This window comes from Populus trichocarpa, chromosome 4, assembly GCF_000002775.5.
Source record: "Populus trichocarpa isolate Nisqually-1 chromosome 4, P.trichocarpa_v4.1, whole genome shotgun sequence".
In the NCBI taxonomy this organism is placed as follows: Eukaryota; Viridiplantae; Streptophyta; class Magnoliopsida; order Malpighiales; family Salicaceae; genus Populus; species Populus trichocarpa.
In genome coordinates, this window is record NC_037288.2 from 679,967 (window position 1) to 752,055 (window position 72,089).

Consider the following 72,089-nt stretch of genomic DNA (forward strand, 5'->3'; position numbering starts at 1 on the left):
AAGCTCGAATTGATTTTTTATTTCGGGTTGAGTTCAGTTTTTTAGGTGTTTTTTTTAGATCGTGACTAGGTTTGTCATGATTTCTAAGGTGTGTTATAAGTGTTTTGGGTCAAAAGAGCATAAACCCTTATTTTTTTGGCAATCACAATGCTCAAAATCTAGACAAAATAGGTGACACGTCGTCTCCACGACAGACGACGCGTCGTCTGTTATTGATATGGTTGTCATATCTAAGGCGCTTAAACCTAGCATGGTTACCATGAAAATATAATTTTAAAGAATGCAATTGAAAATAAATAATGTGACGTGATCGGTTAAAAAACTAAAAAAAAGTGAACATAACTTTCTCTATTTTGTTTTGTTCAGAGGGTATCTTTTAAATAATTTTGATTTTTTTTTATTATTCGTTTAATTTTTGTAAAGGTTTTTCTGGTTCATCTATAATTTTGTTTTTATCTTTTATATAGATAAACTATGTTTTTTTTAAATATAAAATATTTATTTTTAGATGATTTTTTTTAATATTGTAGCCTTACATGTTATTTTTTTTTATTCAATCAAATTAATGTCCTATTTTTTAATATTAAATATCTTGATCTACATTTGTCTCTCGATCTTTTAAGTTTTGTTTTTAAGTGTTATTAATGATTATTTATTTATTTATTAGTATATATAATTCTTAGTTTATTTGATTACATGTGTGCATAAACCTTTTGATTTGTTATATTTTTTGAACTATTAAAATAAATTGAAAAAACTTGCATACATAAATTTTTATGAGAAACAAAAATATTTAACTCACGATGGAGCATGAATCACGCAGCTAGTAGTAACTAAATTGTGGAATCTAACTTTTAAAATATGTCATAGTCAAATTTTTTTATTGAAACAAACTTTAATATTTTTCTTTGTTTTTTTAAATATTAAAACATTGTTTTGATAAAAAAAATTCTTAGTTCAACAATAAACCTGGATTGGGTTAGATTTTAGGTTAGAGAATCACTGAATTGATAGAAGAATTGAATTGATATTCTTTTCCTCGCTACCTTAGGCCCCGTTTGTTTGCTGGAAAGTAGTTTCCATTTGAAAAGTGAATTCTGGAAAAATGAATTATTTTCTAATGTTTGGTAGTGTAATGAAAAATAAGTTGGAAAACACTTTCCAGTGTTTGGTTATGTCATGGAAAATGAGCTGAAAAATAACTTATTAATGTTTTATTTTTCTCAAGTTTATTAAAATAATGAGGAACAAATCTTACAAATTAAAAAGTTGAATGAGAATGAAATTGAAAAAAAAATATAATTTCATAAATTATCTCAAATCAAATAAGTAATAATCAAAATAATAGAGATCAAATCTAAAAAATAAAAAAAATAAAAGATGAAGAAATTAAAATAATAATAATTAACATTTCATAAATTATTTCCAATAAAATAAGTAACAATCAAAAGAATGAGGACCAAATTCGATACATAAAAATTTTCAATAAAAAAATGATAAGGGAAAAGCAAATAACAATTATAAAAATAAGGACCAAAGTTAATATAAAAATTAAATTTTAAGAGATGAAATTGAAAAAATAATATTCAAAACAAAATATATATAGCAATCAAAAGTTTGAGGATCAAATTTGATATAATCAGCAAATAATATGACATTTCTAAATTTTTCACAACTTCCGGAAAGTGTTTTCTGCCCAAATTTTCCAGGAAAACACTTTTCTGGAAACCAAGCCAAATTTTTCTTTGACTGGAAAGTGTTTTTCGTTGACTAACTTTTCTAATGGCAAACAAACACAGGAAAGTTTGGAAAATGATTTCGCAGAAAGTGAATTCCGGAAAACAAACATAGCCTTAGAAGTAACTAAGTGGAAAATATTTGATATGTTTCTTAATTCAAATGTGGGCACGTAGCATAATATGACTCTAATATGTAAACCTAAGACCCATGATCATCACACAAAATATGACTACAACAAATAACAAAATTAGAGTTATAAGTTTGCTAGACACTAACATCTAAAACACAAACCAAAACCCCTTTCTCCAAGCCTCTTAAGCCATCTCTAACCACATCCTTGAGCGAAGAGAAACTTGGATGGATCGAGAGTAAGTTGATGAATATTATGACCGCATTCGAGAGTCCATTTCTGCCTCACATTTTGCTTTACAATTATGCAAAACCAAATTCCAGAGATCAGGCAATAAAATATATCCATTCTGTGACGGTTGTATCTCTTCAAGATCGAGCTAATCACTCAAGCTCAATGTGTTTTTTGTCACGACCATCTTGGTCCAGGATTCAACATTACCATACTCCTCCTTTAATCATATATTGATATCGTTCAGTATTAAAAATAAATACAAGATGTAAAAAATGAAATGTTAAAATTCAAACTTTAGAACAGTTAAGATTTAACCCGATAAGATAAAAACTCTCTTATGAATAGAGATCTGCCTTGAACCGTAAACAAGATCAACAAATATAAACACGACCTAGAAAAACAATCAAACAACAATGTAGTTTATCTTAAATAAAACAATCAAACAATAAGGGGTTGCACAACTAGTCTCTTACCCGAATTCTCATATGCCATAAGTTTTTAATAATCATGATATTAAATGAAAATTCCTGAAACTTAATTATAATTTTATGATTGAACCAAAATTTATTTCTTTTCCTAACAATACCACACCTCATCAAAAGACACAATAAAATATCTCCCGTCATCGACGATGTCGCGGCGCACCCCGCGACACTCTTCTGTTTTACATCTGCTGGTTATTTGATTTGCTGTTGAAATTTTCTCTATTTTCCATGTTGAAGGTGTGGTGGTTATACTTTTGATTGATTTAATTTGCTGTTGGGAGTTTGGTTTTCTGGTTTGTTTGGATGGGTAACAGATCTGCTACTCTTTATCCTTTTCTGTTGTTTTGTTTATGGTAGAACTCCCACCTGGAAGTAAAGGGTGATATTTTCGTCTCTCTCATCTCACTCCTCAAAGAACGCCCTGGCTCGATGAAAAAAGAGAGGAGATGCATGGATATGGATCCGTTGGTTATTTCATCTTCTGTTAGGAAATTTCTCTATTTTGTAGATTGAAGTAATAGATATGTCCCTCTCTTTCATTTTTTCTTTCATTCCTTTCTTTGAGCTTAATTTTTTCTCCTAACTTTTTTTTTATTTTAAAATTATTTTATTGTAATTTTTTAAAAAAATAAAAATATTATTTTAATATATTTTTAAATAAAAAATATTTAAATAAATAATTATTAATATATATATATATAGGGAATGGAAACTTGAACTGTAAAATTATAAGAAAATTTTTTTTAGTTGTTGTCAATTTTTTAAAATATATTAAAATAATTATTAATTTTTTTATTTTTACATATTTAAATATATTAATATAAAAAATAATAATATTTTAATATATTTTTAAAAAATTTTAAATTTTTTAAAAATCACTCTTGGACGTCTCAAAATAAAGAAGACGTCTTCGGTCCGGCTCATGTTCCAAGGACGTCTCAAAATAAAGAAGATGTCTCAAATAAAGAAGAGACCGAAGACGTCTTCGGTCCGGCTCATATTCAAAGGACGTCTCAAAATAAAGAAGACGTCTTCGGCCCCCTCATATTCCAAGGACGCCACAATTTCCTTGGACGCCACTTTCTCTGGATTCTTCACACCCCGATGCACAAAGGGTTTCTTCTCTTCTGTTTTAAATCTGCTGTTTATTGGATGTGCTGTTCGAAATTTTCTCTATGTTCCAGGTTGAAAGTGTGGTGGTTATCCTTTTGAATGATTTAATTTGTTGGGAGTTTGGTTTTCTGGCTTGTTTAGATCTGTAACAGATCTAGGTTTTCTGGCTTGTTTGGATCTGTTGGTTTTCTGGTTTGTTTGGATCTGTAACAGATCTGCCATAAATATATGGTTCTCTCTATTTTCAAGCCACTGACTCTTTATCTTTTTCTGTTGTTTTATTCATGGCAGGACTCTCACCTGGAAGTTAAGGGTGATATTTTCGTCTCTCCCATCTCTCTTATCAAAAGAGGGCCTGAAAGCTCTAGCTAGAAGGAAAAAAGAAAGAAGAGATGCCATGAAAGAATTTGATTATTTGATGTGTGGTTGAGAAATTCAGCTGATATGAAACTGACAACAGTCCTTCTCTTCTCCCTCACCTAGTCTGGTTTTTTGTTTTTGTTTTTGTTTTTGTTTTTTTAATCTCAGAAAACAACTCTCACCTGGTAAAGGGTGATATTTTCGTGTCTCTCATCTCACACCACAAAAGAGGACTTGAACGTCCTAGAATGAAGAGAAAAAAAAGAATTGTTCTAGATTTGTAATTTTCATGGGAGTGATTGGCAAAAACAATAATAGATGTTTGGTTCTCTCAATGTTCCAGCCATTGACTGTTTATCTTTGTCTGTTTTTATATCGATCATCATGGCCTCGGAACTCCAGGACGTCTTTTTCCTATTTTTTCATCTACCGCTCAGACGTGCACCCCAAAGGAGGTCTTGTTCTAGATTTGTAATTTTCATGGGAGTTATTGGCAAGATACATATGGCTATGTTTATACTCTTAATGATTTGATTTTTGAGTTGACTTTCTCGAGTTTTTCTGTTTGTGCTGAAAAAAATAAAAAAAATACAGCCTTTTGGATGTCATTTCAGATAAATTTTTGATCTTTGGATTGTGATCTCCAATCTCTTTGTTGATATTCAGCGCATAAAATTCATTAATTTGACAGATAAAGTTTTGACTAATTGATTCTTTTTTGTTGCCTTGAATTTCTACATATGCTGGATAAAACATTTGATGATGGCTAAAGATACCAGGTGGGTGGAAACTCTGTACCATAGCATGTCCTTGTGCCAGGAACTTCTGAATAGTACTGGAACCTCATGTTGAAGAAACTGCTAAGTAGCTTCCTGAAGCTAAATTTTCTGTAGGACCAGTGGTTCAGAAACACTACGCTTTTGCTTGGGTAGTTACTGGACAAAATGCTTTCAATCACTATTCTCTATCCATTGCCTGATCTAAAAGATGCAAGGTAATCAGTGGATTTTTTTTCTTTCAAATTCGTTTATCTTTTTATTGGAAAATTTGGCAATCTTCTAATCCTTTATCTATTTGTTGTTCTTTTCAAATTCATTTTTATTCATTGCTTTTTTGTTCTCTAATGCTGAATTTATTTGAAAAAAGTAGCAGGTTAAAACGAGATTCTCATCACAAATCATGATCTCCCCTTAATCAGATATAGCCTTAAATTTGTTGGTGTACTTTGATATTGATCATTGTGTCCTCTAATTCACTTTATTTAAATTGATTTATCAAATTTGTGTTCAAAGTTAATGAATAAATGAAATTTATCATTATGTGCTCAAATTTATCAATCTTCTTCAGGGACTGGTTGAATCTCATGCGTGACAAATGGCTTGCAGTTGGAGACATAATTGTTTTGACGAAGGAAGCATTTGGAGAACATGGAGTAAGCAACATTTACCAATTCATCTGTTTTCTCTTGTTCTTGATCTGCTTGAATGAAAGGTTCTGAATTATATAATGTTGCCAATCTATCCAGTATATAAAGTGCACAAATGGTTTTGGTTCAGTATTATACCTTTTGTTTTTGGGAGACAAAAATAGCCTTGACATATATCTTGTTAATAATACGTTTGTCTATTGGAGTGTGTGTATGATCAATTGAGTTTCAGAAATCAAATCAACTTTTGCATTCCACTTTAATTGTTGCTCTTATCAATAAGAATGCAAACATTTTCTTCCTGCTATTCTATAAATTTTTGGCCATAAATGAAAAAACGGTAAAATTATATTTTCTTTTAGTGATTTTCTACCTATCTTTTTGTGTACGGCCTCCATCCTATTATTATTAGCCCGTCTGCAATTTTTAGCTGACCCATTTTATTTGGCCATTTTGAAAGTCAGTTTTATAACTATCAGAATTCCTATTGCATCCTTTAGGGCCTTTTAAATGTACAATACAATAATGCGTAGCATCAGTTAACACAACTTAGTGATTTTCCAAGTCAGCTATTATTATTAGTGGTCCTATTATTATTTCAAAGTTTTGCAATTTGCAGGGGTCCCATTTTATTTCAAAGTCAAAAGTTTTATAACTAGCAAAATTCCTTTTGCGTCCTTTGACACCTTTTAAATTTACAATACAAGAATGCATAGTGGTCAAGACAGCTTAGGGGTAAAGCAAGAATAGCATGCTAAAGCCAACTCTAATTAGTGGACTGTCGGTGCTTCCTTAAACCTTGTGTTTTTTTGTTCTTTTGTGAAAGGGCCGATGTTAATGGCACAGAGGGAGTAGAATTTTCAAATTTAACATGTTAAAATGATCTTACACCAACATGTCCTTTGTGCTAATCAAACTCAGTACCCGATTCATCATGAGATTACTAATCTGCAACTTATGTTAAGAACCCTGAATTTTGAAACTAAATACCTTTGCCCTGTTTTCTTTCTTTTTTTGTTCGTTAATGTTTCTTCAATTTTGCTTTGGTCTAAATTTTAATGACCCTCCAATTGACTTTGACTATATCCATTCTTCTATTCAAGAAAAAATATTTAATAATATATTTTTTCTCCCTTTTGTATCATTTCTTCTTGATACCCTATTATGTATGCAAGACATAGTGCCACCTTTTTCTTGGTTTACCCGATTCATCTATTATTATAGGTGATATTCAATTTCAAGTACACTTAGATTTTCTTTATGACCTGGTAGATAGTTGTCTCGCTCATAGTCCTTAATAAATCTTCAGTATAATTGTTCTTCTTTCCAGTAAGCCTTCGCCAAATTATTTCAACTTTTTTAAACAGACACCTTTTAGGATTTTGGTTCGCCTCTCTCTCAACCTTGAATTTATTTATTTTTTTGGGGCAAGATTCTCACTGTCTATTCTTAAAGTTCAATAACTATTAAATTTTAATATAGATAATTGTTTCTAATACAATGCTACCAAAAAAAATAGTTAAGGAAAGAGGAGATTAAAACCTTGAACAAAATTTAGAAGCCCAAAAAATGCATCACAACTTTCTCTGACAAGCCCATTTCAAACAGCCCATTACCTTCACAAAGTCAAAAATCTTGATCAAATCTAACAAAGTAAATAAATAAAAATACAGTACAGATCAAAATCCCTAAACAGATCAAAATCCCTGACAAGCCTCATTGCTGTATCTGAAGAGAGCCTCGATTGCAAAGAACGAAGTAAGTTTTTTTGTTTTTCTATTTTGCAATCAAGAAGCTCAATTAATATGTAAATTTGTTTGGGATCTGGTTTGGTTTGTAGTCTATGTCTGTCAGATATATGTGTCAATAGCTCCCTTAGAGCTCAAAAGAATCTAGATCTTGTTAATTAAGTTCATTATTTGAACCTTACAAGTAAGTTTTTTGCTTTTGAATTTCCATTTTGAGTCATGAAGCTCAATTGCTAAGTGAATTTGTTTGTTATTCATGGGTTCGTGTCTGCAGTCTCTTTCTGGTTAGGAAGTGTTGAGATTTCTTGTATAGATACATGTGACAATGGTAGATCTTAGTCTCTGTCCCATAAATGAAGCTCTGTAGTCTCTTTCTGGTTAGGAATTGTTGAGATTTCTTGCATAGATACATGTGACAATGTTAGATCTTAGTCTCTGTCCCATAAATGAATCTCTGGTTTAAGAAATTGGGGGTTTTGTGGTTTACAGCTCAAAAGAATCTAGAGTTAAGTTCATTAGTTGAACTATCCAGAGATAGGAGAGCAGAGAAGGATTAATACAATCAAGTATTTGATGGAATATGTAAGGTAGGTGAAGTGTGTGAAGAAAAGACTGAGAAAAGGAAAGATGAGATATAAAAAAGAAGCATTATTAAAGGAATAGAATAATTACAAAGAATTCAGGAAGAAATCATAATGCTCCAGAATGAATATAATTTTATCTTTGCTTCCTCTTTACACAAGCACAAGTTCACCCACTTGAACTAACTGTTTATCCCCTGATTCTAACTGTCACCCAAACAAACTACTAACCCTCTTAACAAACATTTTATAAGAACTGCTATGACATGTATGACTATGATGTAACCCCTTCGATCCTTGTTATTGATGCTTGTCCAATGTCATTGATGTAACCCTCCATTCCTGACTCGGCACCTGTCATATGAATCTTAGCATCTCCTGCAACCCTGTCCTTGTCATTGATTCTGGTCCAGTGTTATCCTCCATTCCTGACTCAGCACCTGTCATATGAATCTTAGCATCTCCTCCTTGGAGCTGGAAATTCTTGTGACAAAACACTTACATCCAAACAGGTTGCAATTTGGTCAAGAATTCCTTAAATGACTTACAAACGGTAAGAATTTTACCCTTAAACAACCCATTGCCTTTAGGCGCTTTCACAAACCCATCTCTTTTCTGCTTCTTGTGTCATGATCAATGAGTTTTGGCAAACCACAGCTCCTCTCTTCAACCCTTGCTGCTGCTACATAGATCTCTTGTAAGATTATTTTGATCTTTTACTTGAAACAATAATGCCCAAATTTTACATTTGGGTAGATGTGAATGTGAGTTTGGCAGTACTATGGCATGGTAGATGCTTCATGCATGCTCTGCAACTGCATTAAGTTGCAGTGGCATATGGGATAAAATCAGAGCAAGTGGCTTCCATTCTTTGAATCGACGTAAGCTGGTTTATGGGCTTTTGTTTGGCACGAATCATGTGGCATGCATGGTGAAGGGTTCCAGTCCCACCCCTCCCGTCCCCACTTCCCCACTTCCCCCCTTCCCTTCTCCTCAAAACAAACACTGCAAGTAGTTGCAGCATTTATTTTCATCCTGATCACTCTTTTAGTTAAACTTTGTACATGCATTACTTGTTTATGTGGTCTAAAGCAGTTTTCGTTTTTAATTGATAGGGGAATGGCAGGACATGGATGGTTTCTCCCTGCTACTGGAGTACTGGCCACAATTATCCAATTGAAACCTGAAACTCTCACTCCATCTATTATAAACGATGCTATCATAACCATGGCTGTTGTTGCTGTGCTCATCCATGTTGTATGCAGTGCATTTGAAGATATACTCGAAGCTGGTCACTTCAGATTAATTGCTGCCGGCACCGGTCATCTGGCCAGAGCTCTTGCCATTACTCTACTACTCATAATCTGCGTCCCAAAAATTTGGTGGTTTCTTCTTTCCGCATGGGTGTTGTTCTTTATATGGGTAACATATACTTTACTATACAATGCAGTTCACCTTCGTCAACGCCACGGCCAAGCCCAAGAGCCAAATGAGTTGCCGAATGAGTTGCCCTAAGAGCCAAATAATGAGTTGCCGAATGAGTTGCCCTAAGAGCCAAATAATGAGTTGCCAGTGTAACCATACCGAGCCCTTGAAGAGATTCATTTGTGTGTTCAGAATCATTTGTGTGTTTCTCACTGGTCGACGTCTATATCCATTGAAGAGATTCATTTGTACGGTCGATGAAAGACAGTTGTCTATATATATATAATTGCGTGGTGTGATTGAACTTACAAGTGCTATTTTTACCAGTATGACCGCAACTTGGTAACGTTATCTGTAATATATTGTTTGAATACCTGCTTTAAGAAAAAGAAAATAATCCAAAAGTATGTAGAAGCTCCCGAGTTCTTGTTGCTCCTTTTTTTCTTCACCATCTCACATCTCTCTTGCTACCTTCAACAAAAAATTGTAGTTTATTATATGTTGTTGACTTCCCTTTCCATTATTTATCAATTTTTAATGGATGGTAATTTCTCTTTCTGCCTTAATTAATCAATATTTTATTAACGTATTAGGTAGGAAAATCAGGTTAAAAACATAACTTATTTTAAACTAAACAAATTTTATTACATAGAATTTAAAGGGCTGGGGATTGGCCCATGGAGACTACTTTAATTTATATTGTTTGGTATTATGATTTAATCTGTTATTTAAATTGATTTCGTGTTTTTTTATTATTATTTTATCATTTTAAAGTAAAAATAAAAAATTATTTTAATATATTTGTAATTAAAAAATATATTTACATCTACCTGGCATCATAACTATAATAAATTCACTGCTTCAATTCAATTTCATGATCTATAATAATTGGCCCTATTTTACCCTCTTCCATTTTAGTTTATATATATATACACACTAAACTAACATATTCTGGAATTAAAATTTATTATTATAATAATTGACAACCTCACTTTTAAATGAACAAATTGAAAAACAGAAAATCAAAAATCCCTAGTACAAATATTTAAATACTATTTTATTTTTAAAAAAACCTATTGTTATTTTTATTTAAAGATAGTGTTTATATTTAAAAAACATGTTTTTGTTAAAATAATAAAGTATATTTCTCTTCAATAATTTTAAGTCATGACATACGTCATCATTTAGACGGGTTAAACCAATTTAATTTAAGATAATCTAGAAAATAATTAATTAAATATTTTTTTATAAATAATATTACAATGATGTAGTTTTAAATTTTTCTTTTATATGGAATCAGGTTTTGGCATGAGCAACCAAGTTATGGGTGCACTTGCAACGTTGTTCGAGCCACGATAAAGGTGTACCGCCCCAAACTTTTTGTGCAATTATTATATTTTTAATTGTCATATATGTAAAGTTTAGAGGTATTTTTTTTTTTTTATTATTAGTAACCTTCCTTATTCGAAGTTATTTCCATTTCATTTATGATGCAAGCTTATCATTGCATAATTATATATCTTATAAAAAGATTTCTATTTCTTTTGCTTTCCTCTTTAATTTGTCAATTTGAAACACCAGTGTGTGTTCAATTTCTAACATTTTGCTACACTTAAATTGTGTCCAATAAACATTTATACCTTATAAATCAATTTCAAAATGATTCTTGTCTCAATTACAAAGATCTATTCATTCTCTCTATTACTTACAAAGATCTTTTTAATCTCTCGTACCTTCAATATTCTCATATATTGCCTCAAGAAGAGATTTCTTACAAAAATTCTAACGACATTATTTATCACCAAGTCTTATCCTCCTCAATCCCACTTAAACACCTAAAACAATTTTAATATAATCACATTACCAATTTTCCCCAGTTTTAGCCTCATTAAAAAAATTCAAATATTCCAATATATAGCAAAAATAATTAAATTCTTAGCAATCCTCGTTAAAATGTTCAACACAACACCTAAGCAATTCTAACATCAGTAAAACATCTCAAGCAACCTAATTTAGTCAATAATCATCTTAACCACAACAAACTTAGTATTTCTCATTCCTACATTTTCCAAAAACATTACCATAAGTATCCAATCCTACATAAATCCAAATTTCACCCTAGTTATTATATATTTAACTCACACCTCTATCAATTAACACAATATTCCAAAAACATTTCCCATGCCTTCAATCATTCCTACTACTATGAATTTCATGTAATCACCTCACTTTTTAATTAATCAACTCATTTACTTCAACACAAATTAATTTCACCTATTATTTCACAATTATATAAATTCTCAAAGCTCCCTCAAGTCCAAACTAATGGTCATTGTTTTTATTCAATCTTCACTTTGAATTCATTAATATCATACAAGTAACCCAACAACTATAATTCATCATTCAGTCAACACTTAAATACAAAAAATCTCATAAACCCCAAAGATTAAGAATTGAAATATTTCAATCCAATCATGAAAATTCACTCATACGTGCAATAAATTGTTTAGGACCCCTTACCACAACCAATTCAATCCATTACAATTATTTTCTTGTAAAGAACCCTAAGCTTTCTCCTTCCTCTTCTATTTTCCCTACAACATAGATCCACCATGAAAATCATACACCCTCCTGAAAAAACCCCACCCAACCACCTACATATATCAATTAGCCTTTCACAATTCAAATAATACAACAATTTTTCACAACAACACAAGTTCCCTCAACCCCCTAAATGTAACACATATGGCCTGCCATACTAGTTCAAAAATCCATGTTTTTTTTCAAATTCTCATTCGATTTGTTATCATTCATGCCATTTTCATATCACACAACTAAAATTTTAACAAAATAAACATTCCCAAAAAATTTACATGAACTCTAAAATTTAATTTTGAAATTTTTTTGGTTTTGTATAATTACAAAACTACAACCCTTTTGGTTTACAACAAAGGTAGTTTCCGTAAAAACCTCCGATCATGAAATGTCTTTTACATAATTTATTTTTATTTATTCCAGTATCAGTAATACTCTTTTAGGGTGTTTTACCCCAATCATAAGAATTTTTCTTCAGAATTTCTCTCACCGTTTTCAGTAGAAATTACGCTATAGAACACGTGTTTACACCGATAATAGGTATTATTCACGTGCAAATTTAAACATTTATTTATTTGGAGTTCCATTATATTTTTCTAAGGATTTTCACCTTATTTACAAAAATTTTCTAATAAATAATTATTTTCTCTCGGTTCAGGAATTTACATGATTTATTCCAGGACTAATATTTCAAGTACCGATTTATTATTTTATTTCATCTGGGATTTAAACTAATTAACTAGAGATTTTCATCCAAATCATGGCAATTTTTTCTCTTAATTTACCATTTTTCAATTAAAAATTGTCTTCTTTAACACTAATTTATCAATTTTTAGACTAGAGGTCTACAAAGTGAACTCTCATCCAATTTCATTTAAAACTTGATTAGGTTCAGAGGCCAAGTCAGCGGTTAAGCATGTTAACTCACCAAGCTCAACTAGTTAGATAACCTGGTTGAAATACTCGCAGCAACAACACATAAAAAATCAACTAATAATAACTAAATAGTGAAATCTAACTTTAGCACGACCTTTCTTTTAATTCTTCTGAGATCGCTTCACCATTTTTCTTATTCATTTTAAAATAAATCATAGTTATAAGACCTACATGGGTCTGATCTGGCTTAAGGTTCGAATCACAAATTAGGCGGATCAACCTATTATTTTATTTTATTGAGCTAGGCTGGATTCTATAACTATGAAATAAACCTATGTTCCATATTTGATCGAAGGTGGGTGTAATATTTGTATCCTGTTATGTAAAACAAGAGAGAAGTGGGAATTGAATTGATTTTCTTTTCCTTAATACATTATAAGAAACTAAGTAGAAAATATTTGGTAAATTTCTTAATTCAAATGTGGGCAAGAAACAAAACATGAATTACAGGCATGCCAAATAGGCTAATATGAAAACAGCAGCTTGCAACCTAAGAATCCATCATCATCACACAAAATATGATTAAACAAATAACAAAATTAGAGAATATATTGTATAAACATACACTACTTGGATAATCCATGAATGGGAAGATATATATAGCTAGACACTAACATCTAAAACACAAACCAAAATCTCTTCCTTAAAGCTTAACCCAACATTCACTGTGGTTTAAGGATTGAGTCACATCGAACCCCTATAGCTTTAAAAATACAATTAGGCCATTAAGATTTGAATTTATGAAAAAATATTTGTTAATAGAAAATTAATCTAACCATCACAGCAAGGACAAAGGGTGAACTTTAGTCTCCTCTTGAATTGGGTGTAAGCAAGTTATGTGTTCTTAGCTTTGCTAGAAATTGTACCCGCGCGTGGTCTGTTAATCACGACCTCTTAGAAACCATCAAGAGACCACCACCACATGAATTTACAAGCTTATTAGTTCTCCTTTTGTGATTAATTTTGATTGAAATTAATTATCAACAATCAAATTTTGGTCCCCTTAACTACGTGTAACGTGTCCTCTTTAAGCTAATGTTTTAGACATAATTTAATGGAAGAGAGGGACCAGCTTTTTCATGTATCTAAAATCTCAAGAAACCAAATCACTAAAACAGAAAGACCTACCTTGTTTTTAATTATAAATAAACTCTTAAATTGTCTAATACCTGCATTAATTGTACGTAGTTCAATAGCTGGACAAACTTATTTTAAATAAATCAAATTTTATTGTTACATGAAACATTGAAATTGCTTCTTGCCTTGATAATAGTTTTAAAATGTTAATTTAATTAACATTTTGCATGCATTTTTTTGTTAAAAAAATTAATTAAAAATAAAATATAATTTATAGTTTTTTTTAAACAGCAATTAAAAAAAAAAGAGAAAAAATCGATTAGTGATCAGCACGATATAAAGCAAGGAGGAAAATCCGAAGTGGAGAAAAAAATGAGACAATTTGGCTGGGGAAGGAGTAAAAGCAACAAATAAAAAAAGAAAAAGAAAACAATGAGTGGATCTAGCACTATAAGAAGGAAGAAGACTAATTTATACAACCAAAACCAATTAGAAATATACTAAAACTGCTCAGCCTTTCACTGTAGCAAAATCCACAGTAAAAGGCTGAGCTGTTTCTTTTTTCTTTTTCATTTTTTAAGCTTTTTTTTTAAGCAATTTTTCTTCATTTTTCTTCATTTTTTCTTTTTTGATGCCTTTAGATTTTTTTTTTCTTTCTTTGTTTTTTTTCTTTTAATAAATTTTGTTTTGTTTAATTTAGTTTGTTAATGTTAATATGTTTTTAATTTAGTTATCAGACTTTTATGACATTGATCCCGGGTTTAACAGGTTAACTTGGTTTCACGAGTTAACCCGGATTTTTTTTATTTTTAATTAATTTTTTTCGTTTACTTTAGTTTGTTAATGTTAAATTTCTTTCTATTTAGTTATCAGACTTTCATGACACATATCTCAGGTTTCACGGGTTAACTTGGTTTCACGGGTTAACCCAGTTAATTCTGGATTAACCCGTCTATTTTTTTTTTGTTAATGTTAAATTTTTTTTATTTAGTTATCAGACTTTCATGACAAGGATCCCAGGTTTAACAGGTTAATCTGGTTTGGCGAGTTAACCCGAAGTTTTTTTTTGTTTTTTTTCTTTTTAATTAATTTTTTTCGTTTACTTTAGTTTGTTAATGTTAAATTTCTTTCTATTTAGTTATCAGACTTTCATGACACATATCCCAGGTCTGACGGGTTAACCACGTTTTACGGGTTAACCTGGTTTTACTGGTTAACCCAGTTAATTCTGGGTTAACCCGTCCATTTTTATATGTTTTTTTCTTTTGTTAATGTTAAATTTTTTTTATTTAGTTATCAAACTTTTATGACATGGATCCCGGGTTTAACGGGTTAACCTGGTTCGACAAGGTAACCCGAAGTTTTTTTTTTCTTTTTAATTAGTTTTTTTTGTTTAATTTAGTTTGTTAATGTTACATTTCTTTCTATTTAATTATCAGACTTTTATGACACATATCCTGGGTTTGATTGGTTAACCTGGTTTCACGGGTTAACTGAGTTAATTCTTGGTTAACCCATCAATTTTTTTTTTTCTATTTAGTTATCAAACTTTCATGACATGAATCCCAAGTTTGATGAGTTAACTTGGTTTGAAGGGTTAACCCAGTTAATTCAGATTTTTTTTTCTTTTTCTTCATTAATTTTTTTCTTCATGTTGGTTTTTTTTCTTTGTTCTTTTCTTTTTAATTAATCTATTTAATTATCATACTTTTATGACACGATCTTGCAGCCAGACCCACATCGAAGGCTCTTGGATCTGGTGTTGCAGTCAAACTCACTTAAACTTGAGTCATGTAAGTTTAATATTATTATTAATATTATAAATATTACTCTTGGGTCAAGCGTTGCAGTGAGACCCAAGGCTTTAGAGTATATCTTTGCAGAAAGACCTAAGACTCTTAGATTTTAGCCTTTTTTATATTTTTTTATGCAAGAAAAAAAAATTAACCCGTGGGTATGCCTTTGTTTTTTTCCCTTTTCTTTTCCTTTTTAAGCCTTTTATTGTGGACTGCACAGTGCAGTCCACAGTGAAAAAGCTGATGCTTTTAGTTTTTTTTCTGGCTTTTTTCTTTTTCTTTTCTTTTTTAATTATTTTTTTTAATTTACTTTCTTAATATTAAATTTTTTCTATTTAATTATCAGACTTTTATGACATAGATCCCGGATTTGACGAGTTAGCCTAGTTAATTCTAGGGTAACCCGTCAATTTTTTTTAATTTAGTTATCAAACTTTCACGACACAAATCCAATGTTTGACGGGTTAACCTGGTTTGAAGAGTTAACCCAGTTAATTCAGATTTTTTTCTTTTTCTTCATTAGTTATTTTCTTCATGTTGGTGTTTTTTTCTATGTTTTTTTTTTTTACTTGATCTATTTAATTATCACACTTTTATGATACGACCTTGCAGCCAGACCCACATCCAAGGTTATTGAGTCTGGTATTGCAGCCAAACCCACTTAAACTTGGGTCATGCAAGTTTAATGTTATTATTAATATTATAAATATTACTCTTGAGTCAGACATTGCAGCAAAACCCAAGACTCTTGGGTATAGTTTTACAGAAAGACCTAACACTTTTAAATCTTAGCTTTTTTTGATATTTTTTATGCAAAAATAAATTGACCCGCAGCATTGCGCGGGTCATCTAACTAGTATGAATACTATGGTTCGTCAAAGACAATTTAAAAAAAAAATAAAAAAAATTATAAAAAAGACCATGCATAGAAATATTATAATAATTCATAGTGTTTTAAAGAAAAAAACTACAAAGCTAAATTCTCAACCAGATCAATATTAAAAAAATAAAATCGACAAAAATAATTCTAAAAAACACCACAAAAAATTGAAAAAAAATGAAAAAAAAGAAGAAGATAATTTTGAAAAAAAAGCAAAAAAAAATGGGAAAAAAACATACGGGGAAAGTTAAAGTTAAATTCTTAACCAGCTCAATATTAAAAAAAAATTCGACAAAGATAATTTAAAAAAAAAACATGTGGGGAAACACTGTAGCAAAACAAAAACTATGTGAGGAAACATTGTAGTAATCTATAGTGTTTTAGAGATAAAAACTATAAAGCAAAATTCTCAACCAGCTCAATATGAAAAAAATAAAATCGACAGACTATTTTGGAAAAAAAAAGAAAAAATTTCATAAAAAAACCACGTAGAGAAACATTGTAGCAATCTATAATGTTTTAAAGAAAAAAATTACAAAACTAAATTCTCAACTAGTTCAATATTAAAAAAAAATTGACAAAGATAATTTAAAAAAAAAAACACAAAAAAAAAATATAAAAGAAGAATAAGACAATCTTAGGAAAAAAAGGAAAAAATACATGTAAAACCCAAAAAAAACAAAAACAAAAAAAAATATGGAAAAAAACAAAAAAACAAAAACAAAATAAAAAATATATATAATTCACGTATTTTAAAATATTACTTAATATTCCAACTATGTTTTTTTACTTTTAAAAATATTATTTTTATATATCTTTTAAAAAATTGAATATTAAAAAACTGTAAAGAACCTTTAGAATATATTTTTAAAATTTAATATAAATAAGTTATGACATATACAATAGCGCAACCGTAATTTGACAACATGTAATAATAATAATAATAATAAAGTTAAAGTTAAAATAATAATAATAATAAAAAAGTTAAAGTTTTGCATTGTGAATGCTTTTGAGGCGAAACATGGTAGGGTAGGGTATTCTTTTTTCAGTCAACAATGAAAATGACTCATGACTTCTCAATAGCGAGAATACAAAATTGTCCTTCAGTTGAAGGTAGCGAATTCTTTTTTAAGATTAAATGATAGAGATAGAGGGGTATGCCAGTAATTACACTAGATTAGTTTTCTCAGAGGGTATAATGTAATATTTTCGTCTCTCTCATCTCACAACACAGAACAGGACTTGAACGCGCAACACAGAACAGGTACTTGAGCGCGTTGATTTTTTTTTTTTGTTAATTATTTTTATATATAATTTTAGATAGTTTTAATATGTTGATTTTAAAAATAATTTTTAAAAATAAAAAATATATTATTTAAATATATTATTTAAATATAAATAAAAAACATTTTAAACCATAATCAAAGATTTATTATTGCTGTGCTGTTGCCTCTAATCTGTGGCGCTGTGCTTGGAATATCCACCTTTTAAATTAAAGAATGAAGATTGAAAGGTTGGATGTGGCGTGTGAGAACTTAGATGGGGGGTGGTTGATTTGCTTAGATATGGTGATGACTAATGAAGATTACAAAATGAAGATTGAAGAACGAAGAACTGAGTGTGGACTTGTGAGTGTTATCGTGGGAGGCTGTGAGAACTGGGGTGTAGCATGTCTATGTCTCTGGAGAGGGCGGTTGCTAGGGTTATTAGGTTAGAATGAAAAATATTTTTTTATAATATTTTTTTTATTAATTTGAAATGGTTCGTTGAGGTTTATCAATTTTAGCCTTATAAAATTGAAATTAAACTTAACTAATTTTTTTTAAATATTCTAATTAATTTAATTAGTTTTTTTTATGGTTTGATTTCTTTATTTAGTTTTTTGTTTTTAATTTTCTCAGTTTAATCAAAATTTTTAAATTTTTTCTCACCCCTTCTTAACTCTCAATTTCTAAACACAACAGCAAACTGAATTGTACGAAGAATAGAAAAAAAAAAAAAAAAACCTAGAGAAGAGATGCAGACAGCTATTTTCTGTTTTAATTCGGTTGTTTGTTCGATGTTCTATTCAAATCTTCTCTATTTTCCAGATTGAAAGTTATGGTGGTTATTTGATTTATTTAATTATTCTTTTGATTTTTTTTTAATTTGGTTTTCTGGTTTGGTGGATCTGTAACAGATCGGGTCTCTCTATTTTATTCATGGCAGAACTCTCACCTGCAAGTAAAGGGATATTTTCGTCTCTCTCGTCTCACTTATCAAAAGAGGGCTGGAAAGCCCTAGAAGAACCAGAAAAGAAGAATGTCATGATGTCACATTCTCGCCATGGCAGAATTCTCGCCCTTGTTCTACTAATCACAATCCTTTTCCCGAAGATTGGGTGCCTGCTTTTTTTCTCATGGGCCTTGTTGTTTATATGGGTAGCATATACTTTGCGTGAGGAATTGTTACAGAATCGCTATACAATGCAGCTGTGCAAGTACTCGGGGGTCTTTACAATGCAGTTCTGCAAGCATATGCGAGTTTATACACTGCATTTATCGAAGCAGATGCAGGTCATGGCATGACAGATGCGGAGCCAAATGGGTCTCCTGTATAACCTGACCCAGCCATTGATTCTCATCTACGTATATGTTCATGTATTGTTGCTTGGTGTAATAAAAATTCCGAACTGTTATCTATGTATAGTTGCTTGGTGTGTAATTGAAATTTCAAAGACTATTTTGACCAAGCGTGATCGCAACTTCGTTTTAACATTAATTATTGTTAATATATTCTTTGAATACTTGCTTGAAGAAAAAAAAAATTGCCTATGTCATGAATGAAGAAGCTCCTGAGTTCCTTCACAACCACAGCTTCTGCATCGAAAATGGTGGTTCTTGTTACCCTTCTTCATCATCTCGCCCGTCTCTTGCCACCTTCGACGATAAAAACGGTTATATCAATTTTTATTGGATGGTTATATCTTTTCCCGCCTTAATTAATCATACAAGATTTGGAGTAATTTACTTTACCAAGTTAAAATAAATTATTTTAAATAAATCAAATTTTATTATTACATAAAACATTGAAATTGCTTCTTGCCTTGATAATAGTTTTACAAGTGTTAATTTAATTATATCATAAAATATAATTTATAGTTTTTTTTTTAAACAGCAATTAAAAAAAAGTAAAAAATCGATTAGTGGTCAGCACGATATAAAGCAAGGAGGAAGACTATTTTTGAATAATGAAATCCAAAGCGGACAAAAAAGTGAGACAATTTGGCTGGGGAAGCGACAAATAAAAAAAGAAAAAGAAAACTGTGAGTGGATCTAGCACTACAAGAAGGAAGAAGACTAATTTAAACAATCAAAACCAATATGAAGACTATGGTTCGCCAGTGGCTGTTGGTGACGGCGCTGGAGAGGGAGGCTTCGGGTTGCTGTCAAGTCTGATCTATGGTATTTTTGGACGGGTTGTGTTGGTGGTTGGTCGGTTTTGTGTTGTCGGCATGGAGGGAAGAGAGAGAGAGAGACCACCGTTGGTGGTGAGAGAGGCGGGATGTCCGCCGCGTGCTCTGGGTGGGCGGAGCTGAAATTCACTTCAAGAAATAATTGATAATTAAAATTAAAATGAAAACAAAAAACCTAAAAGGTATCATTGTCTCCTTTGAACGGGTTAAACTGGTTGGTTTCGTCTAGGTTGATCTAAAAAGTGAGGGATTCAATATTTTTACATCGACATGATTTTTATTTATTTATTTTAAATAAAATTAGGTATTAAATCAATGCACTTAAGGCATAGTTTGTTTCTCGGTGAAAAGATGTTTTTAAGAATTTTTTTTTTCAATTTTTAAGTTAAATTAATTTTTTTTTATTTTTAAATTATTTTAATAACTGATATTAAAAATATATATTTTTAAAAATATTATTAACGTATTTTTAAATAAAACAATCTTGCTACTGCATTTAAAACCTCTTAGGCCATCTCCAACCACATATTTGAGCGAAAACTTGGATCGAGAGCAAGTTGATGAATATTTCGACTCCATTCGAGAGTTCATTTTTGCGTCACATTTTGTGCAAAATCAAATTCGAGGGATCAGGCAACAAAATATCTCCATTCTGTGATGGTTGTATCTCTTCAAGATCAAGCTAATCACTCAAGCTCAATACGTTCTCTGTCACGAGCTTCTTCGTTCAAGATTCAGCATTGCCATACCTCGACAACGTTCGGTTTCAGACATTACAGAAAAAACAGCAAATCTCTGAAAACCCACCATTACTTCTCCAATAACACTCACTATCACTGCAAATAAATATCCCATGGCTTTAAAAATGCAATTTGGTCATTGAGATTCGGATTTCATGACAAAATATCCGTTGATAGGAAATTTACTCTAACCATCACAGCAAGGATTAGGGGTTAACTTGAGTATCCTCTAGAATGGGGTGTAAGCAAGTTATGTGTTCTTAGCTTTGCTAGAAATTGTACCTGTGGTCTCTTAATCGTGACCTCTTAGAAAATATCGAGGGACCATCACCACTTGAATTAGAAGCTCGTTAGTTCTAATTTTGTGCTTAATTTTCATTGAAATTAATCATCAACCATCGAATTTGGCCATTTAAACTGTGTTTAACGTGTGCTCCTTGAGCTAATAATTTAGACTTCATGAACATTTCCAAAAGAATGGAAGAGAGAGTGACCAACTTCGTCATAAATCTATAAACTCAAGTATCCAAATCACCACAACACAAAGACCTCTATCGCTGAAAAACCACTAGGGTGCAAGCAAGTTATGTGTTCTTAGACTCCTTAAAAAAATCATAAGATAAAACTGCATAAAACTGTCTAAGAAAACCCCCAAAGGAGACAAAAAAAGGTAAAACACGTCTGAGCTAATTTGAAGTCCTTGCGCCCAGGAATCCAATCCCTTTAAAGTGAAACATTAATCCTGCTGATGATGTTCAAAAATACAATGATCCAATGTGATTCAAGTCTTGACTCATGGTGAGAGATCAGGACATTCATTGATAAATGCAAACAACAATGGTATACTCATTATCATTGGCACTAATTTATTGGCTTTCCACCTAAACAATTTTTACTACAAAAAACAACCATCAAAATTCTGGCTCGAGAAATACAAATTATAAGGAGAAGATGATTAAGAGAAGACACTATACCAACACTATACAAATAGACCAAAGATACATTTGTGTGCGCCAGTGCTGGGAGCAAACAATTAAGAAATGCTGAAAATCGAGGCTCCGTGACTCCACCATTCCCACTCACCATTGAAACTGAAGTCAAGGGTTTTACCGGAGAGCATTCACAAAAGTCATCAATGAATCCACGTCCCTTTTCTCAGAGGGGTACTTGATTGGGCGAGATGAGTGTTTAGGGAAGAAAAGGATTGTTGGAAAACTTCCTAGCTGTAATTCTTGCTTTGAGAATTCCTTCTGGTCGCCATCTGCCCTGAATTTTCCCACCTTTACTCCACTCCCTGCTAACTTATCGGCCAATTCAACAAAGGATGCTTCCATACCTTGGCAAAATTGGCACCATGGGGCGTAGAGCACCACAAGCCATGGTTCCTTTCGGTTCTCTAATTTTAATAAGTTCTCGATTCCGGGCCTGCTCAAATTGACCAAATTCTCGGAGTTGAAAATATCAGCAACAGTGGCAGCCCCATTTGCATGGGCAGCCCCGTTTCCATTGCCATTAAGTTGGGCTGCATCACCCTGTTTCAGATTTCCTTTATGAAGACCACATTCCTTAGCTGTGGCATCCTCCCACCACCACCTTCCTTCTCTCTCATGTTGGCCAGGAAGAACTGGCCTTGTGCAAGGCTCGCAACCAATAGAGATGTATCCCTTTGAATGCAATGAGTTCACAGGCACATCCATGGTTCTAAGGAACTTCCATACATCTTGTCCCTCAACATTTGCCATTGGATTCCACTTGATCAGGCTTCCAGCCCCACCATCCAATCCCTCAAAAACCGGGTCCACCTGAACAACTGGAATTTCAGACCTCGTCCCTGGAGATTGATCCTTCCTTTGGCCAGTGATCCAGGCCCGAAGCCCCTTCAGAGCCCGCCTCAAGGGGCTTAAGGCGGAACAAATCTTACAAATTAAAAAGTTGAATGAGAATGAAATTGAAAAAAAAATATAATTTCATAAATTATCTCAAATCAAATAAGTAATAATCAAAATAATAGAGATCAAATCTAAAAAATAAAAAAAATAAAAGATGAAGAAATTAAAATAATAATAATTAACATTTCATAAATTATTTCCAATAAAATAAGTAACAATCAAAAGAATGAGGACCAAATTCGATACATAAAAATTTTCAATAAAAAAATGATAAGGGAAAAGCAAATAACAATTATAAAAATAAGGACCAAAGTTAATATAAAAATTAAATTTTAAGAGATGAAATTGAAAAAATAATATTCAAAACAAAATATATATAGCAATCAAAAGTTTGAGGATCAAATTTGATATAATCAGCAAATAATATGACATTTCTAAATTTTTCACAACTTCCGGAAAGTGTTTTCTGCCCAAATTTTCCAGGAAAACACTTTTCTGGAAACCAAGCCAAATTTTTCTTTGACTGGAAAGTGTTTTTCGTTGACTAACTTTTCTAATGGCAAACAAACACAGGAAAGTTTGGAAAATGATTTCGCAGAAAGTGAATTCCGGAAAACAAACATAGCCTTAGAAGTAACTAAGTGGAAAATATTTGATATGTTTCTTAATTCAAATGTGGGCACGTAGCATAATATGACTCTAATATGTAAACCTAAGACCCATGATCATCACACAAAATATGACTACAACAAATAACAAAATTAGAGTTATAAGTTTGCTAGACACTAACATCTAAAACACAAACCAAAACCCCTTTCTCCAAGCCTCTTAAGCCATCTCTAACCACATCCTTGAGCGAAGAGAAACTTGGATGGATCGAGAGTAAGTTGATGAATATTATGACCGCATTCGAGAGTCCATTTCTGCCTCACATTTTGCTTTACAATTATGCAAAACCAAATTCCAGAGATCAGGCAATAAAATATATCCATTCTGTGACGGTTGTATCTCTTCAAGATCGAGCTAATCACTCAAGCTCAATGTGTTTTTTGTCACGACCATCTTGGTCCAGGATTCAACATTACCATACTCCTCCTTTAATCATATATTGATATCGTTCAGTATTAAAAATAAATACAAGATGTAAAAAATGAAATGTTAAAATTCAAACTTTAGAACAGTTAAGATTTAACCCGATAAGATAAAAACTCTCTTATGAATAGAGATCTGCATTGAACCGTAAACAAGATCAACAAATATAAACACGACCTAGAAAAACAATCAAACAACAATGTAGTTTATCTTAAATAAAACAATCAAACAATAAGGGGTTGCACAACTAGTCTCTTACCCGAATTCTCATATGCCATAAGTTTTTAATAATCATGATATTAAATGAAAATTCCTGAAACTTAATTATAATTTTATGATTGAACCAAAATTTATTTCTTTTCCTAACAATACCACACCTCATCAAAAGACACAATAAAATATCTCCCGTCATCGACGATGTCGCGGCGCACCCCGCGACACTCTTCTGTTTTACATCTGCTGGTTATTTGATTTGCTGTTGAAATTTTCTCTATTTTCCATGTTGAAGGTGTGGTGGTTATACTTTTGATTGATTTAATTTGCTGTTGGGAGTTTGGTTTTCTGGTTTGTTTGGATGGGTAACAGATCTGCTACTCTTTATCCTTTTCTGTTGTTTTGTTTATGGTAGAACTCCCACCTGGAAGTAAAGGGTGATATTTTCGTCTCTCTCATCTCACTCCTCAAAGAACGCCCTGGCTCGATGAAAAAAGAGAGGAGATGCATGGATATGGATCCGTTGGTTATTTCATCTTCTGTTAGGAAATTTCTCTATTTTGTAGATTGAAGTAATAGATATGTCCCTCTCTTTCATTTTTTCTTTCATTCCTTTCTTTGAGCTTAATTTTTTCTCCTAACTTTTTTTTTATTTTAAAATTATTTTATTGTAATTTTTTAAAAAAATAAAAATATTATTTTAATATATTTTTAAATAAAAAATATTTAAATAAATAATTATTAATATATATATATATAGGGAATGGAAACTTGAACTGTAAAATTATAAGAAAATTTTTTTTAGTTGTTGTCAATTTTTTAAAATATATTAAAATAATTATTAATTTTTTTATTTTTACATATTTAAATATATTAATATAAAAAATAATAATATTTTAATATATTTTTAAAAAATTTTAAATTTTTTAAAAATCACTCTTGGACGTCTCAAAATAAAGAAGACGTCTTCGGTCCGGCTCATGTTCCAAGGACGTCTCAAAATAAAGAAGATGTCTCAAATAAAGAAGAGACCGAAGACGTCTTCGGTCCGGCTCATATTCAAAGGACGTCTCAAAATAAAGAAGACGTCTTCGGCCCCCTCATATTCCAAGGACGCCACAATTTCCTTGGACGCCACTTTCTCTGGATTCTTCACACCCCGATGCACAAAGGGTTTCTTCTCTTCTGTTTTAAATCTGCTGTTTATTGGATGTGCTGTTCGAAATTTTCTCTATGTTCCAGGTTGAAAGTGTGGTGGTTATCCTTTTGAATGATTTAATTTGTTGGGAGTTTGGTTTTCTGGCTTGTTTAGATCTGTAACAGATCTAGGTTTTCTGGCTTGTTTGGATCTGTTGGTTTTCTGGTTTGTTTGGATCTGTAACAGATCTGCCATAAATATATGGTTCTCTCTATTTTCAAGCCACTGACTCTTTATCTTTTTCTGTTGTTTTATTCATGGCAGGACTCTCACCTGGAAGTTAAGGGTGATATTTTCGTCTCTCCCATCTCTCTTATCAAAAGAGGGCCTGAAAGCTCTAGCTAGAAGGAAAAAAGAAAGAAGAGATGCCATGAAAGAATTTGATTATTTGATGTGTGGTTGAGAAATTCAGCTGATATGAAACTGACAACAGTCCTTCTCTTCTCCCTCACCTAGTCTGGTTTTTTGTTTTTGTTTTTGTTTTTGTTTTTTTAATCTCAGAAAACAACTCTCACCTGGTAAAGGGTGATATTTTCGTGTCTCTCATCTCACACCACAAAAGAGGACTTGAACGTCCTAGAATGAAGAGAAAAAAAAGAATTGTTCTAGATTTGTAATTTTCATGGGAGTGATTGGCAAAAACAATAATAGATGTTTGGTTCTCTCAATGTTCCAGCCATTGACTGTTTATCTTTGTCTGTTTTTATATCGATCATCATGGCCTCGGAACTCCAGGACGTCTTTTTCCTATTTTTTCATCTACCGCTCAGACGTGCACCCCAAAGGAGGTCTTGTTCTAGATTTGTAATTTTCATGGGAGTTATTGGCAAGATACATATGGCTATGTTTATACTCTTAATGATTTGATTTTTGAGTTGACTTTCTCGAGTTTTTCTGTTTGTGCTGAAAAAAATAAAAAAAATACAGCCTTTTGGATGTCATTTCAGATAAATTTTTGATCTTTGGATTGTGATCTCCAATCTCTTTGTTGATATTCAGCGCATAAAATTCATTAATTTGACAGATAAAGTTTTGACTAATTGATTCTTTTTTGTTGCCTTGAATTTCTACATATGCTGGATAAAACATTTGATGATGGCTAAAGATACCAGGTGGGTGGAAACTCTGTACCATAGCATGTCCTTGTGCCAGGAACTTCTGAATAGTACTGGAACCTCATGTTGAAGAAACTGCTAAGTAGCTTCCTGAAGCTAAATTTTCTGTAGGACCAGTGGTTCAGAAACACTACGCTTTTGCTTGGGTAGTTACTGGACAAAATGCTTTCAATCACTATTCTCTATCCATTGCCTGATCTAAAAGATGCAAGGTAATCAGTGGATTTTTTTTCTTTCAAATTCGTTTATCTTTTTATTGGAAAATTTGGCAATCTTCTAATCCTTTATCTATTTGTTGTTCTTTTCAAATTCATTTTTATTCATTGCTTTTTTGTTCTCTAATGCTGAATTTATTTGAAAAAAGTAGCAGGTTAAAACGAGATTCTCATCACAAATCATGATCTCCCCTTAATCAGATATAGCCTTAAATTTGTTGGTGTACTTTGATATTGATCATTGTGTCCTCTAATTCACTTTATTTAAATTGATTTATCAAATTTGTGTTCAAAGTTAATGAATAAATGAAATTTATCATTATGTGCTCAAATTTATCAATCTTCTTCAGGGACTGGTTGAATCTCATGCGTGACAAATGGCTTGCAGTTGGAGACATAATTGTTTTGACGAAGGAAGCATTTGGAGAACATGGAGTAAGCAACATTTACCAATTCATCTGTTTTCTCTTGTTCTTGATCTGCTTGAATGAAAGGTTCTGAATTATATAATGTTGCCAATCTATCCAGTATATAAAGTGCACAAATGGTTTTGGTTCAGTATTATACCTTTTGTTTTTGGGAGACAAAAATAGCCTTGACATATATCTTGTTAATAATACGTTTGTCTATTGGAGTGTGTGTATGATCAATTGAGTTTCAGAAATCAAATCAACTTTTGCATTCCACTTTAATTGTTGCTCTTATCAATAAGAATGCAAACATTTTCTTCCTGCTATTCTATAAATTTTTGGCCATAAATGAAAAAACGGTAAAATTATATTTTCTTTTAGTGATTTTCTACCTATCTTTTTGTGTACGGCCTCCATCCTATTATTATTAGCCCGTCTGCAATTTTTAGCTGACCCATTTTATTTGGCCATTTTGAAAGTCAGTTTTATAACTATCAGAATTCCTATTGCATCCTTTAGGGCCTTTTAAATGTACAATACAATAATGCGTAGCATCAGTTAACACAACTTAGTGATTTTCCAAGTCAGCTATTATTATTAGTGGTCCTATTATTATTTCAAAGTTTTGCAATTTGCAGGGGTCCCATTTTATTTCAAAGTCAAAAGTTTTATAACTAGCAAAATTCCTTTTGCGTCCTTTGACACCTTTTAAATTTACAATACAAGAATGCATAGTGGTCAAGACAGCTTAGGGGTAAAGCAAGAATAGCATGCTAAAGCCAACTCTAATTAGTGGACTGTCGGTGCTTCCTTAAACCTTGTGTTTTTTTGTTCTTTTGTGAAAGGGCCGATGTTAATGGCACAGAGGGAGTAGAATTTTCAAATTTAACATGTTAAAATGATCTTACACCAACATGTCCTTTGTGCTAATCAAACTCAGTACCCGATTCATCATGAGATTACTAATCTGCAACTTATGTTAAGAACCCTGAATTTTGAAACTAAATACCTTTGCCCTGTTTTCTTTCTTTTTTGTTCGTTAATGTTTCTTCAATTTTGCTTTGGTCTAAATTTTAATGACCCTCCAATTGACTTTGACTATATCCATTCTTCTATTCAAGAAAAAATATTTAATAATATATTTTTTCTCCCTTTTGTATCATTTCTTCTTGATACCCTATTATGTATGCAAGACATAGTGCCACCTTTTTCTTGGTTTACCCGATTCATCTATTATTATAGGTGATATTCAATTTCAAGTACACTTAGATTTTCTTTATGACCTGGTAGATAGTTGTCTCGCTCATAGTCCTTAATAAATCTTCAGTATAATTGTTCTTCTTTCCAGTAAGCCTTCGCCAAATTATTTCAACTTTTTTAAACAGACACCTTTTAGGATTTTGGTTCGCCTCTCTCTCAACCTTGAATTTATTTATTTTTTTGGGGCAAGATTCTCACTGTCTATTCTTAAAGTTCAATAACTATTAAATTTTAATATAGATAATTGTTTCTAATACAATGCTACCAAAAAAAATAGTTAAGGAAAGAGGAGATTAAAACCTTGAACAAAATTTAGAAGCCCAAAAAATGCATCACAACTTTCTCTGACAAGCCCATTTCAAACAGCCCATTACCTTCACAAAGTCAAAAATCTTGATCAAATCTAACAAAGTAAATAAATAAAAATACAGTACAGATCAAAATCCCTAAACAGATCAAAATCCCTGACAAGCCTCATTGCTGTATCTGAAGAGAGCCTCGATTGCAAAGAACGAAGTAAGTTTTTTTGTTTTTCTATTTTGCAATCAAGAAGCTCAATTAATATGTAAATTTGTTTGGGATCTGGTTTGGTTTGTAGTCTATGTCTGTCAGATATATGTGTCAATAGCTCCCTTAGAGCTCAAAAGAATCTAGATCTTGTTAATTAAGTTCATTATTTGAACCTTACAAGTAAGTTTTTTGCTTTTGAATTTCCATTTTGAGTCATGAAGCTCAATTGCTAAGTGAATTTGTTTGTTATTCATGGGTTCGTGTCTGCAGTCTCTTTCTGGTTAGGAAGTGTTGAGATTTCTTGTATAGATACATGTGACAATGGTAGATCTTAGTCTCTGTCCCATAAATGAAGCTCTGTAGTCTCTTTCTGGTTAGGAATTGTTGAGATTTCTTGCATAGATACATGTGACAATGTTAGATCTTAGTCTCTGTCCCATAAATGAATCTCTGGTTTAAGAAATTGGGGGTTTTGTGGTTTACAGCTCAAAAGAATCTAGAGTTAAGTTCATTAGTTGAACTATCCAGAGATAGGAGAGCAGAGAAGGATTAATACAATCAAGTATTTGATGGAATATGTAAGGTAGGTGAAGTGTGTGAAGAAAAGACTGAGAAAAGGAAAGATGAGATATAAAAAAGAAGCATTATTAAAGGAATAGAATAATTACAAAGAATTCAGGAAGAAATCATAATGCTCCAGAATGAATATAATTTTATCTTTGCTTCCTCTTTACACAAGCACAAGTTCACCCACTTGAACTAACTGTTTATCCCCTGATTCTAACTGTCACCCAAACAAACTACTAACCCTCTTAACAAACATTTTATAAGAACTGCTATGACATGTATGACTATGATGTAACCCCTTCGATCCTTGTTATTGATGCTTGTCCAATGTCATTGATGTAACCCTCCATTCCTGACTCGGCACCTGTCATATGAATCTTAGCATCTCCTGCAACCCTGTCCTTGTCATTGATTCTGGTCCAGTGTTATCCTCCATTCCTGACTCAGCACCTGTCATATGAATCTTAGCATCTCCTCCTTGGAGCTGGAAATTCTTGTGACAAAACACTTACATCCAAACAGGTTGCAATTTGGTCAAGAATTCCTTAAATGACTTACAAACGGTAAGAATTTTACCCTTAAACAACCCATTGCCTTTAGGCGCTTTCACAAACCCATCTCTTTTCTGCTTCTTGTGTCATGATCAATGAGTTTTGGCAAACCACAGCTCCTCTCTTCAACCCTTGCTGCTGCTACATAGATCTCTTGTAAGATTATTTTGATCTTTTACTTGAAACAATAATGCCCAAATTTTACATTTGGGTAGATGTGAATGTGAGTTTGGCAGTACTATGGCATGGTAGATGCTTCATGCATGCTCTGCAACTGCATTAAGTTGCAGTGGCATATGGGATAAAATCAGAGCAAGTGGCTTCCATTCTTTGAATCGACGTAAGCTGGTTTATGGGCTTTTGTTTGGCACGAATCATGTGGCATGCATGGTGAAGGGTTCCAGTCCCACCCCTCCCGTCCCCACTTCCCCACTTCCCCCCTTCCCTTCTCCTCAAAACAAACACTGCAAGTAGTTGCAGCATTTATTTTCATCCTGATCACTCTTTTAGTTAAACTTTGTACATGCATTACTTGTTTATGTGGTCTAAAGCAGTTTTCGTTTTTAATTGATAGGGGAATGGCAGGACATGGATGGTTTCTCCCTGCTACTGGAGTACTGGCCACAATTATCCAATTGAAACCTGAAACTCTCACTCCATCTATTATAAACGATGCTATCATAACCATGGCTGTTGTTGCTGTGCTCATCCATGTTGTATGCAGTGCATTTGAAGATATACTCGAAGCTGGTCACTTCAGATTAATTGCTGCCGGCACCGGTCATCTGGCCAGAGCTCTTGCCATTACTCTACTACTCATAATCTGCGTCCCAAAAATTTGGTGGTTTCTTCTTTCCGCATGGGTGTTGTTCTTTATATGGGTAACATATACTTTACTATACAATGCAGTTCACCTTCGTCAACGCCACGGCCAAGCCCAAGAGCCAAATGAGTTGCCGAATGAGTTGCCCTAAGAGCCAAATAATGAGTTGCCGAATGAGTTGCCCTAAGAGCCAAATAATGAGTTGCCAGTGTAACCATACCGAGCCCTTGAAGAGATTCATTTGTGTGTTCAGAATCATTTGTGTGTTTCTCACTGGTCGACGTCTATATCCATTGAAGAGATTCATTTGTACGGTCGATGAAAGACAGTTGTCTATATATATATAATTGCGTGGTGTGATTGAACTTACAAGTGCTATTTTTACCAGTATGACCGCAACTTGGTAACGTTATCTGTAATATATTGTTTGAATACCTGCTTTAAGAAAAAGAAAATAATCCAAAAGTATGTAGAAGCTCCCGAGTTCTTGTTGCTCCTTTTTTTCTTCACCATCTCACATCTCTCTTGCTACCTTCAACAAAAAATTGTAGTTTATTATATGTTGTTGACTTCCCTTTCCATTATTTATCAATTTTTAATGGATGGTAATTTCTCTTTCTGCCTTAATTAATCAATATTTTATTAACGTATTAGGTAGGAAAATCAGGTTAAAAACATAACTTATTTTAAACTAAACAAATTTTATTACATAGAATTTAAAGGGCTGGGGATTGGCCCATGGAGACTACTTTAATTTATATTGTTTGGTATTATGATTTAATCTGTTATTTAAATTGATTTCGTGTTTTTTTATTATTATTTTATCATTTTAAAGTAAAAATAAAAAATTATTTTAATATATTTGTAATTAAAAAATATATTTACATCTACCTGGCATCATAACTATAATAAATTCACTGCTTCAATTCAATTTCATGATCTATAATAATTGGCCCTATTTTACCCTCTTCCATTTTAGTTTATATATATATACACACTAAACTAACATATTCTGGAATTAAAATTTATTATTATAATAATTGACAACCTCACTTTTAAATGAACAAATTGAAAAACAGAAAATCAAAAATCCCTAGTACAAATATTTAAATACTATTTTATTTTTAAAAAAACCTATTGTTATTTTTATTTAAAGATAGTGTTTATATTTAAAAAACATGTTTTTGTTAAAATAATAAAGTATATTTCTCTTCAATAATTTTAAGTCATGACATACGTCATCATTTAGACGGGTTAAACCAATTTAATTTAAGATAATCTAGAAAATAATTAATTAAATATTTTTTTATAAATAATATTACAATGATGTAGTTTTAAATTTTTCTTTTATATGGAATCAGGTTTTGGCATGAGCAACCAAGTTATGGGTGCACTTGCAACGTTGTTCGAGCCACGATAAAGGTGTACCGCCCCAAACTTTTTGTGCAATTATTATATTTTTAATTGTCATATATGTAAAGTTTAGAGGTATTTTTTTTTTTTTATTATTAGTAACCTTCCTTATTCGAAGTTATTTCCATTTCATTTATGATGCAAGCTTATCATTGCATAATTATATATCTTATAAAAAGATTTCTATTTCTTTTGCTTTCCTCTTTAATTTGTCAATTTGAAACACCAGTGTGTGTTCAATTTCTAACATTTTGCTACACTTAAATTGTGTCCAATAAACATTTATACCTTATAAATCAATTTCAAAATGATTCTTGTCTCAATTACAAAGATCTATTCATTCTCTCTATTACTTACAAAGATCTTTTTAATCTCTCGTACCTTCAATATTCTCATATATTGCCTCAAGAAGAGATTTCTTACAAAAATTCTAACGACATTATTTATCACCAAGTCTTATCCTCCTCAATCCCACTTAAACACCTAAAACAATTTTAATATAATCACATTACCAATTTTCCCCAGTTTTAGCCTCATTAAAAAAATTCAAATATTCCAATATATAGCAAAAATAATTAAATTCTTAGCAATCCTCGTTAAAATGTTCAACACAACACCTAAGCAATTCTAACATCAGTAAAACATCTCAAGCAACCTAATTTAGTCAATAATCATCTTAACCACAACAAACTTAGTATTTCTCATTCCTACATTTTCCAAAAACATTACCATAAGTATCCAATCCTACATAAATCCAAATTTCACCCTAGTTATTATATATTTAACTCACACCTCTATCAATTAACACAATATTCCAAAAACATTTCCCATGCCTTCAATCATTCCTACTACTATGAATTTCATGTAATCACCTCACTTTTTAATTAATCAACTCATTTACTTCAACACAAATTAATTTCACCTATTATTTCACAATTATATAAATTCTCAAAGCTCCCTCAAGTCCAAACTAATGGTCATTGTTTTTATTCAATCTTCACTTTGAATTCATTAATATCATACAAGTAACCCAACAACTATAATTCATCATTCAGTCAACACTTAAATACAAAAAATCTCATAAACCCCAAAGATTAAGAATTGAAATATTTCAATCCAATCATGAAAATTCACTCATACGTGCAATAAATTGTTTAGGACCCCTTACCACAACCAATTCAATCCATTACAATTATTTTCTTGTAAAGAACCCTAAGCTTTCTCCTTCCTCTTCTATTTTCCCTACAACATAGATCCACCATGAAAATCATACACCCTCCTGAAAAAACCCCACCCAACCACCTACATATATCAATTAGCCTTTCACAATTCAAATAATACAACAATTTTTCACAACAACACAAGTTCCCTCAACCCCCTAAATGTAACACATATGGCCTGCCATACTAGTTCAAAAATCCATGTTTTTTTTCAAATTCTCATTCGATTTGTTATCATTCATGCCATTTTCATATCACACAACTAAAATTTTAACAAAATAAACATTCCCAAAAAATTTACATGAACTCTAAAATTTAATTTTGAAATTTTTTTGGTTTTGTATAATTACAAAACTACAACCCTTTTGGTTTACAACAAAGGTAGTTTCCGTAAAAACCTCCGATCATGAAATGTCTTTTACATAATTTATTTTTATTTATTCCAGTATCAGTAATACTCTTTTAGGGTGTTTTACCCCAATCATAAGAATTTTTCTTCAGAATTTCTCTCACCGTTTTCAGTAGAAATTACGCTATAGAACACGTGTTTACACCGATAATAGGTATTATTCACGTGCAAATTTAAACATTTATTTATTTGGAGTTCCATTATATTTTTCTAAGGATTTTCACCTTATTTACAAAAATTTTCTAATAAATAATTATTTTCTCTCGGTTCAGGAATTTACATGATTTATTCCAGGACTAATATTTCAAGTACCGATTTATTATTTTATTTCATCTGGGATTTAAACTAATTAACTAGAGATTTTCATCCAAATCATGGCAATTTTTTCTCTTAATTTACCATTTTTCAATTAAAAATTGTCTTCTTTAACACTAATTTATCAATTTTTAGACTAGAGGTCTACAAAGTGAACTCTCATCCAATTTCATTTAAAACTTGATTAGGTTCAGAGGCCAAGTCAGCGGTTAAGCATGTTAACTCACCAAGCTCAACTAGTTAGATAACCTGGTTGAAATACTCGCAGCAACAACACATAAAAAATCAACTAATAATAACTAAATAGTGAAATCTAACTTTAGCACGACCTTTCTTTTAATTCTTCTGAGATCGCTTCACCATTTTTCTTATTCATTTTAAAATAAATCATAGTTATAAGACCTACATGGGTCTGATCTGGCTTAAGGTTCGAATCACAAATTAGGCGGATCAACCTATTATTTTATTTTATTGAGCTAGGCTGGATTCTATAACTATGAAATAAACCTATGTTCCATATTTGATCGAAGGTGGGTGTAATATTTGTATCCTGTTATGTAAAACAAGAGAGAAGTGGGAATTGAATTGATTTTCTTTTCCTTAATACATTATAAGAAACTAAGTAGAAAATATTTGGTAAATTTCTTAATTCAAATGTGGGCAAGAAACAAAACATGAATTACAGGCATGCCAAATAGGCTAATATGAAAACAGCAGCTTGCAACCTAAGAATCCATCATCATCACACAAAATATGATTAAACAAATAACAAAATTAGAGAATATATTGTATAAACATACACTACTTGGATAATCCATGAATGGGAAGATATATATAGCTAGACACTAACATCTAAAACACAAACCAAAATCTCTTCCTTAAAGCTTAACCCAACATTCACTGTGGTTTAAGGATTGAGTCACATCGAACCCCTATAGCTTTAAAAATACAATTAGGCCATTAAGATTTGAATTTATGAAAAAATATTTGTTAATAGAAAATTAATCTAACCATCACAGCAAGGACAAAGGGTGAACTTTAGTCTCCTCTTGAATTGGGTGTAAGCAAGTTATGTGTTCTTAGCTTTGCTAGAAATTGTACCCGCGCGTGGTCTGTTAATCACGACCTCTTAGAAACCATCAAGAGACCACCACCACATGAATTTACAAGCTTATTAGTTCTCCTTTTGTGATTAATTTTGATTGAAATTAATTATCAACAATCAAATTTTGGTCCCCTTAACTACGTGTAACGTGTCCTCTTTAAGCTAATGTTTTAGACATAATTTAATGGAAGAGAGGGACCAGCTTTTTCATGTATCTAAAATCTCAAGAAACCAAATCACTAAAACAGAAAGACCTACCTTGTTTTTAATTATAAATAAACTCTTAAATTGTCTAATACCTGCATTAATTGTACGTAGTTCAATAGCTGGACAAACTTATTTTAAATAAATCAAATTTTATTGTTACATGAAACATTGAAATTGCTTCTTGCCTTGATAATAGTTTTAAAATGTTAATTTAATTAACATTTTGCATGCATTTTTTTGTTAAAAAAATTAATTAAAAATAAAATATAATTTATAGTTTTTTTTAAACAGCAATTAAAAAAAAAAGAGAAAAAATCGATTAGTGATCAGCACGATATAAAGCAAGGAGGAAAATCCGAAGTGGAGAAAAAAATGAGACAATTTGGCTGGGGAAGGAGTAAAAGCAACAAATAAAAAAAGAAAAAGAAAACAATGAGTGGATCTAGCACTATAAGAAGGAAGAAGACTAATTTATACAACCAAAACCAATTAGAAATATACTAAAACTGCTCAGCCTTTCACTGTAGCAAAATCCACAGTAAAAGGCTGAGCTGTTTCTTTTTTCTTTTTCATTTTTTAAGCTTTTTTTTTAAGCAATTTTTCTTCATTTTTCTTCATTTTTTCTTTTTTGATGCCTTTAGATTTTTTTTTTCTTTCTTTGTTTTTTTTCTTTTAATAAATTTTGTTTTGTTTAATTTAGTTTGTTAATGTTAATATGTTTTTAATTTAGTTATCAGACTTTTATGACATTGATCCCGGGTTTAACAGGTTAACTTGGTTTCACGAGTTAACCCGGATTTTTTTTATTTTTAATTAATTTTTTTCGTTTACTTTAGTTTGTTAATGTTAAATTTCTTTCTATTTAGTTATCAGACTTTCATGACACATATCTCAGGTTTCACGGGTTAACTTGGTTTCACGGGTTAACCCAGTTAATTCTGGATTAACCCGTCTATTTTTTTTTTGTTAATGTTAAATTTTTTTTATTTAGTTATCAGACTTTCATGACAAGGATCCCAGGTTTAACAGGTTAATCTGGTTTGGCGAGTTAACCCGAAGTTTTTTTTTTGTTTTTTTTCTTTTTAATTAATTTTTTTCGTTTACTTTAGTTTGTTAATGTTAAATTTCTTTCTATTTAGTTATCAGACTTTCATGACACATATCCCAGGTCTGACGGGTTAACCACGTTTTACGGGTTAACCTGGTTTTACTGGTTAACCCAGTTAATTCTGGGTTAACCCGTCCATTTTTATATGTTTTTTTCTTTTGTTAATGTTAAATTTTTTTTATTTAGTTATCAAACTTTTATGACATGGATCCCGGGTTTAACGGGTTAACCTGGTTCGACAAGGTAACCCGAAGTTTTTTTTTTCTTTTTAATTAGTTTTTTTTGTTTAATTTAGTTTGTTAATGTTACATTTCTTTCTATTTAATTATCAGACTTTTATGACACATATCCTGGGTTTGATTGGTTAACCTGGTTTCACGGGTTAACTGAGTTAATTCTTGGTTAACCCATCAATTTTTTTTTTTCTATTTAGTTATCAAACTTTCATGACATGAATCCCAAGTTTGATGAGTTAACTTGGTTTGAAGGGTTAACCCAGTTAATTCAGATTTTTTTTTCTTTTTCTTCATTAATTTTTTTCTTCATGTTGGTTTTTTTTTCTTTGTTCTTTTCTTTTTAATTAATCTATTTAATTATCATACTTTTATGACACGATCTTGCAGCCAGACCCACATCGAAGGCTCTTGGATCTGGTGTTGCAGTCAAACTCACTTAAACTTGAGTCATGTAAGTTTAATATTATTATTAATATTATAAATATTACTCTTGGGTCAAGCGTTGCAGTGAGACCCAAGGCTTTAGAGTATATCTTTGCAGAAAGACCTAAGACTCTTAGATTTTAGCCTTTTTTATATTTTTTTATGCAAGAAAAAAAAATTAACCCGTGGGTATGCCTTTGTTTTTTTCCCTTTTCTTTTCCTTTTTAAGCCTTTTATTGTGGACTGCACAGTGCAGTCCACAGTGAAAAAGCTGATGCTTTTAGTTTTTTTTCTGGCTTTTTTCTTTTTCTTTTCTTTTTTAATTATTTTTTTTAATTTACTTTCTTAATATTAAATTTTTTCTATTTAATTATCAGACTTTTATGACATAGATCCCGGATTTGACGAGTTAGCCTAGTTAATTCTAGGGTAACCCGTCAATTTTTTTTAATTTAGTTATCAAACTTTCACGACACAAATCCAATGTTTGACGGGTTAACCTGGTTTGAAGAGTTAACCCAGTTAATTCAGATTTTTTTCTTTTTCTTCATTAGTTATTTTCTTCATGTTGGTGTTTTTTTCTATGTTTTTTTTTTTTACTTGATCTATTTAATTATCACACTTTTATGATACGACCTTGCAGCCAGACCCACATCCAAGGTTATTGAGTCTGGTATTGCAGCCAAACCCACTTAAACTTGGGTCATGCAAGTTTAATGTTATTATTAATATTATAAATATTACTCTTGAGTCAGACATTGCAGCAAAACCCAAGACTCTTGGGTATAGTTTTACAGAAAGACCTAACACTTTTAAATCTTAGCTTTTTTTGATATTTTTTATGCAAAAATAAATTGACCCGCAGCATTGCGCGGGTCATCTAACTAGTATGAATACTATGGTTCGTCAAAGACAATTTAAAAAAAAAATAAAAAAAATTATAAAAAAGACCATGCATAGAAATATTATAATAATTCATAGTGTTTTAAAGAAAAAAACTACAAAGCTAAATTCTCAACCAGATCAATATTAAAAAAATAAAATCGACAAAAATAATTCTAAAAAACACCACAAAAAATTGAAAAAAAATGAAAAAAAAGAAGAAGATAATTTTGAAAAAAAAGCAAAAAAAAATGGGAAAAAAACATACGGGGAAAGTTAAAGTTAAATTCTTAACCAGCTCAATATTAAAAAAAAATTCGACAAAGATAATTTAAAAAAAAAACATGTGGGGAAACACTGTAGCAAAACAAAAACTATGTGAGGAAACATTGTAGTAATCTATAGTGTTTTAGAGATAAAAACTATAAAGCAAAATTCTCAACCAGCTCAATATGAAAAAAATAAAATCGACAGACTATTTTGGAAAAAAAAAGAAAAAATTTCATAAAAAAACCACGTAGAGAAACATTGTAGCAATCTATAATGTTTTAAAGAAAAAAATTACAAAACTAAATTCTCAACTAGTTCAATATTAAAAAAAAATTGACAAAGATAATTTAAAAAAAAAAACACAAAAAAAAAATATAAAAGAAGAATAAGACAATCTTAGGAAAAAAAGGAAAAAATACATGTAAAACCCAAAAAAAACAAAAACAAAAAAAAATATGGAAAAAACAAAAAAACAAAAACAAAATAAAAAATATATATAATTCACGTATTTTAAAATATTACTTAATATTCCAACTATGTTTTTTTACTTTTAAAAATATTATTTTTATATATCTTTTAAAAAATTGAATATTAAAAAACTGTAAAGAACCTTTAGAATATATTTTTAAAATTTAATATAAATAAGTTATGACATATACAATAGCGCAACCGTAATTTGACAACATGTAATAATAATAATAATAATAAAGTTAAAGTTAAAATAATAATAATAATAAAAAAGTTAAAGTTTTGCATTGTGAATGCTTTTGAGGCGAAACATGGTAGGGTAGGGTATTCTTTTTTCAGTCAACAATGAAAATGACTCATGACTTCTCAATAGCGAGAATACAAAACATGGTAGGGTCGGATCTGATTTGTATTTTTAACTTTAAACCGAATCTAATTCGGTCAGAACAGTAAAAAATATCTTTATTGTTCACATGATCGGATCACGTGATTCTTCTCACGAGAGAAGCAGCAAAATTAGAGGATCCTACAAGCATAAAACACCTTTTTTTTCTTAACCAAACGGTAGTGCAATCGTAGCGACATCACCAAACGCTCACGTAATATTTTTGCCCCACCCCCCTTTTCATCTTTTTCCGTCATATTTAGCTCAAATTAGTTACATGACCCGCGCGATACCGCGGGTTAATTATTTTTTATATTTTTTAAAAAACTAAGATTTAAAAGTATTAGGTCTTTCTACAAAGTTATACCCAAGAGTCTTAGATTTGGTTGCAACGCCTGACCCAAGAGTAATATTTATAATATTAATAATAACATTAAACTTGCATGCCCTCAATTTAAGTGGGTTTGGTTGCAATACCAGATCCAATAGCATTGGACGTGGGTCTGGCTGCAAGGTCGTGTCATAAAAGTGTAATAATTAAATAGATTTATTAAAAAGAAAAAAACCAACAGGAAGAAAAAAACTAATGAAGAAAAAAAAATATGAATTAATTGGGTTAACCCTTCAAACCAGGTTAACCCGTCAAACCTTAGATTCGCGTTGTAAAAGTTTGATAACTAAATAGGAAAAAAAATTAATGGGTTAACCCAGAATTAACCGGGCTAACTCGTTAAACCAGGTTAACCCATCAAACCCGGAATCTGTGTCATAAAAGTTTGATAACTAAATAGAAAAAAATTTAACATTAACAATTTAAATTAAACGAAAAAAATTATTTAAAAAGAAAAAAATACAAAAGTCATTACCCTTTTCACTATGGACTGCATTGTGCAGTCCATAGTTAAAGACATAAAAACAACAAAAAAAAAAAGAAAAACTAAAGGTATCAGCCAAGAGCTATATAGAAAAAAATTAATATTAATAAACTAAATTAATTAAATAAAATTAATTAAAAAGAAAAATAAACCTCTAAGAAGTAAAAAAAAAACTAAATAGAAAGAAATTTAACATTAACAAACTAAACTAAATAAAAAAATAATTATAAAGAAAAAAAAGCAAAAAAAAAAATTTCAGGTTAAATCGTCAAACCAGGTTAACCCGTTAAACCCGAGATCCGTGTCATGATCTCTGGTAACTAATAAAAAAAGTGAACGTTAACAAACTAAACTAAACGAAAAAAATTTAATTAAAAAGAAAAATAAAACAAAAAAAAATCTAGGTTAAGTCGTCAAACCATGTTAACCCGTTAAACTCAGGATCTGTGTCATGAAAGTCTAATAACTAAATAAAAAAATTAACATTAACAAACTAAATTAAACAAAAAATTTTAACAATTCCTCACGTAAAGTATATGTTACCCATATAAAGAACAACACCCATGCCAAAAGAAGAAACCACCAAATTTTTGGGACGCAGATTATGAGTAGTAGAGTAATGGCTAGAGCTCTGGCCAGTTGACTGGTGCCGGCAGCAATTGATTTGAAGTGGCCAGCTTCAAGTATATCTTCAAATGCACTGCATACAACATGGACGAGCACAGCAACAACAGCCATGATTATGATAGCATCGTTTATAATGGTGTGAGAATTTCGGGTTTCAATTGGATAATGGTGGCCAGTACTCCAGTAGCAGGGAGAAACCAACCATGTCTCCCCATTCCCCTATCAAATTAAAAACGAAAACTGTTTTGAGACCACATAAACAAGTAATGCATGTACAAAGTTTAGCTAAAAGAGTGATCAGCATGAAAATAAATGCTGCAACTACTTGCAGTGTTTGTTTTGAGGAGAAGGGAAGGGGGGAAGTGGGGAAGGGAGGGGTGGGCCTGGAACCCTTCACCATGCATGCCACATGATCCGTGCCAAACAAAAGTTCATAAACTAGCTTAATAGCCTGTTTGGAATCGTGGTAGCGGTAGAGGTTTAAAATGTTTTTCATTTAGAAATGCATCAAAATGATGTTTTTTTTAATTTTTAAAAATTATTTTTAAGTGAGCGATCTGAAAACATAAAAAAAAAAATTTCTAACAAAAACAAAAAACGAATTTTTAGGGAGCCGCGCTCCCAAACGGTTAGTCGATTCAAAGAATGAAAGCCACTTATTCTGGTTTTATCCCATATGCCACTGCAACTTGATGCAGTTGCAGAGCATACATGAAGCATCTACCATGCCATAGTAATGCCAAACTCACATTCGCATCTACCCATATGTAAAACTTGGGCATTATTGTTTCAAAAAAAAGATCAAAATAATCTTACAAGAGATCTATGTACCAGCTGCAAGGGTTGAAGAGAGGAGCTGTGGCTTGCCCAAACTCATTGATCATGACACAAGAAGCAGAAAAGAGACGGGTTTGTGATAGCGCCTAAAGGTAATGGGTTGTTTAAGGATAAAATTCTTATCGTTTGTAAGTCAATTAAAGAATTATTGACCAAATTGCAACCTATATGGATGTTAGTGAATATTTCATCCTTGAACATAACTCTGCAGATATTATGAATTATGTTGCCAGCCACATTGCAAACGTGCCTTATAATTCTAAGAAGACAGCAACCAGATATGCAGTGTTTTGTCACAAGAATTTCCAGCTCCAAGGAGGAGATGCTAGGATTCATATGACAGGTGCTGAGTAAGGAATGGAGGATAACACTGAACCAGGATCAATGACAAGGACAGGGTAGCAGGAGATGCTAAGATTCACATGACAGGTGCCGAGTCAGGAATGGAATTGAAAAACAGAAAATCAAAAATCAATCAGTGGATCAGCACGATATAAAGGAAAGGGAAACTCTATTTTTAAATAATAAAATCCAAAGTAGAGAAAAAAGTGAGACAATTTGGCTGGGGAAGGAGTAAAAGCTACAAATAAATAATAATAATAATAATATAAACAATTAGTGGATCGAGCACGATAAAAAAGAAGACTAATTTTAAACAATCAAAACCAAAATGAAGACACTTGTTGGGAGGACTATGGTTCCCCAGTGGCTGTTAGTGACGGCGCTGGAGAGGGTATGAGAGTAATTTTATTTTTAAAAAGGGTATGAGAATAGTAAAAAAAAAAAAACCAAAATGAAAACTATGGTTCCCCAGTGGCTGTTAGTGACGGCGCTGGAGAGGGAGGCTTCGGTTTGCTGTCAAGTCTGCTGTGAAATCTGATCTATGATATTTTCGGAGGGGTTGTGTTGGTGGGTGGTCGGTTTCTTGTTGTCGGCATGAAGAGGGAGGAGGCTGTGCAGTGACTGTTATAGGAGGGAGAGATCACCGTTGGTGGTGAGAGAGGCGGGATGTCTGCAGCGTGCTTGGGGTGAGGGAGAGCTGAAATTTACTTAATGAGAGAATTGAAAATTATTAATTATTAACAAAAACCTAAAAGGATCATTGTTTCCCTGTGAACTGTGAGGTCCCGCGTTTCCCCTTTCTATTTTTTTTTCATTTTTTTAATATTTGGTTGAAATGCGTTAGAAAAAAAAAACTTAGCATTTTATTTAAGTTATTATTGAATTTTGTCATTGTTATTAAAAAAATTTATGAGTTTTTGTTAACAATTATATACCTGATAATATTTATTTTATGAGATTTTTGTATATATTTCTATCATGAATCGATAAAAACTGATAAAAACCGTTAACAGTTTTTTTTTAAATATATACCTAATATGCCAAAAAAAATATATCATGAATATTTAATGAAAATAAAGATTTCGCTTAAACTTTAAATAAAATTTTAGCATGATTTTATTATATTTATTAAAAATATTCCCTAGTACAAATATTTAAATACTATTTTATTTTTTTAAAAAAACCTATTGTTATTTTTATTTAAAGATAGTGTTTATATTTAAAAAACATGTTTTTGTTAAAATAATAAAGTAATGCATTATTGAAAAAAAATTTCCCACTTAAACACCTAAAACAATTTTAATATAATCACATTACCAATTTCCCCCAGTTTTAGCCTCATTAAAAAAATTCAAATATTCCAATATATAACAAAAATAATTAAATTCTCAGCAATCCTCATTAAAATGTTAAACACAACACCCAAGCAATTATAACATCAATAAAACATCTCAAGCAACCTAATTTAGTCAATAATCATCTTAACCACAACAAACTTAGTATTTCTCATTCCTACATTTTCCAAAAACATTACCATAAGTATCCAATCCTACATAAATCCAAATTTCACCCTAATTACTATAAATTTAACTCACACTCTATCAATTAACACAATATTCCAAAAATTTCCCCTAACTTTTTTGATGTAATCATTCCTACTACTATGAATTTCATGTAATCACCTAACTTTTTAATTAATCAACTCATTTACCTCAACACAAATTAATTTCACCTATTATTTCACAATTATATAAATTCTCAAAGTTCCCTCAAGTCCAAACTAACGGTCATTGTTTTTATTCAATCTTCACTTTGAATTCATTAATATAATATAAGTAACCCAACACTTAAATACAAAAAATCTCATAAACCCCAAAGTTTAAGAATTGAGATATTTCAATCCAATCATGAAAATTCACTAATACATGCAATGAATTGTTTAGGACCCCTTACCACAACCAATTCAATCCATTACAATTATTTTCTTGTAAAGAACCCTAAGCTTTCTCCTTCCTCTTCTATTTTCCCTACAACATAGATCCACCATAAAAATCATACACCCTCCTGAAAAAACCCCACCCAACCACCCTACATATATCAATTAACCTTTCACGATTCAAATAATACAACAATTTTTCACAACAACACAAGTTCCCTCAGCCCCCTAAATGTAACACATATGGCCTGCCATACTAGTTCAAAAATCCATGTTTTTGTTTTCAAATTCTCATTCGATTTGTTATCATTCATACCATTTTCATATCACACAACTAAAATTTTAACAAAATAAACATTTCCAAAAAATTTACATGAACTCTAAAATTTAATTTTAGAATTTTTTTGGTTTTGTATAATTACAAAACTACAACCCTTTTGGTTGACAACAAAGGTAGTTTCTGTAAAAACCTCCGATCATGAAATGTCTTTTACATAATTTATTTTTATTTATTCCAGTATTAGTAATACTTTTTTAGGATGTTTTACCCCAATCATAACAATTTTTCTTCAGAATTTCTCTCACCGTTTTCAGTAGAAATTACGCTATAGAACACGTGTTTACACCGATAATAGGTATTATTCGCGTGCAAATTTAAACATTTATTTATTTGGAGTTCTATTATATTTTTCTAAGGATTTTCACCTTATTTACAAAAATTTTCTAATAAATAATTATTTTCTCTCGGTTCAGGAATTTACATGATTTATTCTAGGACTAACATTTCAAGTACCGATTTATTATTTTATTTCATCTAGGATTTAAACTAATTAACTAGAGATTTTCATTCAAATCATGGCAATTTTTTCTCTTAATTTATCATTTTTCAATTAAAAATTGTCTTCTTTAACACTAATTTATTAATTTTTAGACTAGAGGTTTACAAAGTGAACTCTCATCCAACTTCATTTAAAACTCGATTAGGTTCAGAGGCCAAGTCAGCAGGTAAGCATGTTAACTCACCAAGCTCAACTAGTTAGATAACCTGGTTGAAATACTCCCAACGACAACACACAAAAAATTAACTAATAATAACTAAATAGTGAAATCTAACTTCAGCATGACCTTTTTTTAATTCTTCCAAGATTGCTTCACCATTTTTCTCATCTATTTTAAAATAAATTATAGTTATAAGACCTACATGGGTCTGATCTGGTTTAAGGTTCGAGTCGCAAGTTGGGCGGATCAACCTATTATTTTATTTTATTGAGCTAGGCTGGATTCTATAACTATGAAATAAACCTATGTTCCATATTTGATAGAAGGTGGGTGTAATATTTGTATCCTGTTATGTAAAACAAGAGAGAAGTGGGAATTGAATTGATTTTCTTTTCCTTAATACCTTAGAAGAAACTAAGTAGAAAATATTTGGTATATTTCTTAATTCAAATGTGGGCAAGAAACAAAACATGAATTACAGGCATGCCAAATAGGCTAATATGAAAAAAAAAAAAAAAACAAACAGCAGCTTGCAACCTAAGAATCCATCATCATCACACAAAATATGATTAAACAAATAACAAAATTAGAGAATATTACATGAATCTAGGGGTGATCATTTTCGGTTCGGTTCGGTTTCCAACCAAACCGAAATTTTTTTTTTTTAAAAAAGCAACCGAAACCGAACCGAAACCGAGTCAAACCGACCGGTTTCGGTTCGGTTTGGTTCGGTTTTTAATGTAAAAAAACCGAGAAAACCTATAATATATTTTGGGCTGTTTGTAATGGGTTTTTAATGGGCTTTTTGATGGGTTTTTAATTAAATTTCTGATGGGCTTGTAATTAATGATAATATTGTCTACTTTTCTTATAAGATTCTTAACCAAATCAATTTTTTTTTGGGTTGTTTTTTGCAACTGAATATTCATTTCTTGCCTTCCTAATAATTTTTCATTTGTTTTGTTTGGGTGAGCAGGACTCCTGCTGCAGATAAGTTTAAATAACACATACCAATAAGTTCAAATACAAATTACAAAGCATTGCCTTCAAAGGGCTTAACAAAAACAAATAACATGATCATAAAACACTCCAATAGTCCAATTGTTGCCATCAAAACCTGAAATTAAAAATATAAAATTATAACTTGATAAATTAAATTAGAAGATATAAAAATAAAAGTATTCCACATCAGATTTGGGCAATTTTCAAGAGAAATTCTAAGCAATAGAATGAAAATAGGAAGTTGAACAGGGAAACAAAAATCCAAATAGAAGCAGAAACAATTTTTCATATAAAGAATAAAATCAATATGATTTTCCAGCAACAAGTACACTGTAGATCAAAATACAGATAAGGAATCTCTTATTTCCTTAATTATCAACGAAAATAAAGCACAAACATGGGTTTTCAATTCTGTCGACTTGGTTTGGAAAACAGTTTTACATATTCTGCACTTCATCCTATTGTTGTTGTCAATCTGTCTAATTTGAAGAAACAGAAAATAATTGCAATTCTGACTAAATAATTTGCAATGCCGCAAGCACTAGATCAAGATATATACATTCCTTTCAGTGCTCAAACATGGGTTTTCAATTATCAATTAAAATAAAGCACAAACATGGGTTTTCAATTCTGCATACTTAGTTTGGAAAACAGTTTTACATATTCTTCACTTCCTCATATTGTTGTTGTCAATCTGACTAATTTGAAGAAACAGAAAATAATTAATTTGCAATTCTGACTAAGTAATTTGCAATGCCGCAAGCACTAGATCAAGATATATACATTCTTTTCATTGCTCAAGAACAAAAACCCAATTAAAGCAATCACAAGCATTTACGCAAGCAATACAGTAAAATAAAAACCCAATAAAAAACTACAAATGGTTACCTTAGATATGGATTTTTGAGCATTCAAAACAACAACTGTGTCTCTGATCTCTGAATTGAAAAGCAAATACAATAAATATAATAGAGGATAGACTAATTAATTAATTAAAAAGAAAAAAACATAATTAAAACTTACTGCTATAAAATCGAACTTTCTTCTTGAATCTACAGTAGTACAGTGCGTTTTAGTCTTTTAGACCCAACATCTTGTCTGCAACCATAAAATAAAAATAAAATTGCCAGAAGAAATTCAGCAAGGTCATTAATCAATTATGATCTTGTTGTAGAAGGGGCTGAAAAAAATGACAATGAGAGAATGTTGACAGGATGCATATGTGAAATGTTATAGAGATTCAGAGAAGTACCATGTGTCTGTGATCTTGTATAGATGAAGAGGAAAGGCCAACTAGATAGGTTCTGCCGTTCTGGAACACGTTGATCTATTGTTGAGACTTGAGAGGCTTGATTGGTGTCAACTTTCAAATTTCTGCTGATGCTTGGCGTTTCTCTGGTTGTTTGTGTTTGAGAGTCTAAGACTCTAAGGAGGGGGCGGCCGCCGGTGCTAGTGTTAGGATTTCAGCTGATGCTTGGCGTGTCTCTGGTGTTTGAGAGTCTAGGGAGAGGCGGCGATCGCGGGTGCTAGGGTTAGGATTTCAGCTGAGCGTGTCTCTGGTGTTTGAGAGAAAGAGAGGGGGCGGCCGCACTGCTAGGGTTAGGTTACTGGGCATGAGGCAAAGAATTGTTTCTATTTATAGTATTTTTTTTTTAATTAGAACCGGTTCGGTTCGGTTCGGGTTGGCCGGTTCAGGCACACCAAAACCGGAAACCGGACCGGACCGGACATTTTCCTAAATATTTTAACCGGTTCAATCGGTTTTTTGTACCGGTTCGGTTTTTTCGGTTAATTTTTTTTCGGTTTTCTCGGTTAAATCGGTTTTTCGGTTTTTTTGCTCACCCCTACATGAATCCATCAATAGCTGGACAAACTTATTTTAAATAAATCAAATTCTATTATTACATGAAACATTGAAATTGCTTCTTGCCTTGATAATAGCTTTAAAAATGTTAATTTAATTAACATTTTGCATGCATTTTTTATTAAAAAAATTTTAATTAAAAAAAGAGTAAAAAATCGATTAGTGATCAGCACGATATAAAGCAAGGAGGAAAATCCAAAGTGGAGAAAAAAATGAGACAATTTGGCTGGGGAAGGAGTAAAAGCAACAAATAAAAAAAGAAAAAGAAAACAATGAGTGGATCTAGCACTATAAGAAGGAAGAAGACTAATTTATACAACCAAAACCAATATGAATACTATGGTTCGTCAAAGACAATTCTAAAAAAAAAATAATAAAAAAGACCATGCATAGAAATACTGTAATAATTCACAGTGTTTTAAAGAAAAAACTACAAAGCTAAATTCTCAACCAGATCAATATTAAAAAAATAAAATAAAAAAAATAATTCTAAAAAAAACCTAAAAAAATGAAAAAAAGAAGAAGAGAATTTTGAAAAAAAAAGAAAAAAAAATTAAAAAAAATGAAAAAAAAACATATGGGGAAAGTTAAAGTTAAATTCTCAACCAGCTCAATATTAAAAACAAATTCGACAAAGATAATTTTGAAAAAACACACGTGGGGAAACACTGTAGCAAAACAAAAACCGTGTGAGGAAACATTGTAGCAATCCATAGTGTTTTAGAGATAAAAAAATATAAAGCAAAATTCTCAACCAGCTCAATATGAAAAAAATAAAATCGACAAAGACCATTTTGAAAAAAAAGGAAAACAATTCATAAAAAATTCATAAAAAAACCACGTAGAGAAACATTGTAGCAATCCATAATGTTTTAAAGAAAAAAACTACAAAACTAAATTCTCAACTAGTTCAATATTAAAAAAAATTGACAAAGATAATTTTGAAAAAAAACACAAAAAAAATATATAAAAGAAGAATAAGACAATCTTGAGAAAAAAAAGGAAAAAATACATGTAAAACCCAAAAAAAGAAGAAAAACGAAAAAAAGAATGGGGAAAAATAAAAAAATAATAAAAAAAGAAAAAAAATATAGAGAAAACTACAGTATTTTCTTCACGTATTTTAGAGTATGGATTAATGTTCCAACTATGTTTTTTTACTTTTAAAAATATTATTTTATATATCTTTTAAAAAATTGAATATTAAAAAACTGTAAAGAACCTTTAAAATATATTTTTAAAATTTAATATAAATAAGTTATGACATATACAATAGCACAACCGTAATTTGATAACATGTAATAAAAAAAAATTAACCATCTAGATGGTGGCCCAGTGATAAGAACTTGGGACCAAAAGGTTTTCTCTATTTGTGGTCTCAGGTTCGAGCCCTGTGGTTGCTCATATAATGACCACTGGAGGCTTACATGGTTGTTAACTTCAAGGCCCGTGGGATTAGTCGAGGTGCGTTCCAGCTGACCCGAACACCCTCATTAAATTAAAAAAAAAAAGGTTAAAGTTTTGCATTGTGAATGCTTTTGAGGCGAAACATGGTAGGGTATTCTTTTTTCAATAAACAATGAAAATGACTCATGACAATAGCGAGAATACAAAATTGTCCTTCAGTTGAAGGTAGCGAATTCTTTTTTAAGATTAAATGATAGAGATAGAGGGGTATGCCAGTAATTACACTAGATTAGTTTTCTTAGAGGGTATAATGTAATATTTTCGTCTCTCTCATCTCACAACACAGAACAGGACTTGAACGCGCACCACAGAACATTACTTGAGCGCGTTGATTTTTTTTTTTTTAATTTTTTTTATATATAATTTTAGATAGTTTTAATATGTTGATTTTAAAAATAAAAAATATATTATTTTAATATATTTTTAAATAAAAATATTTTAAATCACAATTATTATCAAATATTTTTTTAATATAAATAAAAAGCATTTTAAATCATAATCAAACAGATTTATTATTCCTGTGACGCTGCCTCTAATCTGTGGCGCTGTGCTTGGAATATCCACCTTTTAAATTAAAGAATGAAGATTGAAAGGTTGGATGTGGCGTGTGAGAACTTAGATGGGGGGTGGTTGATTTGCTTAGATATGGTGATGACTAATGAAGATTACAAAATGAAGATTGAAGAACGAAGAACTGAGTGTGGACTTGTGAGTGTTATCGTGGGAGGCTGTGAGAACTGAGGTGTAGCATGTCTATGTCTCTGGAGAGGGCGGTTGCTAGGGTTATTAGGTTAGAATGGAAAATATTTGTTTATAATATTTTTTTTTATTAATTTGAAATGGTTCGTTGAGGTTTATCAATTTTAGCCTTATAAAATTGAAATTAAACTTAACTAATTTTTTTTTAAAAATATTCTAATTAATTTAATTAGTTTTTTTTATGGTTTGATTTCTTTATTTAGTTTTTTGTTTTTAATTTTCTCAGTTTAATCAAATTTTTTAAATTTTTTCTCACCCCTTCTTAACTCTCAATTTCTAAACACAACAGCAAACTGAATTGTACGAAGAATAGATAGAAAAAAAAAAAAAAACTAGAGAAGAGATGCAGACAGCTATTTTCTGTTTTAATTCTGTTGTTTGTTCGATGTTCTATTCAAATCTTCTCTATTTTCCAGATTGAAAGTTATGGTGGTTATTTGATTTATTTAATTATTCTTTTGATTTTTTTTTTTAATTTGGTTTTCTGGTTTTGTGGATCTGTAACAGATCGGGTCTCTCTATTTTATTCATGGCAGAACTCTCACCTGCAAGTAAAGGGATATTTTCGTCTCTCTCGTCTCACTTATCAAAAGAGGGCTGGAAAGCCCTAGAAGAACCAGAAAAGACGAGATGTCATGATGTCACTTACCTTTTGTCTCGCCACTGGTCCAGCTCACATTCAATTTCCTTTGATGTCACTTTCAAAGGGTTTTGGGATAACTCTCGTCTTCATTTTTTTTTCTTTTTCTTTTTTTATAAGCATTTCGGATCGATACCCACCATGATTTTCCTGTTTTTGGTCTCTCTAAAGGGATTCACACCACGATGCACGATGGGTTTCTTCTCTTCTGTTTTAAATCTGCTGCTTATTTGATGTGCTGTTCGAAATTTTCTCTATGTTCCAGGTTGAAGGTGTGGTGGTTATCCTTTTGATTGATTTAGTTTGTTGTTGGGTATTTGGTATTCTGGTTTGTTTGGATCTGTAACAGATCTGCCATAAATATATGGTTCTCTCTATTTTCCAGCCACTGACTCTTTATCTTTTTCTATTGTTTTATTCATGGCAGAACTCTCACCTGGAAGTAAACGGTGATATTTTCGTCTCTGTCATCTCACACCTCAATGAAATCCCTGGATCGAAGAAAGAGGAGAGGAGATGCATGGATTCGTTGTTTATTTGATGTGCTGTTCAGAAATTTCTCTATTTTGCAGCTTGAAGTATTGGTTATGTGATTGTACCCAGAGGTTAGTAGTGACAAAAAAAAAAAAATGTACGCAAGAATTTCTTTTTAAATCACGAATCGCGATTTACAAAAGCAAAGCTAGACACCCTCTAATAACAGGAAGAAAAAGAATCAAAGAAAGGAAGTGAGGGACTCCTTCTGTGGTCACGTTACTCTCAAACACTGCTATCCTCTTCCTTCTGTGGTCACGTTACTCTCAAACACTGCTGACCTTCTCCTTTGCCACTCTCAAACACTGTTTACCTTTTTTTTTTTTTTTGTCCTCTCTCTCAAACACCGTTAATCCTTTTCTTCCCTGTTTATCTTTAGTTGTAATTAAAGTTTTTATAACAGTACATCATATAGCTGGAACGGCACCTTTTTGGAAACACCCCTTCTGTGAATGGTTTTCCACTAAGGGACCTGCTATTTACCGGGGGTTGACTAGTTTTGAGAATACTTTACTTTGGAGAGTTCTTCACTTTGGAGAACATTAACCCCACCACCTCCTCTGAGAAGAAATAAATCGCGATTTTTTATGATTTTATAGTAGGATTTTACGAGTGAAATCGTCATTTTAACAATTTTCTCTCTCTCTCTTAAACACTGTTTATCCTTTTCTTCGCTGTTTATCTTTAGCTGTAATTAAAGTTTTTATAACAGTTTATCTTCCTTCCTTATCCGTTTTGTTTTTTAAGTATTTTTTATTTATAAATATATTAAAATAATTTTTTTTTAATTTTTAAAAATTATTTTTATATAGAATATTAAAATAATTTAAAAATATTAATTTTAGTGTGTTTAAGTGGTTTCTATATAATGAGTGATATAAGTAAAAACTTCTAAAATAATATAAATAAAATATGTAATATATTTAATGTTTAAGAGCATCTCAATGTAAAATGTTATTTTAAAAAGTTAAATTGATAAAATATTATTTTAAATAGTATAAATGTTTTTTTTATCATATCTACTTTAATGGAAAAAAACTATTTGAAGAGTTATTTATATTGGAATGGAAGAAATAAGTGTTTTATTATTTCTTAATAAGTTTGATATTATTTTTTTCTCATATAATTATATTTAATTAGTTTATTTTTTTAATGGCCCTATCTTATTGGTTTTAGTTCTTTTAAGATACATGTAAGAATAGCATTTGTAGGAAAAAAAAATATTTTAGCATTTTGTTTAGTATTTTTTTTGGAGTGTGCAAAATAAACATAAAAAACTAAAATAATATTTTTTAATATTTAGCTTTTGATTTAATATACCCATTAAAAATGCTCTTAGACAGAACCTTAGGAAAATAGATATTGAAAAAGAAGCCTTTCGAAAACAAAAAGTTATTAATTTTATTTTAAAATATTTTTAAAATTTAAAACTAAACGGGACATAAGGGTTAGGCCTATCCCCTACATAAAGCGTAGGTTTGAAATAGAGCGTGGGTTTGAAAAAGTGTGGTAGGCTTTTTTGTGTACTTCTACAGTGAAATCAACGTAGGCCCATCTACTTACATTTTTCGTTGTAGGCTTACAAATGATAGATTTAGAAAACGGTACCAATTTTCTCCTCTCAGCAAACTGTTTAACCTTTTCTCTCTCTAAAGAGATACGAAGAAATAAGAAAGAAAAAGAAGAGATGCTTTTTTAGACAGCTATTTCTGTTTTAAATCTATTGTTTATTAGATGTTCTGTTCAAATCTTCTCTATTTCCCAGGTTTAAAGTTATGGTGGTTCTTTGTTTTATTTAATTATCCTTTTGATTTTTTTTTTAATTTGGTTTTCTGGTTTGGTAGATCTGTTACAGACCGGTTCTCTCTATTTTCCCGTCGCTGTGTGTTTATCTTTTTCTGTTGTTTTATACATGGCAGGAACTTCCACCTACAAAAGAGGACTTGAACGTGCTAGAATGAAAGTCTCTACTTTCAAGGTCGAAGTTATGGTATGCATGGCTATTTGGTTTATTTAATTTGTTTATGGGATTTTGGTTATCTTGTTTGCTTGAATCTGTAATCTGCCATGCCAGTGTCAAAGGTCTAGGTCCCTGTGACACCAGCCATTGAATAGTTCTGTTTTTGTTCTAGAGAGGTATTGGAAATTCAACTTTGGCTCGTTTCTCCTAAAAAAATACAGCCCTTTTGGGTGTCTGTTCAGATAATTTGTTAGATATATGTGGATTGTGATCTCCAATCTTCTTAATGTCCTTCAGCTTTTGAATTGGCACATGCATAAATTTCATAAATTTGACGAAGATAAAAGTTTTGACTAATGGAGTCTCTTTGTTCTCTTGAATTTATTGGGATGCTGGAGAAGACAATTGATGATGGCTAAAGATACTATGAGGGTGGAAACTGTGTGCTATAGTGTGTCCTTGTGCCAGGAAATCACCTTTCCCTATCCATTGCCAGATCTAAAGATGCAAGGTAATCGGTGGATTTTGTTTTTCCAAATTCATTTATCTGGAGAAAATTGCGAACTTAAAATCCTTTATCTGTTTATTGTTCTTTTCAAATTCATTTCTATTCATATCTTTTTTGTTCTTTTATGCAGAATTTATTTGAAAAAAAAAAGTAGCAGGTTAAAATGAGATTCTCATCACAAATTATGATCTCTCCTTTATCAGGTAAAACCTTGATTTTTTTTTTTGTGTGCTTTGATATAAATCATTATGTCCTCAAATTCACTTTATTTAAATTGATTTATCAAATTTGTTTTCTAATTTAATGATGAAATTTATCATTATGTGCTCTAATTTTTAATACAAGAATGCATAGTAGTTAAGACACCTTACGGTTGAAAAAAGAGAATTTTCAAATGTTAAGGTTTGCTTTTAACATCTTAAAATGATCTGACACCAACATATCCTTTGTGCTAATCTGATTTATCATGAGATTACTAATCTGCAACTTATGTTAAGAACCCTGAATTTTGATAGCAAATACCCCTCATCTTTGTTTTCTTTCTTTTTTTTGTAAGCTCTTTCTTTTTAGCCCGTTTGTTTTTGCATTTCAAAAATGCTTTTAAAAAAATTTGAATTTTTTTAATTTTTTTCTTTGCTTCAAATTAATTTTGTTTTTGGTGTTTTCAGATTGTTTTGATATACTATTGTTAAAACTGAATTTTTTTTTTTAAAAAACATTATTTTGATGCATTCTCAAATAAAAAGCATTTTGAAAAACAACCGATACCACAATATCAAATGGGTTCATCTATAGTTTCATCAATTTTGTTGTGGTCTAAATTTTAGTGACGCTCGAATTGCAATTGAGATCAAAGGCACGACTATGACTATATCTATTCTTCTATGCAAGAAAAGAGGAAGTTAATAATATCTATGACAATATATTATTTCTCCCCTTTGTATCATTTCTTCTTGATACCCTATTTTGTAAGACAATACCACCTTTTTCTTGGTTTATCGAATTCATCTATTATTATATTTTGATATTCAATTTCAAGTATACTTACATTTTCTTAATGACTTGGTAGATAGTTTTCTCACTCATAGTCCTCAATAAATCTTCAATAATTGTTCTTCTTTCCAGTAAGCCTTTTCCAAATTATTTCAACTTTATTAAACACTCCTTTTATGTGTTTTGTTTCTCACTTTCTTTCCACTAAACAATAATTCCTTGGTAGAAATTGTATGATAGCATGGCAATCCAATTAAGGTATCATCTGAAATCCGGATTAGAAGTTTGGTCTGCCTCTCTCTTAATCTTGAATTTCTTTATTTTTTGTCATATTTTTTACTGTCTATTCTTAAATGTCAATATTCATACTTCTCTATTCATTACCTACTATTATATGAATAACATTTAAATTTTAGCATAGCTAAATGAGTAGTGCACAGAAGCCCAACACAAGTCATTACAAAGTCAAGCACTCAATTGATTTAGAGAAATACCATAGCAGATTAAAACCCTAAACAATCTCTGATTTATAAAATAAGAAAAAAAAAACATAAAAAAGCTTGCTCACAAAACTCCAGCTGCTAAGAGATCTTGTGAGACGACCTCATTGCTGTATCTCAAGAACCTTACAAGTAAGTTTTTTGCTTTTGAATTTCTTTTTTGAGTCATGAAACTCAATTGCTAAGTGAATTTGTTTGTTATTCATGGGTTCATGTCTGTAGTCTTTTTCTGGTTAGGAATTGTTGAGATTTCTTGTATAGATACATGTGACAATGGTAGATCTTAGTCTCTGCCCCATAAATGAAGCTATGGTTTAAGAAATTGGGGGTTTTGTGGTTTAGAGCTCAAAAGAATCTAGAGTTAAGTTCAGTAGCTGAATTATCCAGAGATAGGAGAGCAGAGAAGGATTAATACAATCAAGTATTTGATGGAATATGTAAGGTAGGTGAAGTGTTTGAAGAAAAGACTGAGAGAAGGAAAGATGAGACATAGAAAAGAAGCATTATTAAAGATATAGAATAATTACAAAGAATTCAGGAAGAAATCATAATGAATATAAAGAAGAAGCATTTTATCTTTGCTTCCTATTTACACTAACACAAGTTTACCCACGTGAACTGTTTACCCCTGATTATTACTGCTACCCAAACAAACTACGAACCCTCTTAACAAACACATTATATTATAGTTACAAGAACTGCAATAACACATGTATCACTCTGATGCAACCCCTTCCTGCCTTGCTATGGATCCTTGCTCAATGTTATCCTCCATTGCTGACTCGCACCTGTCATATGAATCTTAGCATCTCCTGCAACCATTTCCTTCCTTGTCATTTATCCTAGTCCAGTGTTATCCTTTGTTCTTGACTCAGCACCTGTCATATGAATCTTAGCATCTCCTGCAACCATTTCCTTCCTTGTCATTGATTCTGGTTCAGTGTTATCCTCCATTCCTGACTCAGCAACTGTCATATGAACCTTAGCATCTCCTCCTTGGAGCTGGAAATTCTTGTGACAAAACACTGCATATCTGGTGGCCGTCTTCTTAGAATTACAAGGCACGTTTGCAATGTGTCTGGGCCCCTCTTTCAACATCATGATTCATAATATCTGCAAAGTTATGTTCAAGGATGAAATATTCGCTAGCATCCAAATAGGTTGCAATTTGGTCCAGAATTCTTCGACTGACTTACAAACGTTAAAAATTATATCCTTAAACAACCCATTACCTAGAGGAGGCGCTTTCACAAACCCATCTCTTCTCTGCGTGTGTCGTGATCAATGAGTTTTGGCAAGCCACAGCTCCTCTCTTCAACCCTTGCTGCTGGTACATAGATCTCTAGTAAGATTATTTTGATCTTTTACTTGAAACATTAATGCCCAAGTTTTACATTTGGGTAGATGCGAATGTGAGTTTGACAGTACAATGGCATGGGAGATGCTTCATGTATGCTCTGCAACTGCATCAAGTTGCAGTGGCATATGGGATAAAACCAGAATAAGTGGCTTTCATTCTTTGAATCGACTAAGTTGGTTTATGGTCTTTTGTTTGGCATGGATCATGTGGCATGCATGGTGAAGGGTTCCAACCCCGCCCCGCCCCTCCCTTCCCCTCCCCTCCCCCTCAAAACAAACACTGCAATTAGTTGCAGCATTTGTTTTCATGCTGATCACTCTTTTAGTTTAACTTTATACATTTATTAATTGTTTCTGTGGTCTAAAGCAGTTTTCGTTTTTAATTTGCTAGGGGAATGGACAGACATGGTTGGTTTTTCTCTGCTATTGGAGCACTAGCTGCCATTATCCAATTGAAATCTGAAACTCTCTCTCCATCTAGTACACACGATGCTATCATAACCATGTCCGTTGTTGCTGTGCTCGTCCATATTGTAGGTAAACTTGCAGCTGGTCACTTCCAATCAATTGCTGCCAGCGCCAGTCTTCTGGCCAGAGCTCTCGCCATTGCTCTGCTACTCATAATCCCTGTCCCAAGAATTTGGTGGTTACTTCTTTCCGCGTGGGTGGTGTTATTTATATGGGTAGCATATACTTTACGCGAGGAATTGTTACAATTACGTGAATCCCTTCGCAATGCAGTTCGCCAGGCCAAGGAGCCAAATGCTGAGTCCAGTGAGTTGCCAGTGTAACCTTACATATCAAAGACTGATTTGGGACCCTATCAAAATATTATGTTGCAAATACTATTATCCATGCATCATTGAAAATGATGTTCTCGTTAAATTCCAAAAAGCCTGTTTAAGGATGAAGAAGCTCCTGAGTAGTTGACTTACCCTTCCATTATTTATCCATTTTTAATGGATGGTAATTTCTTCTTCTGCCTTAATTAATCAATATTTATCAACATATTTTGAGTAATTTATTTAATAGGAAAATCAGGTTAAAAAAGCTAGCATATATTTTTTTAACTAAGAGGGCAACATGTAAAAAGGTCCTGCGTTTCCCCTTTATATTTTTGTTTTTCATTTTTTTTTTAATATTTTGATTGAAACGCATTAGAAAAAAATACTTTGCCATTTTATTTAAGTTATTATTGAATTTTGTCATTGCGATTAAATAATTTTATGAGTTTTTGCTAACAATTATATACCTGATAATATTTATTTTATGAGATTTTTTTATATATTTCTATCGTGAATTGATAAGAATGTTAATTTATTTTTTTAAAAAATATGTATCTAATATGCCAAAAAATAAATATCATGAATATTTAATGAAAATAAAGTTTTCTCTTAAAACCTGAATAAATTTATAGCATGATTTTATTATATTTATTAAAAAACATTTCCTCGTTCAAATATTTAAACACTATTTTGATTTCTTTAAAACATCATGTTATTTTTATTTAAAGATAGTGTTTAAATTTAAAAATGATGTTTTTGTTAAAACAATAAAGAAATGTATTATTAAAAAAGTATATTTCTCCTCAATAATTTTATGTATTTAGGGGCATGACATAAGTCATCAGTTAGGCTTGTTAAACCGTTTTAATTCAAGTTAATCTAGAAATCACCGATTAAATACTCTTTTTACAAATTATATTACATCAATGTTGTCTGTAGTCTCTTTCTGGTGTAGAATTAATAATATTTCTTGTATAGATACATGTGAAAAGTGTAAGAACTTGGTTTCTGTCCTATAAATGAAGTTATGGTTTAAGAAACTGGGGGCTTTAGGCTGAAAAGAATCAAGAGTTAATTAAGTCAGTGATGAATTCATGGGTATTTGGGTAATATTTAGAATAACAAGATATGGATGATGAGATTTCTGGTACAGGGATAGGGATGAAGTTTCTTAGTTGAACTTTGCAGAGATAGGAGAGGAGAGAAGGAATTAGGGCAATCAACCAGAACCACTCTTATCGTTCTTCACATTTTTTAAGCGGTGAGTGTGATAAATTGTCGGTAAACAATTCTATAGGTATCCCTCTCAAATTCTTTCAGATGGGAAGCTTCCCTGAATAGACAATTTGCAATACAATATGGAAATCAAGTTTTTGATAGGGATGCAACCCCTTCCTGCCTTGCTATGGATCCTTTTCCAATGTTATCCTCCATTCCTGACTTGGCACCTGTCATATGAATCTTAGAATCTCCTGCAACCCCGTCCTTGTCACTGATCCTAGGCCAGTGTTTCCTCTGTTCCTGACTCAGTACCTGTCATATGCATCTTAGCATCTCCCTCCCCCTCCTTTACTGGAACTGGCAATGCTTCTGACAAAACACTAAATATCTGGCTACTGGCTTCTTAGAATAAGAAGGCACTTCTGCAATGTGTCTAGGCTCAACAACATAATGCATAATATCTGCAGCTCAACAACACAATGCATAATATCTGAAGATTTATGTTTCTAGGCACTTCTGTTTGGAATGTAAGGGAAAATTGATTTCAATTCTTCAATTTAGCCAATGCTCGTGTTTGGGAACAACTTTTGCTTGTAGAATTCGTTGGTAGCAGAACTATGCAGAAATCAGGTCTTGAAATGGCATCCAAATGGGTGCAATTTGGTCAAGAATTCTCTGTTTCAAACGTTAAGAATTTTGTCCTTAAACAACCCGTTACCTATAGGCTCTTTCACAAACCCATCTCTTTTCTGCTTCTTGTGTCGTGATCAATGGGTTTCAGCAAGCCACAGCTCCTTGCCTCAACCTTGCTGCTGGTAGATGGATCTCTAGTATGATTTTTTGATCTTTTGCTTGAAACAATAATGCCCTGGTTTTACATTTGCGATGGTAGATGTGCATATGAGTTTGCCAGTACTATAACATGGTAGATGCTTCATGCATGCTCTGCAACTGCATGAAGTTTAAAACCAGAATAAGTGGCTTTCATTTTTTCAATCAACTAAGTCGGTTTATGGGCTTTTGTTCGGCATGGATCATGTGGCATGTATGGTTGAGGGCAGCCCCGCCCCTCCCTTCTCTTTCCCTGCCCTTCCCCTTCAAAATAAACACTGCAAGTAGTTCGGCATTTGTTTTCATGCTGATCACTCTTTTAGTAATTCTAACTTCCTAGATTTATTGCTTGTTTCTGGAGTCTAAAGCAGTTTCATTCTCTAACTTCATTAGGGAATGGACAGGCATGCGAGTTTCTTCTCTCTCGTTGGAGTGCTGTTTAACTCTATCCAATTTAGATATGGAACTCTCTCTCCATTTAGTACAGACAATCCTATCATAACCGTGTTCTTTGTTGCCGTGCTCATCCATGTTGTAGGGAGTGCATGCGAAGCTAAACTTGAAGGTGCTCACTTCAAATCAATTGCTGCCCGCTCCAGTTTTCTGGCCAGAATTCTCGCCCTTGTTCTACTAATCACAATCCTTTACCCGAAGATTGGGTGCCTGCTTTTTTTCTCATGGGTCTTGTTGTTTATATGGGTAGCATATACTTTGCGTGAGGAATTGTTACAGAATCGCTATACAATGCAGCTGTGCAAGTACTCGGGGGTCTTTACAATGCAGTTCTGCAAGCATATGCGAGTTTATACACTGCATTTATCGAAGCAGATGCACGTCATGGCATGACAGATGCGGAGCCAAAAGGGTCTCCTGTATAACCTGACCCAGCCATTGATTATCATCTACGTATATGTTCATGTATTGTTGCTTGGTGTAATAAAAATTCCAAACTGGTATCTATGTATAGTTGCTTGGTGTGTAATTGAAATTTCAAAGACTATTTTGACCAAGCGTGATCGCAACTTGGTTTTAACATTAATTATCGTTAATATATTCTTTGAATACTTGCTTGAAGGGAAAAAAAATGCCTACGTCATGAATGAAGAAGTTCCTGAGTTCCTTCACAACCACAGCTTCTGCATCGAAAATGGTGGTTCTTGTTACCCTTCTTCATCATCTCGCCCGTCTCTTGCCACCTTCGACGATAAAAACGGTGTAGTTCATCATGTGTTGTTGGTTTCCATTATTTATCAATTTTTATTGGATGGTTATATCTTTTCCCGCCTTAATTAATCATACAATATTTGGAGTAATTTACTTTACCAAGTTAAAATAAATTATTTTAAATAAATCAAATTTTATTATTACATAAATGATAAAACATTGAAATTGCTTCTTGCCTTGATAAAAGTTTTAAAAGTGTTAATTTAATTAATATCATAAAATATAATTTATAGATTTTTTTAAACAGCAATTAAAAAAGAGAGTAAAAAATCGATTAGTGATCAGCACGATCTAAAGCAAGGAGGAAGACTATTTTTGAATAATGAAATCCAAAGTGGACAAAAAAGTGAGACAATTTGGCTGGGGAAGCGACAAATAAAAAAAGAAAAAGAAAACTGTGAGTGGATCTAGCACTACAAGAAGGAAGAAGACTAATTTAAACAATCAAAACCAATATGAAGACTATGGTTCGCCAGTGGCTGTTGGTGACGGCGCTGGAGAGGGAGGCTTCGGGTTGCTGTCAAGTCTGATCTATGGTATTTTTGGACGGGTTGTGTTGGTGGTTGGTCGGTTTTGTGTTGTCGGCATGGAGGGAAGAGGATGTTGAGTGACTGTTATAGGAGAGAGAGACCACCGTTGGTGGTGAGAGAGGCGGGATGTCCGCCGCGTGCTCTGGGTGGGGGGAGCTGAAATTCACTTCAAGAAATAATTGATTATTAAAATTAAAATGAAAACAAAAAACCTAAAAGGTATCATTGTTTCCTTTGAACGGGTTAAACTGGTTGGTTTCGTCTAGGTTGATCTAAAAAGTTAGGGATTCAATATTTTTACATCGACATGATTTTTATTTATTTATTTTAAAATAAAATTAGGGATTAAATCAATGCACTTAAGGCATAGTTTGTTTCTCGGTGAGAAGATGTTTTTAAGAATTTTTTTTTTTTTATCAATTTTTAAGTTATATATTTTTTAAATTATTTTAATAACTGATATTAAAAATATATTTTTAAAAAAATATTATTCCAACATATTTTTAAATATAACAATCTTGCTCCTGCATTTAAAACCTCTTACGCCATCTCCAACCACATATTTGAGCGAACAGAAACTTGGATCGAGAGCTCGCCAATTATGAGTTGGGCGCTTTAACCATTCAGTCAAGGATGCTTAGCGGTGATCCTCGCAAGTTGATGAATATTTGGACTGCATTCGAGAGTTCATTTTTGCGTCACATTTTGTGCAAAATCAAATTCGAGAGATCAGGCAACAAAATATCTCCATTCTGTGATGGTTGTATCTCTTCAAGATCAAGCTAATCACTCGAGCTCAATATGTTCTCTGTCACGAGCTTCTTCGTCCAAGATTCAACATTGCCATACCTCGACAACGTTCGGTTTTCAGACATTACAGCAAAAGCAGCAAATCTCTGAAAACCCACCATTACTTCTTCAATAACACTCACTATCACCAAAAATAAATATCCCATGGCTTTAAGAATGCAATTTGGTCATTGAGATTCGGATTTCATGACAAAATATCCGTTGATAGGAAATTTACTCTAACCATCACAGCAAGGATTAGGGGTTAACTTGAGTATCCTCTAGAATGGGGTGTAAGCAAGTTATGTGTTCTTAGCTTTGCTAGAAATTGTACCTGTGGTCTCTTAATCGTGACCTCTTAGAAAATATCGAGGGACCATCACCACTTGAATTAGAAGCTCGTTAGTTCTAATTTTGTGCTTAATTTTCATTGAAATTAATCATCAACCATCGAATTTGGCCATTTTAACTGTGTTTAACGTGTGCTCCTTGAGCTAATAATTTAGACTTCATGAACATTTCCAAAAGAATGGAAGAGAGAGCGACCAACTTTGTCATAAATCTATAAACTCAAGAATCCAAATCACCACAACACAAAGACCTCTATCGCTGAAAAACCACTAGGGTGTAAGCAAGTTATGTGTTCTTAGACTCCTTAAAAATATCATCTGGTCTGTATAAGATAAAACTGCATAAAACTGTCTAAGAAACCCCCCAAACGAGAAAAAAAAAATACGTCTGACCTAATTCGAAGTCCTTACGCCCAGGAATCCAATCCCTTTAAAGTGAAACATTAATCCTACTGATGATGTTCAAAAATACAATGATCCAATGTGATTCAAGTCCTGACTCATGGTGAGAGAACAGGACATTCATTGATAAATGCAAACAACAATGGTACTCGTTATCATTGCACTAATTTATTGGCTTTCCACCTAAACAATTTTTACTACAAAAAACAACCATCAAAATTCTGGCTTGAGAAATACAAATTATAAGGAGAAGATGATTAAGAGAAGACACTATACCAACACTATACAAATAGACCAAAGATACATTTGTGTGCGCCAGTGCTGGGAGCAAACAATTAAGAAATGCTGAAAATTGAGGCTCCGTGCCTCCACCATTCCCACTCACCACTGAAACTGAAGTCGAGGGTTTTACCGGAGAGCATTCACAAAAGTCATCAATGAATCCACGTCCCTTTTCTCAGAGGGGTACTTGATTGGGCGAGATGAGTGTTTAGGGAAGAAAAGGATTGTTGGAAAACTTCCTAGCTGTAATTCTTGCTTTGAGAATTCCTTCTGATCGCCATCTGCCCTGAATTTTCCCACCTTTACTCCACTCCCTGCTAACTTATCGGCCAATTCAACATAGGATGCTTCCATACCTTGGCAAAATTGGCACCATGGGGCGTAGAGCACCACAAGCCATGGTTCCTTTCGGTTCTCTAATTTTAATAAGTTCTCGATTCCGGGCCTGCTCAAATTGACCAAATTCTCGGAGTTGAAAATATCAGCAACAGTGGCGGCCCCATTTGCATGGGCAGCCCCGTTTCCATTGCCATTAAGTTGGGCTTCATCACCCTGTTTCAGATTTCCTTTATGAAGACCACATTCCTTAGCTGTGGCATCCTCCCACCACCACCTTCCTTCTCTCTCATGTTGGCCAGGAAGAACTGGCCTTGTGCAAGGCTCGCAGCCAATAGAGATGTATCCCTTTGAATGCAATGAGTTCACAGGCACATCCATGGTTCGAAGGAACTTCCATACATCTTGTCCCTCAACATTCGCCATTGGATTCCATTTGATCAGGCTTCCAGCCCCACCATCCAATCCCTCAAAAACCGGGTCCACCTGAACAACTGGAATTTCAGACCTCGTCCCTGGAGATTGATCCTTCCTTTGGCCAGTGATCCAGGCCCGAAGCCCCTTCAGAGCCCGCCTCAAGGGTCTCACCTTCCTGACACGGCAGCACTCCTGATGCCCATCCTCGTAGAAGGAGAATAAACCCTTGTTCCTTACTAATGCTTGAACTTCAACAGCATCTGGAAACATGTACTCAATTCGAATGCCATAGTGCTTCTCAACTTGGTCAAAGAAATGGTATGTTTCTGGGTTCAATCTCCCTGTGTCCAGGCTGAACACCCTGAACGGTCGCCCAGTCAACTTTGCATACTCAATCAAAGCAACATCTTCGGCACCACTGCATTACAATAAAAACTAGTTAACAACAAGGAAGTATTTCAAAACTTCATTCTTGACAACAAAGTCAGAATCTAATTAAGCACTTAGCAACCATTAAATTTCAAAGAAAAATCCAGAGGACATTTACAGATTCACGAGTTTGCATTATCTCAAATATGTTTTTAAGTGTATAATCAATGGATCTATAATTGATAATCAAAACAATGCACACTGACAGAGACATACTAAACATCAGCTCAAATTACTGATTGGTCCCAGTTACGTAACTTCTGTTGATGAACCCTCCAAGACAAATCAACCTCTTTCACATCAGAGTTAAATAATAGCAACTAAAATATGTGGTTTCAATCTAATGGAAAATTTGAAAATTTACCCCCTCAGGTGAACCAATAAGACAATAACAAAGATCCACCACACAAAAGGAATATTCTACTGCAATAATTGTACATCCACAATTATCATATTCAACAAGTTGTAATTTTAAAAATCAAAACCAAACAAATCCAACATTTATATAATTCTACAAACATTAAATTTTCACAAAATTAGGTACCTGAAAGCAATAGCAATGTCATCCCCAAATTTCTCAAGTGCCTTATCCATAATTTCCAAAGGAGAACCATTTGCAAGCTCCTTAGCTAACTTCTCATAATCTTCCTCCACCTCTACTTTCTCTGCAATCTCTGCAAATCCCATAAAAAAACACAAAACCCCATTAGTCACACCCTCAAAACAACATCAACAGGTCAGCTTTCGAGCACCCAGATAAAAAAAAACAAAAACCCACCTGGAGCAGCGATAGTTGCAGCGAGAGGAACAACAGAACCATTCCTTTTAGGCTCAGCATTTAAAGGCTTTACAGCACAGCGTCTTTGTGAAGAAACATTAACAAATTTTGTCGGCCGATCTAAGAGCTTAAAAGAACCAAACTGGGGTGCTGAAAACATCAAAAAAAGAAACAAATCAAACTCATTTCTTAAAATCAACAAAAAACAAAACCCCATAAAAAAATTTCACAAAAAAGGCTAAAAAAAGGTAAAAACTTCCACTACCTTTAAGTTCTTGACTAGAACGTGAAAACCCAGAAGCAGAAATCGAAGAAGAAGAACTAACACTCAATGCCATAGAGAAATTTATCGAAAAAGATCAAGTCTTTCTGAATTACAAGTGAAAATTTCTAAGCTTTACTTCTCTTTCCGTGAGGAGTCTGTAGGACAGATGGGTTAGAGACGAGGGGCATTAAATAATGACCGAAGAAATTGCGAGTTCTAAGGTTCATTGAACCTGGACGTGATTTGGGTTATGTTTGGATTCTGACATGGCAAGTTTTGATTGGGTCGACGTTTGTCTTTGTTGCTCATTGCTTATGTCATGCGGTGGGCTTCAAAAGAGACGTGGTAAGAAAGGAGGTTGTTATAAAATTTCACGGTGATTTCCTTTTCTCTATTTTATCGTAGCAAAAATAGATTTATGATAACTACAAATGGATTTCCAATCTATTTAACGACTGATTAAATTAATTTATGTTTTAATGTTCAAAACTTGTTAGTTTATCACTAATTTAACAAGATTTTATTTTTATCATATCTATTTTTTTAGAATTTGAAACTATATTATATTTAAAAAAATGATTAAAAGAGTTAAAAATTTACAGATTATTTTAAGAATATTGAAGCATGACAACTCGTGCATCGAAATTGATGGTCAATAGTAGTAAGAACATATAAGAATAGGGACAATTAAACCTGCTGCAGGATGTGGGAATTAGGGGGTAAGTTTGTATAATTTTTTTATTTGGAGGAGCCATTTCATAGAACTTAATTGAAATTATAAGCAACACTAGGAGGGATTTCAATTTTTGTCTCCTTAAATTTGGGAGCCAAGGCCACCCCTTAAACTCATCTTGAATGTTCTTATTTATATATAAGTGTACAGTTCTATGTTTGTACATTGTTTAATGCTTTTTTCCTTATCGAAGAGGTAAAATTAATGCTAATCTAAAACACTGATTTTCTTGTCAATGTTTCTCATATATGTATGTAGGAGACTAACATGTTAAGCAAGAGAAAGGTTGAGGATATATAAGGTAACAAAAATTTGAAGTTTTGGGATAGATTGGGGATTATTTTGTTGCTGCCCTAATTTTTTTTTGGCATGGAATGAATTGGTGGGGTCCATGGGATAGTTTGCAGGGTTGAAATTGAGTGATGGGGACGGGTAATGTGAGGGGGGGGGGGGGGGGGGGGGGGGGCGTGGGAAGTGGTGGCTTGGACGATTGAAGAGTCGTAGGCCTCTCTTCAGAATCGGTGTCTTGTGGAGTTGTTTTTGTGTGGCAATATATATAACAGATAATTGAGTATGATGTGTGACACACGAAAATTGGAAACTATTAATGTGTGAAGAAGGAAGATTTAACTTTTGCTTCTTTTTTATATTTTATGTTATTGACGGACGATAGTTTGCTTGTATTAAAGAAAATGATGGGAATACAGGATCTTGGGAATAATACTATTTAATGATACCTTGCTATGATGATAAATGCATTGCAGAGATTATTGATATATCTGTAATTTAACAAGGTTATATTTTTTTATTTATCAAGATTTATTAGTGGTTTTCAAAACAAAAAATACTTGTATTTCGAGCCCAATTTAATAGATTAAAAAACCCTCAAAACCCAAAAAAACCAAGGGCTTATGCAACATATCTGAGCCCAACAAGTCATGGATCCATGTAATGAGCTTAGGTCTATTTTGGGTTTTTGTCAAGCTCAACATTACGATCTAAACCCAACCTTCCAAACTTTATTTTTTATACCCCATATAGGTATTTCAAAATTTTTACTCACTCAATACATTTTATTTTAAATTTTACTTTCCATACACCTTTATATGTACACAAATCTTTTATGTTTTACTACATCTCCATCTTATTAATACATTTGAGTGGAATACAACTCATGACCATATTAATTTATAAGGATGAAATTACTCTTCAGTCTCTTCACTCAAGTAAAAGAACAATATTCATGAGCTATAAATACCTCATCAATCATCTAGGTAAAGTATTTACAATCTTTTCATTCTCTATATATTTGCATACATGTTTTTATAACATCTCTCTAAAATATCAATGTTTTTTTTCTCTACAAAAATACATACTTTAGCATTTGAGAATCCTCACATCTATCAAATAAAATTTTTTGCAGGTACTTGACTTCTTACATCAAGCTACCACCCACTCTATTCTTGTTCTTAATCACCTTGGATTTTAGAACATGGAAGTTTCTTTTTGCTTCTAACCCTCCTTCATGAACAAAGTGTTTGCTTAGCAAGACGGTGTATGATGCTTTCGTTTAAAAAAAATTTAATTGAAAATTTAACAAAATGATATTTTTTAGAATTTTTTTTAGTTTTCAACATGAATACATTAAAACCATAAAAAAAAACATTTAAAAGTATTAATTTAATATTTTTTTAAGTATAAAGCAGTTTAAAAATTAATTTCATAAACAAGTTGAAAAACAAACATATCCATCAACCAGGTTGAGAAGCAAAATCTGGATTTAATTCTAATGTATTTGGTGGTGTGATTATATGTGCAATAAATACCTTGGGCCTTGAAATAATGATGTCAAAGTGGCCAGATTTTGTTTTCCTAGAGGAAATATTTTGCCAAAACATAACCCTATCATGGCTCTCTTTGTTAGTTTTAATCCCTTTAATTCACTCTCCTAATCATAATGACAGCAATTAAGCTTCAATAGTGGCATCCTTTTCCATTTCTAGACTCTTCACCCATTCATTACAGTGCCCTAATTACACTATGGAACGTTTTTTTCATGCAAAAATCAGTGGATACCTTCCATTTTACCTTGAAGGGTCAAATCAACCTATTGAAGCCACCGTTGATCCACTAACATGTGATTGTGCAAGAAGAAAATGAGAGCAAGAAGGAAGAAAGAAATTCCAAGGTATATACGTACAATATGGTGGGTAGGTCCATTTTATTGTAGCTAGCGATAGACCATTCAAGGGACCTTTTTTTATTTTTTTTATAATTAATATTAACCACACAAAAGATAACACAATTGCCAAATTGTGGTCACCACAGCCACAATTATGATTATTTACAAGTTTTTTATAGCATTTCTCGAGGATGCATGCTTGTGACTTTCCTTGTTTGTATTTGGCAAATTGTACAAGGAAATATGTCCATTACGCTATTTGCTAGAGGATAGCTTGCCATCAATTTCTTTGATAATTCAATCACATTTCTCTCAATTAATTAAACAAATAAATATTGCCATGAGTTTAAATTGTGAATCCAAACATCAAAGAAATTTATTCTAATACCAAAAACATATCTTAAAAATAGCTTGAGAAAAAAATTTAATCTGGTTGATATATAAATTAATTTAAAATATCCTTTTTCATACAAAATTATTAAGATATATAATTCGTATGTTGACATTAGAAAGTAAATATATGTTTCGTATGAATATAATGCATGGAACGGATTTCTTGCATCTAGGAATCATCGAAACAAAATTTTAAAATTGAAATCTTGAAGTCAAACATTAAAGAAAGTCACTCTAATACAAATAATATGTCTTAAAAATTGTTTGAAAGAAAGATTTAATCCGATTAATTAACATATAAATTAATCTTAAATTAAATAATACATATATATATATATTTCGTATGTTGACACTAAGAAAGTCAATACACATTTCGTATGAATACATTGCATGGAACAAATTTCTTGCATTTAGGATTCATCCTTGGTCTAAAGATGAAACACAAGATTTTACAATTGAAACTCGATTTTAAACCTTGCCGATTGGACTCTTTCAAGGGACACAATCAATAATATTAACGAGGGGCGGATGTAATTAGGAAAGAGATTCGTCCTAATTGAAAGACTATACATAAATAGGACCACAGTCAATGATGAACAATGTAAGCTATGATGACCAAGTGCGAAGAGCATTTGCATTTTGCCGTCTCAGATTTGGGGTTTTAATGGAAAAGTAATCCTTGTTGTTGATAAGATACAAATAAAATAGATTAATTAAGGATTAGATAATTAAGCCTCTGGACCCTTTAGCATAATACATTCAACATTTTGTATGATGCCTTTGAATTTTCTAGTCCAACTTGAGGTTTTCCACATTTCTTAAATTTGTCGATTATGCAAAGCAGCCGCCTTGTGGAAGTGGGGTGTGCTGGACCTGCTGACGGGCATGAGACTGCACTTTCCCTGCTCCTTCTACTGGCATTTCAATGGTGTATTTAACAGCTTAGATCAGTTAGAGAAGTAGTCTTGAAGAAGTTTTTCCGGTGAAGATTTCCTTCATCAGTAGCATACACCAAATACAGCCTAGGAAAAAGTAGTTAAGGTTTAGCCAGCTAAGAACATTCTTGCTATGGCAGTGGTGTAGTTTTGTAGATTGCACAGAAAAATGCAGGCAGATTTAGTGACTGTAAACTTCAGAAAGAATGTGAGTTAAACCTTAATGGATCGCCACCACGATAGCCCCATCACTTGAGTGGAAACCCTGTGGTCGTAGAGTGTGCTTGTTGCCATCAGATTTTTTCTCGAGCAAGGTATCCTTCTGTCAAGATAAACCTTATCCACCAAGCTCCATTCCCTAGTAGGATAATCTTTGATTGCCCCAATAGCCAAAGCCTTAACATTGCCATGACATACCGATAGCATCATCCGCAGAAAGCCCTGACACACCCCCAATCAATAAACAGTTGAAAACCACGAAAAATTTTGTGGAATTTATAGGAGCAATCGATGAATGTGGATAGGTCAGGATTGAAGGGACCGTAAGAAAAAATATGCTCTCCGTTGTAGCAAAACAACTTCCCATTGTAGGCTACAATAGAATATGCCATCTATACCTTGAACCTCCAAGAACTGGTCTATACCATTGTTGTGTTTCTGACCAATATGTTCTCAAAACTATTTGCAGAGATTCTACTCTATCAAAATGGACTACCCTAGACCGATAACTGGAATTGATAGTGCATTCTCCCTTGTCATCTTGGGAATAATAAGGTTCAGAAACAGATCCCACATCTGGATTATATTGTCTTCATCAGGTTCAAGCAAAGGGAGAGCAACCCATTGCGTTGGAAATGGATTACATATATAATAATAACACTGAGGTATTCCAAATTCAGTCCAATAACTGATGAAAATGGAAATGGGTTTTGCTTGTACTGATGATTGAGATGGTGGGTTGTAAAGCGACGAGCAAAAGGAGTGGAAATTAGAGAGGACCAATTCTTGCACGCAGATTTGGAGGTGGTTAACCTTTGAAGAATCTCTTCAATTAAGAGGTCATTCAGAGGGAAATTGGATGGATATGATGAAGGGATTTGCCTCTTATTTCTCTGGTACACAAGAGACTGGTCTGTGCTTGGCTTCTCAAAATCACCAGGCGTAGCTGAACTCTCCTTCAGTACTGTTTGCGTTTGCATTTAGAGATGACGCTAAGCACTCTCTAGTCTCTACTGGTTACTAAAAACAGATACGAAGAAGCATAGCTGTTGGATATAAATTTAATAAAAAATACATAAATCAAAGTGAAAGCCGGTTGACTTTTGTTGACGGTGTAGGTTTTATACGGAAGGATTTGGAATGAAGTTATTGAGGCATACGGCTATTAGGGGTGAGCAAAAAAACCGAAAAACCGATTAAACCGAGAAAACCGGAAAAAAAATAACCAAAAAAACCGAACCGAAAAAAAAAACCGATTAAACCGATTAGAAAAATTAAAAAACAAGCCGGTTCGGTTCGGTTTTGGTTTTAAAAGGCTGAAACCGAATAAACCGAACCGAACCGAACCGGTTCAAATAAAAAAATCAATAGTACTATAAATACCTACTTTTCAGCTTTTCCCATCTCCTTTCTAAACCCTAGCCGCCACCCATGTTTCACCATCTTCACCTCTCAACACAGCCCCCACCCCATCTTCACTCTCAACCTTTCTCGTCCATGTTTCTCAATCTTCACCTCTCAGCACAGCCCCCCCTCCCATCTTCACTCTCAACCTTTCTCGTCCATGTTTCTCAATCTTCATCTCTCAGCACAGCCCCCCCTCCCATCTTCATCTCTCATCTCTCAACTGTTCTCACAGCCCCCCATCTTCATCTCTCAACCTTTCTCACGGCCCCCCATCACAGCCCCCCATCTTCATCTCTCATCTCTCAACCTTTCTCATAGCCCCCCCTCAACATCTTCATCTTCATCTCTCATCTCTCTCAACCTTTTGTTAAGGCTTTAAGCACAACCCCCCCTCCTCCCTCAAAGTAGATCTGGTGAACGAACCATCATTATCTCTAATCTCTCAATCTTTTTGTTCTTTTCCTTAAGCATGGTCGACTAAGCTGATGGATTAACAACCAAACAGCAGCTCTGGAGCCCCCCTCTCTTCAATCTTTATCTCTTAATTTTTGTCCCTGTTTACTTTTTTTATGATTTATGTAGATCTATTATGTATTCATTTTCTATATTTATTTACAAGGTTGTTGATTTGTTATAGGATGTTCATGTTGCGATTACTGTAATGGATGTTGTGAGAATTATTTTTTTCAAATTTTCGTGTCTCTTGTTCTTTCTGGCTTCTTGATTTTCAATTTCAGAAAACCTGCTCGATATGCTTGGCCAAGATGGAATCGGTTTTTTTCCGGTTTTTCCTTTCAATTAACCGAACCGAACCGAACCGAAACTGTTCGGTTTGAACCGGTTTCGGTTCGGTTTCGGTTTTGATTTAAAAATGAATAAATAAATTGATTTGGTTAGTTTTTTGGGTGAAAACCGGACCGAACCGGAAATGCTCACCCCTAACGGCTATACACTACAATTTTTAGAGCCCCTTTGCTAATGCGATCAACCCGTTTTCAAAAAAATATATTTTTTTTTTACTAAAATATAATTCTTTTTATATATTTTAGATTGTTTTGATATATCGATTTAAAAAATAATTTTTTAAAAATAAAAAAGTATTATTTTAATATATTTCAGCACGAAAAACATTTTGAAAAGCAACCGCAACCACACTACCAAACAAGTCCCTAGTTTTGCCGATGTAATTTTTTTCTCAGCGTGAGATTAACACTTTGTTGGTAAAATTTTTACCGACTAATTTATCAAGGAACGTATTCGTTGATATACTATTTATTGTTAATTTCAACATTTATTGTTAATTCTGTCAGTAAAAAAAAACCTAATAGTTTTACAAACAAAAAATACACTCCAAAAAAAAATTTTTCGCTAGAAA

General features: G+C 32.2%; 3 protein-coding genes and 3 long non-coding RNA genes across 12 annotated transcripts; 3 read left to right on the forward strand and 3 right to left on the reverse strand.

Annotated features, from left to right (window-relative positions):
* Positions 1 to 3,544: 3,544 nt before the first annotated feature.
* On the forward strand, positions 3,545 to 9,656 carry LOC18097382 (uncharacterized). 3 transcript variants are annotated; one of them, XR_008059046.1, is made up of 4 exons: positions 3,545 to 3,773; positions 3,994 to 5,056; positions 5,410 to 5,494; positions 8,933 to 9,656. It is a non-coding gene; the product is annotated as an uncharacterized LOC18097382 (long non-coding RNA). The 3 variants fall into 3 exon arrangements; XR_008059047.1 differs by having other exon boundaries at positions 3,553 to 4,517; positions 4,835 to 5,056; XR_002981542.2 differs by having other exon boundaries at positions 3,562 to 5,056.
* An 8,041-nt stretch (positions 9,657 to 17,697) lies between these two features.
* On the forward strand, positions 17,698 to 19,286 carry LOC112326238 (uncharacterized). Its single transcript, XR_002979878.2, has 2 exons — positions 17,698 to 17,790; positions 18,706 to 19,286. It is a non-coding gene; the product is annotated as an uncharacterized LOC112326238 (long non-coding RNA).
* A 2,211-nt stretch (positions 19,287 to 21,497) lies between these two features.
* Positions 21,498 to 23,530, reverse strand: LOC127905209 (5'-adenylylsulfate reductase 3, chloroplastic-like). The gene is made up of 2 exons (XM_052452264.1): positions 23,514 to 23,530; positions 21,498 to 22,619 (listed from the first exon to the last, which is right to left on the reverse strand). Exons 1-2 carry the CDS (start codon positions 23,528 to 23,530, stop codon positions 21,827 to 21,829), a joined length of 810 nt encoding a protein of 269 aa, XP_052308224.1. The 3' UTR covers positions 21,498 to 21,826.
* A 1,384-nt stretch (positions 23,531 to 24,914) lies between these two features.
* LOC18109718 (uncharacterized) lies at positions 24,915 to 57,120 on the forward strand. Of its 5 annotated transcripts, none has more exons than XR_008059045.1 (4): positions 24,915 to 26,439; positions 53,248 to 53,357; positions 53,485 to 53,557; positions 56,598 to 57,120. XR_008059045.1 is itself a non-coding variant. In XM_052452367.1 (3 exons), exons 2-3 carry the CDS (start codon positions 26,873 to 26,875, stop codon positions 30,712 to 30,714), a joined length of 405 nt encoding a protein of 134 aa, XP_052308327.1. In that variant the 5' UTR covers positions 26,218 to 26,439; positions 26,793 to 26,872; the 3' UTR covers positions 30,715 to 31,038. The 5 variants fall into 5 exon arrangements, 1 of the variants encoding a protein (XP_052308327.1); XR_008059043.1 differs by lacking the exons at positions 53,248 to 53,357; positions 53,485 to 53,557; positions 56,598 to 57,120 and adding exons at positions 26,793 to 26,877; positions 30,315 to 31,038 and having other exon boundaries at positions 24,921 to 25,087; positions 25,377 to 26,439; XR_008059042.1 differs by lacking the exons at positions 53,248 to 53,357; positions 53,485 to 53,557; positions 56,598 to 57,120 and adding exons at positions 26,793 to 26,877; positions 30,315 to 31,038 and having other exon boundaries at positions 24,926 to 25,156; positions 25,377 to 26,439.
* LOC112326186 (uncharacterized) lies at positions 40,347 to 42,393 on the reverse strand. Its single transcript, XR_002979850.2, has 2 exons — positions 41,323 to 42,393; positions 40,347 to 40,725 (listed from the first exon to the last, which is right to left on the reverse strand). It is a non-coding gene; the product is annotated as an uncharacterized LOC112326186 (long non-coding RNA).
* A 5,300-nt stretch (positions 57,121 to 62,420) lies between the features above and the next one.
* LOC18097384 (5'-adenylylsulfate reductase 1, chloroplastic) lies at positions 62,421 to 65,015 on the reverse strand. The gene is made up of 4 exons (XM_006383857.3): positions 64,846 to 65,015; positions 64,581 to 64,730; positions 64,347 to 64,476; positions 62,421 to 63,791 (listed from the first exon to the last, which is right to left on the reverse strand). The coding sequence occupies exons 1-4, from the start codon at positions 64,916 to 64,918 to the stop codon at positions 62,747 to 62,749; spliced, it is 1,398 nt and encodes a 465-aa protein (XP_006383919.3). The 5' UTR covers positions 64,919 to 65,015; the 3' UTR covers positions 62,421 to 62,746.
* Between the last annotated feature and the right edge of the window lie 7,074 nt (positions 65,016 to 72,089).

What these genes read in the sequence shown, in the direction of transcription:
- LOC18097384 (XM_006383857.3), bottom strand. Translation starts at nt 64,918, where the DNA reads ATGGCATTGAGTGTTAGTTCTTCTTCTTCGATTTCTGCTTCTGGGTTT. An exon ending in TTCTAGTCAAGAACTTAAAG is followed by an intron (nt 64,731 to 64,845) that starts GTAGTGGAAGTT and finishes TGATGTTTTCAG; the next exon opens with CACCCCAGTTTGGTTCTTTT. An exon ending in GACATTGCTATTGCTTTCAG is followed by an intron (nt 63,792 to 64,346) that starts GTACCTAATTTT and finishes ATTGTAATGCAG; the next exon opens with TGGTGCCGAAGATGTTGCTT.